The 72,089-nt window shown below is 45.0% G+C and overlaps 3 protein-coding genes across 8 annotated transcripts; all 3 read right to left on the reverse strand.

The window, feature by feature from the left end:
* Nucleotides 1-16,271: 16,271 nt before the first annotated feature.
* Nucleotides 16,272-17,477, reverse strand: LOC136481392 (uncharacterized). The gene is made up of 2 exons (XM_066478745.1): nucleotides 17,273-17,477; nucleotides 16,272-17,164 (listed from the first exon to the last, which is right to left on the reverse strand). The coding sequence occupies exons 1-2, from the start codon at nucleotides 17,385-17,387 to the stop codon at nucleotides 16,863-16,865; spliced, it is 417 nt and encodes a 138-aa protein (XP_066334842.1). The 5' UTR covers nucleotides 17,388-17,477; the 3' UTR covers nucleotides 16,272-16,862.
* A 315-nt stretch (nucleotides 17,478-17,792) lies between these two features.
* On the reverse strand, nucleotides 17,793-21,565 carry LOC136481393 (uncharacterized). 6 transcript variants are annotated; one of them, XR_010764706.1, is made up of 6 exons: nucleotides 21,441-21,525; nucleotides 20,946-21,307; nucleotides 20,641-20,682; nucleotides 20,448-20,556; nucleotides 18,119-18,266; nucleotides 17,793-17,972 (listed from the first exon to the last, which is right to left on the reverse strand). XR_010764706.1 is itself a non-coding variant. In XM_066478746.1 (2 exons), exons 1-2 carry the CDS (start codon nucleotides 21,523-21,525, stop codon nucleotides 21,027-21,029), a joined length of 366 nt encoding a protein of 121 aa, XP_066334843.1. In that variant the 3' UTR covers nucleotides 20,694-21,026. The 6 variants fall into 6 exon arrangements, 1 of the variants encoding a protein (XP_066334843.1); XR_010764705.1 differs by lacking the exons at nucleotides 17,793-17,972; nucleotides 18,119-18,266 and adding exons at nucleotides 19,574-19,787; nucleotides 19,863-20,240; XR_010764707.1 differs by lacking the exons at nucleotides 17,793-17,972; nucleotides 18,119-18,266 and adding an exon at nucleotides 19,574-19,787 and having other exon boundaries at nucleotides 19,863-20,556; nucleotides 20,946-21,304; nucleotides 21,441-21,565.
* Nucleotides 21,566-32,280: 10,715 nt separating this feature from the next.
* Nucleotides 32,281-37,091, reverse strand: LOC136483460 (probable serine/threonine-protein kinase PBL8). The gene is made up of 6 exons (XM_066480542.1): nucleotides 36,668-37,091; nucleotides 35,133-35,467; nucleotides 34,412-34,547; nucleotides 33,535-33,671; nucleotides 33,296-33,419; nucleotides 32,281-33,025 (listed from the first exon to the last, which is right to left on the reverse strand). The coding sequence occupies exons 1-6, from the start codon at nucleotides 36,720-36,722 to the stop codon at nucleotides 32,580-32,582; spliced, it is 1,233 nt and encodes a 410-aa protein (XP_066336639.1). The 5' UTR covers nucleotides 36,723-37,091; the 3' UTR covers nucleotides 32,281-32,579.
* Between the last annotated feature and the right edge of the window lie 34,998 nt (nucleotides 37,092-72,089).

Consider the following 72,089-nt stretch of genomic DNA (forward strand, 5'->3'; position numbering starts at 1 on the left):
TCCTTTGTATATCCACTCCAAATTGAAGAGGTCGATCGTATGCAAACTTAGCTTGTGGATGCATGCACTTATTATCCATGCATGTCGAAACCAAACATTCCTTTGCGGTTTCTTTGAGCCGCAGTTTTGCATACATGTCTATCAGCGAGTCATGCGTGACGATTACGTCAACAAATAAAGTCAGCATATACATCTGGTAGTGCATGCAAATCAAATGCATGTGTTTAATTGAAAACGGTGCAAACTCATTCAAAAATAATTTAAAACCTGATCAGTCGCAAAAGTTGATATTCGAACTCCTCCTTTGGTTCATACAAAAATCACAGATTTTGGGAGGACAGCCGGCCCGAGATTTGGGATTTGCTCACGTGGGCCTAGCTACGGCATCCGTAGCCTGTGGGCTTGTGAGGGTGAATGTCTTGTCATGGGCCGCATGTCAAAACTGGGTTACCATGGGCTGTTGGGCCGTGTTCCTTGCAAAGCATTCCGCCACTTGTCACCACTACTGGCTCTGTAGCTGAACAGACAAACCAGGCTGGGCTACAAAGCTTTCACTTGTTGGGCTCCAAAACTGGGCTACAGAGCCTGAAATCCGTTGAAACTTCAAAGTTATTTTTTTGGCAGATAGTTGAAACTAGCTTAGCTCCGAGTGCAAGAGGTACAGTGGTCTGGTCGGGCCTGACAAAGATGCTTTCCTACTTCCTAGGGCGAGCTGCATATGACAGAGACAGTCGACGGAGTAGTAGGTTAGTACCTTGATCTGTGTGTGTTAACCTTAATTTCGCGGGAGATGCTGGCGCCCGCCCAGACGCCCGACGTATAGGACGTGTGCGGACGCAGCTTCGACACGTCAACTATTAAAGGATTCCAGCAACTGTGAACCGTGGACTGGCGTCGCGGCTCACCAACACGAGTCTGATCTCAGGCTGCTCACAGTAACAAAACAACGAAACAGTATCCTTGCTCTACTCGCTTAACAGAGAAGGGGCGTGCTCGCGTCCGCGCCATCATCCCCCGGCTCACCCCTTCCACTCCCCCAACCACAACCCCCCCCCCCCCCCCCCCCCCCCCCCCCCCCGTTCTGAGAAGGATGTAAGGCAGCAGAAGGCAAGGAGAGAGATGCAACACACGATCTACTTTTAAAACATTAAAATACAACACTTGCAGTATACATACGAAGACAAATGAAACACTTAAAACATGTGTCTGCAACACTTGCAAAAACACTTGAAAAAAATACTTGAAGAAATTGCAAAAATATGCAACGTCAAAAAAAACACTTGCAACATGTGTGTGAAACATATATACCATCCAGATAAACACTCCTACAATATACTGTCGGGTATCAGGATTAGGGATACTCAGAAGAAGAAAGCTGATGGCCGCGAACACTAACTCCCTTGGATGGTCAAGAGGGGTCAAGAGCGTATCTTGGTCTCGCCTGGCCCCGAGGGTACAGGCTCCGTATCGTTCGACCTCAGGGGAGTGAGATCCAAGTCACCTGATCTCGAGGGCGCAGGCTCCGTCTCGCTCGACTCCTCAGGTGAGAGCCCCGTCACATCCGACCCCAAAGGCGCGGGATCCGCCTCGCCCAATCCCGAGAGCGCGGGCTCTGCCTCGCTCGACCCCTTAGGCGAGGGTTCCGCCTCGCCTGACCCCGAGGGTACGGGCTTCGCCACGTCCGACCCCTCAGAGGGGGATTCTGCATCGCCCGACGGGAGCCCGCACCGCCCCCAACTGCTACAGGTCTAATGGTACGAGCCCAGGGTCAAACTTCTGACACCAGAAAGGGAGTAGACATGTCTTGACGTGACCCGCGGCCACGACAGGCCGTACCTGAAGACTAACGTCGCCAACAGTGTTGGGCGTGCCGACGCTATGCTACCTAATCCCCGTACGGCTTCCAACGGGGATATCTACCCACCATGCCACTCACCGGGATGGAATGGAGCGCCACGACCAATTGATGACGCCCACGTACAACGCCAGTGATGAATAGGGCCGCGACATGAAGCCATCCCCATCATTATCTACAGGACTGATATGACCCACATAAAGGAGATGATGGATGCCATGACCCCGGAGGCCTTCTTCCTCCTCGCTTTTCTCTCTCTCTCTCTTGTGTAACCTGTATCTTCCCCTCCGTCTATAAAAGGGGAAGCAGGACGCCCCCGGGAGGTCACGCTTCCAAGGCATGACGTCTCTAAGACATAACTCCCATACGCCTCAACAGCTAGCATACGATCCTTCCACCAGAGACTTCGAACCGGCTCCCTCTCTCCCCTGTTTGTAACCCCTACTACAAACCAGTGTCGGTAACATGAGCAACAGCAAACTAGATGTAAGGATATTCTGACCGAACCAGTATAAATCATTGTGTCCTTTGAGCACAGTCATCCGGGTTAGACACGCAAATCATAAAATTTACTAGCCGGTGATCCATAACAGTGACAGTTGCGCGCGCTAGGTAGGGGCCTTTTGCACGTCTTGTCATCCACAACAGGTCACGGTTGGCTAGCCACGGTGTGAGTTGGGTCCCGGGCATGCACGTGCGCATCGGGAGCCTAGAATTCTTCATCACCACAGAGGGAGAGCTAGCGTGGGCTCCCGTCCCCATCCAACTTCTTCGCTCCACCGGCCTCAACGCAACAGTCGAGGCCCTCGAGGAGCTGGGTTGCATGTCCTGGTGGCCCATGTCCCTAGGAGCGACCAGCCCCTCGGCTTCAATTATGGGAGGCTGGAGCGCCAACTCGACGCCTTCCTAGGACCCCGACCGTCCCAAGAGGACCTGTGCTAGCTCACCTTCTCGTTCACCAATGTCATGGCATAACTTACCGGTGGAGAACCACTCTCCCCAGAATAGCTCACTCAGGACGCCCCAACAGCATTCCCGTTTGGTCTACGCAACACCATAGGGACCATTGGTCATCTCGCGGTACAGCCTGTGCACCCGTCTCCCATGGATAATGAATTTGTGGGTATGACGGACTACGTCGTGGAATCTTTCCACGACCTTCTCATGGGAGACTCAGAGTTGATCTCTGACTCTGACTTCAGCAGGGGAAGCCATCACCCCTCGCGAGAATGTTTTATGGCTGACACCCCCGAGGGATGTGTCGAAAGCGTCCATGAGGGAGGGGCTACTCCTATCAATGACCCCGACGATGATGTCGAGGGAGATGTAGGGGCCTTGCCTTGCCTGTGAGTAGAGCAGCTGAGGGCGCAACACAAGAAGATCGAGGACGCGCGACTCTAGCTAGAGCAAGAGCGTGCGGAGCTCGAGCGCAAGATTGAACATCATGGAGACGATGGCCGTGCGCGCGCCCTCACCTATGACGCAAACCGGAGGATCATCCAAGATGACGGAGGCCTCTCGCACTTTGCCCGGGCAAGCCAGAACATAGCTGTCGTGTCGGCCTTGCTTCGAGGGCTCCCAGAGCCTACAACACCCGAAGACCGTCGGGCCCATCGTGAGATCCACACGCTACTTGAGCGCGCAGCGGTGCAGCAGGCGAAAAGCTCGTTGTCTCAGCGATGCGAGCTCAATGCCAGTCAGCGCATATCTTCAGAACAACATGGCCAGGATGTATCCGTCCACCTAGCGCCACATGACGGCGGGGGGCTTGCCATGGTCCCAGTGCATGAGTGTCTTGGCCCCAACCGTGACACACGTAACACCCTAGACGATCGTAGGCGCGGACAGGGGACAAGAGAGAGGAGGCCGGCCACGGCTACCATCCTTGTCGTGGCGGACGCTACGATAGCGGTGAAGACCGAAGCCCAAGCCCCAACCTACCGGGGCCCCAGGCTTTTGGCCAGCACATCCTCAACGTGACTTTCTCGTCGCGGTATCGACCGCCGACCAACATCCCGAAGTACTCTAGGGAAATGAACCCTAGCCTATGGCTCAAGGACTACCGACTTGCTTATCAAGCTGGCGGCGTGGATAGTGATTACTTCATTATCCGCAACCTCCCCTTGTTTCTGGCCGATTCGGCGCGAACATGGATGGAGCACCTTCAGCCCAACTGGATTCAAAGTTGGGCGGACTTGAAGGAGATCTTTGTGGGAAACATCTAGGGCACCTACACATGCCCTAAGAACCTCTAGGATCTAAAAAATTGCCAACAAAAGTCTAGAGAGACTCTCCGTGAGTATATTCGACGCTTCTCCAAGCAATGCAATTAGTTGCGTAATGTCACCGACACCGACGTCATCGGAGCCTTCCTGTCTAGGACCACCTATGAGCCCCTAGTCCACAAGCTAGGACATAAGGGCCCCTAGATCACCAAGGAGCTCCTCGACATCGCAACCAGCCATGCCTTAGGCGAGGAGGTGGTCAGAGCGATTTTTGACCGCTCCTAGGGCAAAGCAATGCGGGATGAGGACACCGGTGAAGGCACCTCCAACCGCCCCCGCAAAAAGAAGAACAGGCAGTGGCACGGGGGCTCACTCATGACCACTACCAAGTAGAAAGGTGGCCGAGCGCCTACCTAGAATGCTCCAGACCACTTCAAGAAGCTGCTTGAGGGGCCATGCCCGAACCATGCCTTCCCCGTCAAGCATCTATACAAGGACGGTGCCCTCATGAAGCGGTTCCTGTCTAGTGGCTCAGACAAGGGGAACCAGAGAAAGAAGCCTGAGCCGATGGTGGATGACACCAAGTGGAAGGATGGCAACTTTCTGCCCCTAGATGGCTGCCACATGATCTTCAGTGGGAGGACGGCCTATGACTCCAAGCACCACCAGAAGACCGCGCACCGCAAGGTCTACGTGGTCAAATCAGCCGCGCCATCTTTCCTTCGATGGTCAGAGTTCGCCATCACCTTTGATTGATCCAACTATCCGAAAAGCATCCCACAACTAGGAAGGTATCCGCTCGTGGTCAACCCGATCGTCGACATGAAGTAGCTCACCAAGGTACTGATGGATGGAGGCAGCGGCCTCAACATCATGTACGTGGAGATGCTTGATGCCATGGCCATCGACCAGTCGCTCATCCGACCGACCAGGACACCTTTCCATGACATTGTGCCAGGGAAATAGGCCATACCACTTAGGCAGATCGACCTACCCATCACCTTTAGGGATCCGACCAACTTTAGGACAGAGACCCTCACCTTTGAGGTCATCGGGTTCCACGGAACCTACCACGCCATCCTGGGACGACCATGCTATGCAAAGTTCATGGCCATCCTCAACTACACCTACCCAAAGCTTAAGATGCCAGGCCCACGTGGAGTCATCACCCTTGGCACCTCTTTCCAGCGCGCTTACGAGTGCGAAGTTGAGTGCTGTGAACATGCCTAAGCGATTATCGCCTCCGAGGAGCTTGTGGTCATCAAGGAGGGGACCACTAAGGAAGAGCCCAACTCCAAATGGTCGGCTCAATCTTTTGAGCCCATGGAGGGCGTCAAGGAGGTCCTTGTAGACCCTAGTAGCTCTGAGGGCAAAGTGGTGCGCATTGGCACCACGCTTTCCTTCAAATAGGAAAGCGCGCTCGTCGACTTCCTCTATGCCAATAGAGATTTCTTCATGTGGAAACCCTCAGACATGCCAAGCATCCCAAGGGAAGTTATCAAGCACATCTCGAAGATCAGTCCGGGCTCCAAGCCGGTGAAGCAGCGCCTACGTCGCTTCAATAAGGAGAAGCGTAGGGCCATTAGCGAAGATATCACAAAGCTTTTGGAGGCTAGATTTATCAAGGAAGTGTATCTTCCCGAGTGGTTTGCCAATCCTGTCCTTGTACAAAAAAAGAATGGGAAATGAAGAATGTGTGTTGACTACATGAGTCTCAATAAGGCGTGTCCAAAGGATCTATTTCCTTTGCCACATATAGATCAAGTAGTCGACTCGACCTCGGAGTGCGAAACCCTCTACTTCCTTGATGCATACTCCGGATACCATTAGATCACCATGAAAGAGTCCAACCAGCTCACGACTTCTTTCATCACCCTGTTTGGGTCGTTCTGCTATGTCATGATGCCTTTTGGTCTGAAAAACGTAGGAGCTACATACCAGCGATGTATGCTCAAGTGTTTCAGAGACCTCATTGGGTGAACGTTGAGGCCTATGTAGACGACATCCTAGTCAAGTTCAAATAGAACGACCAGCTCATAGCTGACCTAGAGCAGACCTTCGCAAAACTACGAGCAAACGGCATCAAAGTCAACCCTAGAAAATGCATTTTTGGGGTCCTGAGGGGCATGTTGCTTGGGTTCATTGTCTCCGAGCAAGGCATCGAAGCCAATCCAGAGAAGATCATGCCGATCACAAGGATGGGCCTGATCTAGAACCTAAAGGGGGTACAGCGAGTAAAGGGGTGCCTCACCAAGCTTAGCCATTTCTTCTCACGCCTTAGCGAATGAGGCCTCCCGTTGTACCGGCTGCTAAAGAAGACCGACCGGTTTGCGTGGACCCTCAAGGCTTAGGACACACTCAACAAAGTCAAGGAAATCCTAATGAAAGCCCTAATCCTGGTCATGCCAACTGATGGAGAGCCACTCCTACTCTACATTGCGTCCATCAAACAAGTGGTCAGCGTTGCCCTAATGGTAGAGCGGGAGGAAGAGGGACACGCCCTCAAGGTGTAGCATCATGTATACTTTGTTAGCAAAGTCTTGTCTAACTCTAAGACTCGCTACTCTCAATTCTAGAAGCTCTGTACGCTGTCCTGATTGCCAAGAGGAAGCTGCATCACTACTTCGAGTCACACCCAGTGACGTTCGTGGTGTCCTTCCCCCTTGACAAGGTCATCCAAAACTAGGACCCCATAGGGAGAATTGTGAAGTGGGCACTCAAGCTGATGGGTTAGGGCATTTCATATGCCCCTTGGATGGCCATCAAGTCCCAAGCGCTGGCTGATTTAGTTGTGGAATGGACCAAAGTCCAGATGCCGCCAGCAGCCATCGACTAAGAGTATTGGACGATGTACTTCGATGGGTCACTGATGAAGAGATACATCGACATGGGACTGGTCTTCATTTCGCCCCTTGGAATACGCATGAAATATGCAGTCCACCTCCATTTCCCCACCTCCAACAATATGGCCGAATATGAGGCGCTCATCAATGGTTTACGCATCACCATTGACTTGGGCATCCGATGGCTTGATGTCCGATGCGACTCATAGCTAGTCATCGGTCAAATCATGAAGGAGTCAAGCTACCATGACACCAAGATGGCTGCTTACTGCTAAGAAGTCTATCAGCTAGAGGACAAGTTCAATGGCCTTGAACTCAATCACATCTTGAGATGGCTCAACAAGGCATCCAACATGCTGGTGAAGATGACATCTAGCCGAGAGCCAGTGCCGATGGGCATCTTTGCCAGCGATCAGCACAAGCCTTTGGTCCACTACAAGGAACATGGATAGACCGAGGATGAGCTGCTTGCCCAGGGCTCAGGGTCTAACCGACCATCTGCTCCTTCTAACCCCAAAGTCATGGAGGTCGGCGAGGATCCAGTGGCAGAGCCTGACCCTCTAGCCGACTGGAGGACCTCGTACCTTGATTGGCTCCTATGCGAAGTGCTCCCGATGGACAAAACGGAGGCCCAATGGATCGCATGCTGAGCCAAGTCTTTCATCATTATTGAGGGTGAGCTCTACAAGTAAAGCCACACCAAGATCCTACAGCGCTGCATTCCCATTGAATAAGGGAGGCAACTGGTTAAGAACATTCACGGTGGGGTCTACGCACATCATGTTGCACCCAGAACCCTGGTCGGAAACATGTTCCGACATGGCTTCTATTGGTCAACCGCGGTGGCTGATGCCGAGCAGATTGTGCGCACATGTAAAGGGGCCAATATTATGCTCGTCAAACCCATCTACTGGCCCAAGTGCTCCAGATGATCCCCATCATGTGGCCGTTCGCGGTCTAGGGGCTCAATCTGGTTGGGCCTCTCAAAAGAGCGCCCGAGGGCTACACGCACTTGCTCGTCACCATGGACAAGTTCACAAAGTGGATAGAGGCTTGGGCGATCTCCATGATCAGGTCTAAGCAAGCCATGCAGTTCTTCCTCAACATCATCCACCGCTTTAGACTCCCAAACTCGATCATCACGGACAACGACACATAGTTCACCAGGAAGAAATTCCTCCAGTTCTGTGATGACTACCACATCCATGTCAACTTGGCCACCATGGCCTACCCCTGCACGAATGGGTAGGTTGAGCATGCAAACAACATGGTTCTACAAGGCCTCAAGCCTAGGATCTTTAACCGGCTAAACAAGTTCGGCGAACGATGGGTCGTGAAGCTTCCTACGGTGCTCTAGAGCTTGAGGATGACCCCAGCCGGGCGACTGGCTACACGCCTTTCTTCATTGTCTATGGTTCTGAGGTAGTCCTCCCAACTGACCTCGACTACGAAGCATTGAGGATCAAGGCATACGACAAGCAGGGGGCCAAGGCATCCCTCGAGGACGCCATGGACTAGCTCGATGAAGCGTGCGATGTTGCCCTCCTCCGCTCGGCCAAATACCAGCATGCGTTGCACTAGTACCACGGGCATCAAGTGTGGGGTCAGGCATTCAACGTTAGGGATTTGGTGCTCCACCTCATTCAGAGTAACAAGAAGCACCACAAAGCTCTCTTCGTCGTGGGAAGGATCATACGTCGTCGCGGAGGTGCTCCAACCGAGAACCTACAAGCTCACGACCATTGATGGTAGTCTTCATCAATGCTTGGAACATTGAACAGCTACGTCGCTTTTACCCCTAGCCTATGCATGTACTTGCAAAATTTAAGAACAATGTTTCTAAAATGTGAGTACATTTTCTATTTGGTTTCACCATCATGTCTCCTCGATCTTTAGTGACACCCGACCCCAGCAACGCCAAGGGGTCGAGCCTCATTCGGGGACTGATGGGGGTATACCTACCTAAAAACATTCTATGTGCCCGACCCTCTCCTACGTTAAGAGCTAAAAGCATAGGCCATGAAAATAAGCACTGAGTAAAATTTGTCGAACTACAAGAAACCTACGCCCCAGTGGCTACGGCGTTTTTGCTCACCAGCGTGATCATAGTTTTTTTGCCTGCACCCCGAGCATTACATCCTTAAACCACGGTTAGGGTTGGAACACATTAACCTTTTCATAAAAAGGGCAAAGAACCAAAAGATTGTTCAACCATAGCAAAATTAAAATCTATCCATTTATTACAAGATCACTACTTGGCCTAACTAGCTAACTAACCCCTCCAATCAGGGGGATGACCTCATCTTCAATCTTGGCAGATAAGTCCTACATTAGGGGAGCCACCAGCCTCTCGATCTCCTCCAGCTCGGCCTTAGTGTAGCCTGGCATGAAGCCCTGGCTCATCATCGCCAGATCGATGTTCTCATAATAGAACAAGCGATCGCGAATGATCGATGAACACTAAAGAGGAGTGTGTCCCTCGCCATCTCGTGCGCCTGATCTGTGATTCGGATGACACGGACCATGAGCGAGCTCGTCTCCTATGTCGGGGCTAGCTCGAGGTCATCGTAGACTAGCTGGACAATGATGTGTAGGGTGTCATGCTCATCGCTCTCCTTTAGGAGGGAGGCCTTCACCTCACCGAACTCCCTATCTAAGCCACGGCTCTTTGCCACCTCCACGCCAAGCTTGTTGTCGAGACCTGCCTAAATCACACGCCGACCGTGTCAAAGGACCCACCACAGATTCTAGGGAGAAAGGCAGCAGTGGAAACCAGAAGCTTACCATCCACATCTGCCCAGAGCTTGCGCACCTCACTGCACTACTGGGTCACCTCAGCCTCCAGGCACCAGACCTCTTCCTAGCGCTGACCGACCTCCATGGCAAACCGGGCAGACATGCCCTTGGCTGTGACCTTTAGGTCCTTCTCCCCCCTGAAGCTCTCCCTCAAGGAGGATGATCCGCTGCAGGGCATCGGCGCTCTTGGCGGGCCAAGTCACACTCCGTGCGGAGCTCCTCTATGGTCCGAAGCAGTTTCTTCCGCTCCTTCCGTAGCTGCTTGGCCTCCGTAGCATCCGCGCGCTCCCTCTCGATCAGCGCCATGAGTTTTTCCTTGGCCTTGCGGGCATCATCATGGGTGTCCTTCTCCCTGACCTAGAGGTCAGCCAGCTCCTAGGTGGCAGGAGCAAGCTCGCCACCTCATGTTGAGCGGCAGCGAGCTGTGCGGCCAGCTCCTCATTCCACCATGCCTCCCCGACAAGGTGGTCCCAAGCACCCATTCGTGATAAAGGAACTAAGACTTCTCTCGGCTACAACTCATAAGGACCTGCATAGAGAACAAGTCTTAGAAGCACAGAAAGGTAAAACGAGCATCGCAAGCATGACCGTCTCATACCTGGCCAACTAGGGCGACGATGTCTCGTAGCGAATCTAGCATGACGGACAAGGCACTAACTGTGGTCCCAACCTCTGTGTGGATGCTCCCCCACTCCCTCTCCTCCGCAACATCGTCGAGGGCAAGAAGCGTCGCCTTTGGGTTCTATAGGTCCGCCCATCGGATCGGGGATCCTTCCCACGCATGCGGGTCGCTGTCCGCCCGGACCAGAGACCGGGATGGCTCCGCATCGACCCCGGCTCATGCTGACCCTTCTAGCAGAGGCACCTCCATTGGAGCAGCCCCTTCGATAGCAGAGGGGGTGGGCGGCATGAACGCGGAGGCCTACCCCATCGCCGCTTTCACTGAGTGAGCCTCGGGTATGCCTTTTTCTACCCGCCCCGCCACGAGTGTGTCTAGTTGTGTGGAGGATGGCTCCAGCTACACCACCCCCACCTCCAACATCATGGCTACACCTCACCAGCTACGGGCGCCCCGGATGCGCCCTCCTCTGTCCGCTCCCCCATGGACGCACCCACCGGCTGCGCCCCTCCGATCGTCACCGTGACCGCCCCGGTCCCTCTTCTGCTCACCTTCGGTGCAGAGTCAGATGGTTCCTGGCACGTTTGTCAGATGATGAGGGTCTTCTTCGGTGTGAGCCACAGGCGAGTCCTGCTTCCTCCAACACTACGGACAATATAGCGGTCAATTTGCTATGAAAATCAATCAGAATGGAAGGATGGAGAAGTTTTTCAACTCACCTCGGCGCCACCGGGCGAGGACGTTTGGGGGTCAGTCCACCCAACCCTGGTTGCACCTCATCGGAGTGGTGCTACTTTAGGCCCTCCCACTGCTCGAGACGTCTGATCAGAGTGGGACGATCAGTCGCTATCAGTTTCGAGGGCGCGCCCTCCCCCTCCTGCCAAGGCACATCCTCTCCCTCCTACCCCAAGGCATGCCATGGGAAAGGCCCCACCTGCGGCAAGGATGGGTCCACATTCGCTCTACTCAGCTCCTCCCATTCGATGGGAGAGCCATCTCCTTCTTCCTCCTCCTCCTCCTCACTATCCAAGCCTTGTTACAGCTTCCCTCAGTCTAGCTTCTCTAGCTCCTTTGCTCGCCGCCTCACCTTCTTGTCGTCTTTGGCCTTCTTCTTCTTCTCGTCAATGGCGCGGTTCGCCACCCTCATGGCCGCATGCTCCGGCAGTGGCACAACGAAGGCCCAGAAGCCCAATGCCACCAGTAGCTTGATGAAGCCAGCATCCGGCCGCATCGTGGGTGCCCTAGGATTGGGAACATGGCGTCGAACTCATCCGTCACCTCCTTAATGCGCTGCGTGACCTCGCTATCATGGAGCAGCCCCTGGGCGAGCGTAGTCCCATCAAGCTATGTGTCGGGCGTCATCCCATATAGCGAGAAGACGCGCACCATCAGCGGCGCCACCCTCCTCATGTGGTATGCCCCAATGACACTGACCCTGTGAAGGCCATGGTCCTTGAGGAACGTAATGGCATCAAGAAGGTCACGCAACCTTCCCTTCTCCTTCTCAGGAGGCCCCCATGACCACACCTGCGGTGCCACTTCCATGAGGCGCCCGATGAAATCTAGCAAAGGGGCGATGCCATTGTTCTTCGCGTAGAACCACAACGCGTGCCATCCCTTGTTGGATCTGGAGAGCTGGCAGGGTATGTACTCCGCCGATCAGTGCCCTGAAGGTGGATGCAGGGAGATGGAGAGGAAGTATCTCCACAACTTGAAGTGGGGCTCAATTTCCAGGTACCCCTTGCACAATGCAATGAAGGCCACGATGTACTGGATCCCGTTCGGGTTCAAGTGTTGTAGCTCGGTCCGGTAGTGGTGCAGCAGCCCCCGAAAGAACGGGTAAGGGGAGATCACAAATCCGCACTCGTGGAAGGGTGCAAAAGACATGATGTAGCCATCAGGTGGCGTCGGTCGTCCCATGGAGAAGGTCATGCTTGACGAGGCCCTCCATGCGAGCGTGGGTGACATCAGAGCGGTACCATGACTCCATGGAAACAGGGGAAGAGAAACAAGGGCTTTGCTGATAGAAAGCGATCTAAAGCGCTGGTGGTGGAGAAACGGAATAGGCGAGGCTATAGTTATGCGAACCAAAAGGCGAAGGGAAAGGCCCCTATTTATAAGGGAAGGTGGAGCGAGAGGCAAACTGTCCACCTTGATCGATGCACCCGCCATGCCCCATCACTTTGCCTCTCCGAGAATCGTGCACATGCCACCCCCCGGCCGTTCCTCAAAGGGTGCGCCGAACAGCAGTTCGTCCCCTCGATGGGCCAAAAACCGCCACAAGCAAGTAGGGATACGGAGCCAAAAACCGCCACAAGCAAGTCTTGGTCGGTGCACAGTCTATGGTTTTTCCTCGAAGAAAGGTGATGAGCCCTTGGGACTAGTCGAACGGACCCGAGAACTATATGGACTGGCCGCCAGGAATCTAGAGTCGGTCAAAGCTAACCCCCACGAATGGGAAGCCGGGGCCCCACTCGGACTAGCCCATTAACAGCTCACCAAGCATCATGATTCGTCCATCGAGGAAAATATGGCATGGCTTAGACCCTCCATTTTATCGAAAAAATGTGTGAGGGAGGACTATTACAAGATGAGCTGACCCCTCAACCGGACCCCTACAATGAGTAGGGGCTCGAGGGAAGTTGGACTCGCAAGGAGACCGAGTATGCGATCGCATATCAATGACAGATCGATCGGATCCTAGGGAGGGATTGGGATCAAGAGAAATCTTTTCTAACCCCTAAGCCCCATAGCTGCATGCTCCTGAAGAGTCTGATCACAACAGAGAGGAATCGCAACCCTACCAAGACATCCCATGGGCTGTGAAGGGAGATCAAAACCCTCAGAATCCTTCCGTCTGAAAAAGCCTCTGAAGGAGTATACTACTCCTCCGTAGGCTCTAGGACTACTGTTGGGTATCAGGATTAGGGATACCTAGAAGAAGGAAGCTGATGGCCGCGAACGCTAACTCCCACGGATGGTCAAGAGTGTATCTTGGTCTCGCCCGACCTCAAGGGTACGGGCTCCGTCTCATCCGACGTTGAGGGCGCGGGATCTGGGTCACCCGACCACGAGGGCGCGGGCTCCATCTCGCCCAACCCCTCGGGCGAGAGCCCCATCACGTCTGACCCTAAGGGCGCAGGATTCATGTCGCTCGATCCCGAGAGCGCGGGCTCCGCCTCGCCCGACCCCAAGTGGGCAGCCTCCACCTCGCTCGACCCCTCGGGCATGGGCTTTGCCTCTTCCGACCCCTCAGAGGGGGATTCCGCCTCGCCTAACGGGAGTCCGCACCGCCCCCAACCGCTACGGGTCTAAGGGTATGAGCCCAAGGTCAAACTTCTGACGCCAGAAAGAGAGTAGGTGCGTCTTGACATGACCCATGGCCACGATGGGCCGTACCTTAAGACTCACGTTGCCAACAATGCCGGGCATGCCGATGCAATGCTATCTAATCCATGTACGGCTTTCGACGGGGATATCTGCCCACCATGCCGCTCGCCGGGATGGAATGGAGCATCACGACCAGCTGATGACGCCCACGTACAACGCCAGTGATGAACAGGGCCACGACGTGAAGCCGTCCTCGTCATCATCTACAGGACTGATGGGACCCGCGCAAAAGGAGATGATGGGTGCCACGACCCCGGAGGCCTTCTTCCTCCTCGCTTTTCTCTCTCTCTCTCTCTCATGTAACCTGTATCTTTCCCTTCATCTATAAAAGGAGAAGTAGGACGCCTCGGGAGGGCATGCTTCCAAGGCACAACGTCTCTAAGACATAACGCCCATATGCCTCTACAGCCAGCATACGATCCTTCCACCAGAGACTTGGGACTGGTTCTCTCTCTCTCTCCCCCCCCCAATTTGTAACCCCTACTACAAATAAGTGTCGGTAACATGAGCAGCAGCAAACTGGACATAGGAATATTCTACCTGAACCAGTATAAATCCTTGTGTCCTCCGAGCACAGCCATCCGGGTCAGATGCGCAAATCACAAAATTTACTAGCCAGTGATCCGAAACACCGACACATATGTATGAAAAAAATAGATGAAACACTGGGAACATATGTTTGCAACATATGTGTACAACAACATATGCAATATCTCGATCTACGTTTGCAACATCTATATGAAATACTTGCAACATACCTGAAAACATCTACAACACTTGAAATAGTCACTTGCAACATGCGCCTTCAAGCACAACATCTACTTGTTGCTTACAAAATGGAGGCTCGCCGGTGCATGAGTTCACCGGAGGCAGCTGCGCGATCGCCACCGTCGACCAGCGCCACCATCAACTAGATCGACTCCCCCTACCTCGAGGCCGGTAGGGATCCCTTCATAGTCACCAGTATCCTACGCTTCACGCAAGACCCGCAGCCCCTGCAGCCGGCGCCGCAGTCCCCACCACCACTGGATCTCTCGGCACGTAGTGGATCTGGTGGAAGGAGCAGCGAGGTAGAGTAGGGCGGAGAGAGAAAGGAGATGCTTGCTTGTCGCTCCTAGTCGGAGATGGAGCAAAACGGCCGGGGTAGAGAGGGAGCAAGGCGAGCGCTAGTGCAGGCGCGGTGGAGAGGGAGGCAGCCGACTGGCACCGGGGCGAACGATGAGGCTAGAACTCAAGCTCGAGCGGCGTTCGGCAAACAACGAGAAAGAAATGGGCGGATGGTACTAATGTGGAGATTGGGAGTGTTTTTTTAGAAATGTGTGGAGATTGGGAGTGGGTTGAGACAAGAGAGGCTATTGGGCTGTTCGAGCCCAGCCATCAGTTCGTTTGGGTTGGTTTGACTTATAAGCCATGGTTGAAAGTACTGTTGACTGGTTTGGTGTGAGAGAAAAATATTATTCGTTGGCTGATAAACCATGGCTTATAAGCCAAATACGACCGAGCAGGCAGCAGGACGCCCTACTCATATCAATTCCGTAATCCTGCAACCTGAATGTGACCTCCTCACGTGCGTTTCAGATACTCTACCACTAGTACAGGCACCCTATATAGAGTACTCAATTGGAGTAGGGGTTGCATTGTTTAACCAGCAGTGCACTTAAATTATAGGAGTATTACGAAACCAAACTCATGCATCGGTTAGGATTGATCTTCCACCAGATAGGCCCAACGACCTAATTAGGCCTTGTTTTTGCGCCCTGATCGGGGGCGCCCAACACTACATGGTTGGTGGGCCCCCGTCGCACAGCGCTATAAAGGAAAGGTGGGGGCCGGGGCTCGCAGTACGAGGTTCACCGCGCCGCCAGTCACCCCACCGACATCCTAACCCTAGACCCGATCTTGAGAAGGGGCGCTGCCAGCGACGGGAAGCACCACCGACGCCGGCAACGCCACCCCGACGCACAAGCCGCCGAGGACGCCACAGCGCCGACTCCCTCTCCACCGAACGTCGCTGCCGGCGCGCAGATGGCGTCCGTCAACAAAACCCCGGCCAGAGCTTCGACCACTACGACTTTTGATGGTTTGCTACTCATCACCCCCTTTCTCTCTGTTTCTCTGTGATCCCGAGCACCTATTCCTATTACCAATATATCCCGATCTGATGAACATGACTAAAACGAAGCCTAACAGCATCTACCTCGCGTCAGAAATCGTTAAGCTTTGCAGTAGCCCGCAGTAAAATCAGGGAAGTGCATGTTGCCGACGAGAAGCGTATTCTCCAAGTTTATGAAACGTCAGAAGCTGTGGCAATGGTTTTTTTTTCTTACTTCATAAGTTTGTAATAATAATTGGTCTCATTCTCTTGTTCAGAAAAGATGAAGCTGGATTTGTTTCATCATCTAAAAAAAGCTGAGAAAAGTAGTAATATGTGTGTACAACTGTACATCGATATATCCATTTTTATCTGTTGCTGTATTTATGCATTGCCAATCTGTTACTTTCATAAATATAGATATACACTGATGCAAGCAAGCTGAATATATACTCGGACTACATATTGACATCTATTATTGCCGTCGTCAGTTGACGGTTTTTCTAAATGCAAAGGGATGCATGTACTGTTACGTACGTATACGACAACAAGTTAGGCTGCCGACCCTGACAGTACTCTTGTTGTGTTGCAAGAGTCAAAGCCAAACCACCCAACCTAACTGCTGCGATGCTAGCCGCCGACTCTGAAAACTAAACCAATTGCAATGCAAGACCAGCCTCTGAAATCACCGGTCGTCGTCGTCGTCGACAGACTAACAACAGCAATCACAGTCTCTGAAAAACCAAAACTTTACACCGGCCATGAACGAACATATATTATTGTATATATTATCTTCGTTGAATCCGGGGAATTAACTGGATAATCTATCCCTTATCGAGTACGTGATCGAGTGAGTCATCTAATCTGTATGCTAATTAATCTCCGTCCATCATGCTAATCGATCCCTGACAAACAAATCACAGCATTTGCATCCACCCATCGCGTCTGTCAGAGCCAGACGATCCATCGAGCTGAGAAGAGCCAAGCTGCAGGAAGAGGGAACGAAGAAACACATGGATGGGCCATGGGTGAGGAAGGATCATCAGGACGACGGCTGGGTGCAGTTGTTGGCGGCGCCGCAGCCGCAGGTTTGCGGAGTGAAGGCGCAGGTGCCGTAGGGCTTGCCGGGGAGGTCGCAGTCGATGGCGTAGCAGCAGCTCGTGTCCACGCAGCTGCTGCTGTTAGACGACGACGAGCAGCACCGGCAGCCTTGGCACACCTCGAACGGCTCGTACGGCGCCGCCGCCGCCGCTTCTGTCATCGCAGCCGCAGCCGCCGGTGACATGGACCGGTACACCACTCTCCGCACCGGCACGTACGACGACTCCTCGCTGCTGCTGCCTCCTGCTTGTTTGTTTGTTAATTAATTAATTTGCTCATCAGGCCTTATATTGGGGATTTAATTTAGAACTCATATATATGACTAGATCAAATAAAAACATGCATGCTTACCTTGAGTTTGCAGCAGGAAGGAGGAGACGAAGATGAGCAGTAGGCCGGCAGATAGGGCGGTGAAGCCGGTGAGGGAGATCATCGTCATGGGGGCTGAAGGGCGTCGTCGAGCCATGGCAGGCCTCCCCTCCTAACGAATTTGCTTTGGTGGTGGGTGATATATACTAGTGGAAGGGAGAGGACGACGACGACTAACAAGAAGGGAAGAGAAGAACAATAGCTGATGATACCCTTCCTCTTGGGTTAACTAACACCACCACTGTATGTAAGTACGTGTGTCAGTGTGTGATGTGATGTGACACAATCTTAAACGCCAGTGCGTCGTTTCAGATTATGAACGAACGGGTTCTAATTATGTCTCTTTCAATGTTTTAAATAGCGGGCTAAGCCCCTTAGCGTCTGCCTCTCTCAAAGGCTAAGAAAGGTTATAGCGGACTAAATAGCGGGCTAAGCTATTTAGCGGCTGAGAAAAAAATATGTCAAGTATTAGGTATTAAGATGCTGACCATCATATCTCAGGTATAAAAATTTGACAAAGCAGGCATCATTAATCAACTCACATAAATCTAATCAAGTATGAATGTTGTCAGTATGAGCAACGGCAACAGAAATCACTGCCATAATAAGATGGGCAAGAGAAATCACTGACATAATAAGATGGACTTCTGCATTTTTTTTCCATCATGAATTTCTTTTCATCCTGAACATAAATCAAAAGTTCAGAGATGCAGAGATGCTCATCGGTATAGTTTAATCACGAACTTGAGTACAGAGATGCTCATCGTTATTGCTTTGTTCAGAAAGAACCAAATCATATCTAATCTAATCGAAGGCTGCTGACAATACCTGGCCAGCGCGCAGATGGCCCAAGGTGGCTGCGTCCGCATCTTCCTCATGGCTTGCAGCTCCTGTTTCGTACCTCAGGCCAAGTCGCAGGGTCGCAGCCACCCGCCGCCACCGACGTCGTCGTCGCCGCCGCCAGCACTTTTGGTCGCTGAGATTTCAAGAAGAATGACAACGCAGCTCAATCCACCAGCACTACCGAGTTGTTTTGGGCCTGCACGATTTTAGCCCAACAGAATTCAAAGCCCATGTCGATTTTGGTTGGATAGCAGCGCTAAATGAACCTTGATTTAGCGAATTTCGCGCGCTATTAGCCGCTACTAGCGTCTGCGATCTCATAGCGCGAAAAGTGTCGATGCCTAGCGGCCGCCCTACTCAACCGCTATATCCTGCTATAGCGGACGCTATATCCCGCTATTTAGAACCTTGGTCTCTTTCTACGACTGATTAGTTTCCTTGTATAGTTGAATAAACCATCTTTTTCTCTATGAATATATTTTCTTTCCTTTCATGTTAACTTTTTAATCTCTCTTCCGTTACATGATTACACATAAATCTCCCTGATTAGTTCATCCTCTCTTGAAGTCCCGCGACTCGCCCGCCTCTACCACCGCTGGTCTCCCTTTGGCATATCGCAGGAGATCGGAGGGAGTGGGGATCCATTATTTTTTATAAGTTTTTTCAGTAGATCGAGTGCTTAGGGTTATGGTGGAATCATTTCTTGGTATCAGGGATTTATCTCCTGCTCCTCCTCTCCGACGACGGCGAGGGGGCACGGTGGAATCACTTTCTCCATGACGGCTCTATTGAAGATGAGGGCGACAACTACGGTGACAGCATCTTCACCGGACATGAAGACTTTTATTTCCGGAGTGTGACATCAATGCGGAGATGATGTCGCTGCCATGGAATAATTTTCTCCGGTCTCTTCTCCGTTTTATTGTAGTTAGATCTGATCACGATGAAGGACTAGGAAAAAGAAGAAGGAAGACACCAGAAATGAGAAGTTTCTCAACTCTGCATGCATGAATGTTGGCCATCGTTCGTTGGGCCTTTGTTCTCAGGCCTTTTGCTGAGTGTTTGTCTATGCGGTCATCCATACTGCAAAGCGTCATACATGTTTGGTTTTGAGATTTGGAGTTTTTCACAACGTGGGTACAATTTAGATGAAAATCAATTTGTGGATATTTGTAGTGTAATCCAGAGTGTTTGTAACGTGTTGATGTACCCAATTATTATCTAATATAATTCTTCTTCCGTAACAAAAAAAAAGTTCATCCTCTCTTGATTAGTTTTCTTGTATTATTGTATATATTATCTTCATTTCTCTCAATATATATTATATTAATTGAATGCATGGAATTGTTAACTGGACTAGTATAGTGCCCATGCTAACGCATCGGCTTTATTTTAGGGATGCACATTAAAACAACCAAACGATGATTTTTTTCCCCATAGTTCAACTTTTACACAATTGTATTTGAGCATGTATACAATCCAGGAAACACTTTTGCATAAGAAGGGATAATAAAGTTATTTCTCGCATTAACTATCTAATTTAAAATCTGCCTAAATCCTTAAACATATCTTGGAGGTCTTCAGGGAAGCTGTCAAAACATTTATTGAGTGCGGCTCTTCAAAATGTCCGCCAAGAATTCTGTCCTCAGTGAAGCTGATGGCAGATAATAAGTTAAGTTATTAATTTTCTATGTAGTGTACGGAATATATAGAGAATATATATGCTTACAGTGTTGATCGGTGGCGATCTTACGCTATCCCACGACTTCATGAAACAGTATACAAGGAAGCCTCCCAATTTCTTGGAGAAGAGCATGTGTTTATTTGTTACGCATAAATCAAATAACTATTTTGTGATAAGAAAGATGAAACATATTATAAGTGATTACCGGTCTTTATTTTTTGGAATGCATGTTGGGAATTTCCGTTTCCATTAATAAATATTATCGTTCCACGCAGAATTTGTCAGTTTCATGGCAAGACTGAATTTATATAAAAAAAAACATGGATTATCCGGTAAGAAGTATACTTGGTTTTACAAAGGCTGATAAACCAAAGTCAATGCCTTAAGATTGGAGTTCTCTTCTTTTGATGTAAAAAGAAAATTCTGAAAAAAGGGTATTACAATTTTTAGAAGTCATGATAAAGTAAACAATGAAAACGCTAATATTAGAATATGAAGTACATGCTTAGTTTACCAGTGCTATGGAAATTGTAAAGTTCTAAACTACTGAAAGTAGAAAGTTAGCATTTTCTAAACCTCCTTAAAACATGAAATTTGCACTGATTGTAGAGATGCAGAAAAACACGTCACCTCTTGTTTGAGATCTCGATGAACCACTCCTTGAATGTGGCAAAAAGCGACGACATTTAATATTTCCACCAGGACAGCTTTTGCATCATCCTCAGAGTACTTCCCACCTCTTAAGTCCAATGCAAAACATCAGTTCTATTGAAGCACATATTTTGATGTGCTATTTCAAAATTTTATGTTCACTTTAACTTACCTAGAAAGTATTCTGTCAAGTAGCTCTCCACCTTCACACAACCTACACAATAGGATTTTAAATTAATGAACATGAATCTTTAAAGAACAAAGCATGGATTGCATGCTAAATACAGAAAAGGACTATCCAAGGACCATCATCAGCAGGGTATAAAAGGTAAATATAAATGAGAAGCAAATAGTTCATGGAGGAATCTTTCAAGCCCCAGTAGACCATGGTAACAAACTTTGGCAGCATGTAAACAAAATGGAAGCTTTCACTCTTTCTAGAATATTACAACTAAGGTTTTGCAGGGAATTATTAACTGGATAATCTATCCCTGATCGAGTGAGTCATCTAATCTGCTTGCTATTAGATCTCAGTGAAGGATGGGCCAGGAAGGATCATCAGGACGCCGGCTGGGTGCAGTTGTTGGCGGCGCCGCAGCCGCAGGTCTTCGGAAGGAAGGCGCAGGTGCCGAAGGGCTTGCCGGGGAGGTTGCAGTTGATGGCGTAGCAGCAGCTCGTGTCCACGCAGCTGCTCGCGTTGGACGGCGACGCGCAGCACCGGCACACCTCGAACGGTTCGTACGGCGCCGCTGCTTCTGTCATCGCCGCCGGTGATACGGACCGGTACACCACTCTCCGCACCGGCACGTACGACTCCTCGCCGCCGCTGGCTCCTCCTGCTTGTTTATTAATCAATTTGCTCAGGCCTCGATCAGGGGATTTAGAACTGATTTATATATAACTGGAACAGAAACATGATGGAACATGCATGCTTGCATGGGAATGGGATCGGATCGATTCGATCCTGCGTACCATGAGCTTGCAGCAGCAAGGAGGAGAAGATGAGCAGGAGGCCGGCAGATAGCGCGGTCAAGCCGGTGAGGGAGATCATCGTCATGGGGTCTCAAGGGCGTCGAGCCACCCTTGGCGGTAGGTGATTATATACTAGTGGAAGGGAGAGGGACGACGACGAAGCTTACTTTATTTATTAGCGTTTATTATGCGTCGTTTCAGATTATTAACGCACAGTTTCTAACATTAGCAATGAATGAGCGTAGTTGTGTCCCAAATTATAAGACGTTTTGGCATTTCTCATAGCATTTTCTATGCATCTAGACATAACATATGTTTATATAAAATAATTTACATCAGCAAAAAAATAAATTAAAATAATTTACAACAACAAATATATTAGGTTTAAACTAAAATATAAAAATACTAAAATTAATTTAATATTTATGTACCATTAATAGTATTAAAATAATATTAAAATCTATTAGAAGTTTTCTCTATTAAAGTTACTTCTAATTTTAGTATTATTTTAAAAAAATTAATAGTAGTATTATAGAAGTAACTTTTCTCTATTATTAATACTATAATACTTTTAAAAGTAGTATTATAGTATTAGAACTTTTAATAATAATATTATATTATTAAAAGTTTTAATAATAATGTTATAGTATTAATAATAGAGAAAAGTTACTTCTATAATAATACTATTAAAACTTTTAAAATAATACTAAAATTAGAAGTAACTTTTAATAGAGAAAACTTTTAATACTATAGATAACTGTTAATATTATTACATTTAGATAGGAATGATATCGTTTGTCAAGTTTAGGAACCTACGGTGAATACCTTGAAAGTTCGAAGACCGAGATGACACCGTCAGCCAAGTTTAGGGACTTGTGATGATCACCTTAAAAGTTTAGGGACCTGAATGACACCGTCTGTCAAGTTTAGAGACTTGAATGACACCACCGGCCAAGTTCATGGACCGACGGTGATTATATACTAGTGGAAGAGAGAGGGGCAACAACGAAGCTTACTTTATTTATTAACGTTTATTATGTGTTGTTTCAGATTATTAACGCACAATTTCTAACGTTAGCAATGAATGAGCGCACTTGTGTCCCAAATTATAATACGTTTTGGCATTTCTCGTAGCATTTTCTATGCATCTAGACATAACAGATGTCTATATAAAATAATTTACAACAACAAATATATTAGGTTTAAACTAAAATACTAAAATTAATTTAATATTTATGTACCATTAATAGTATTAAAATAATATTAAAATTTATTAGAAGTTTTCTCTATTAAAGTTACTTCTAATTTTAGTATTATTTTAAAAGTTTTAATAGTAGTATTGTAGAAGTAACTTTTCTCTATTATTAATACTATAATACTTTTAAAAGTAGTATTATAGTATTAGAACTTTTAATAATAATATTATAGTATTAAAAGTTTTAATAATAATGTTATAGTATTAATAACAGAGAAAAATTACTTCTATAATAATACTATTAAAACTTTTAAAATAATACTAAAATTAGAAGTAACTTTTAATAGAGAAAACTTTTTATACTATAGATAATTGTCAACATTTGGATAGGAATGACATCGTTTGTTAAGTTTAGGGATCCGCGGTGAATACCTTGAAAGTTTGGAGACTGAGATGACACCGCCAGTTAAGTTTAGGGACCTGCGGTGATCACTTTGAAAGTTTAGGGATCTGGATGACACCGTCTGTTAAGTTTAGGGGCCCATAGATATCACTTTAGAAGTTCTGGGACTTGAATGACACCACCGGCCAAGTTCATGAACCGGCGGTGAATTTTGTTCTTTACACACCCCATTATCCGGTCCGTATCAAAATCATTCCGAAATCACTTATCACATGCTTTTCACCATACTTTTACTTAAGAATCAAGAAACATAGCTCAAGAATCAGACAATAGAGCTCTGCTAAATTGACCCTTCACATCCACGGACGTGTCTAGCCTACATTAAAAAGAAACACTTGGAGCTTCAGTGTTCTAGAAAGTTGTGTAGCCATCAAGCAGAGGCTCACATTTGTTGTGCTTTGCCAGCCAACCAAAGCGATTGACGTATCTCTTACAGCGAAGAGAATATGGAATTATGGACCTTTAATTAGGTGTGATCTCCAGACCTCTCCATCATACTGCGGATTGCGGAACCAACACACAGATTATTGGCGCACCAACAGAAAGAAACTTGCATGTATAGCAATGAAATCCATGAAGATTTGCATTTTTTTTGTTTTGAAAAACGAACCGGAAGATTAGAGCTGTTTATATTAAAAACTTGTCTTATATTAAATTAAATTTTCACTAGGCCCCGTTCGGCCGGCAGAATTTTGGCTGAAACTGGCTGAAAAATATTGTTCTGGCTGAATTATTGTGACCAACGGAGTAGTACTTCCTCCGTTTCAAATTATAAGATGTTTTGACTTTTCTAGATACAATTATGACGTACATAGTGTATATCTAAATACATAGCAAAAGTATTAGAAAAGTCAAAATGTCTTATAATTTGGAATGAAGTGCGTATTAGTTTTGTGATAGCCTGCTGCCTGATAGTCAGATTAGCGGATATTAGCTCTGACCAAATTATTTGAAAACCGTATACTCGTACTGTGTATGACGAACAAATTAATAAAGTAGACGAGAAGATTGTTAGAACTTCAAAAAAAAAAAAAGGTTAAGTCCAATTTATACCCTCTAACTTGCAGCAAAGTTCGGATTTTAACCTCGAACTTCAAAACCGAACAACTTTGGCCCTCCAACTCTCGAAAAAGTTCAACTTCCAACCTTCTGGGCGGTTTTGTGGGTGAACAGTAACTTTTGATATTTTCGAGAGCGCTGAAATTTTATATTATTTTTTCGAGCATCTTAACGTCCTCAAATGAAAAAACTCAAAACTACAAAATTTTAGATCTCATCGAGGTATACAATTTACATATAAAAATTATCTTCATCCGACATCGTATCGAAGGGTTTTCTATTTTTTGAAATTTGAGTCTCATCACACGATAAAATATGGTGCTGAAATTTTGTATTATTTTTTCGAGCATCTTACTGTCCTCAAATGAAAAAACTCAAAACTACAAAGTTGTAGATCTCATCGAGGTCTACAATTTACATATAAAAATTATCTTCATCTGACATCGTATTAAAGGGTTTTCTATTTTTTGAAATTTGAGTCTCATCACGCTGAAACAATTTTGTCGCGTGATGAGACTCAAATTCAAAAAATAGAAAACCCTTCAATACGATGTCGGATGAAGATAATTTTTATATGTAAATTGTAGACCTCAATGAGATCTACAACTTTTTAGTTTTGAGTTTTTTCATTTGAGGACAGTAAGATGCTCGAAAAAATAATATAAAATTTCAGCACCATATTTTATCGCGTGATGAGACTCAAATTTCAAAAAATAGAAAACCCTTCAATACGATGTCGGATGAAGATAATTTTTATATGTAAATTATAGACCTCGATGAGATCTATAACTTTGTAGTTTTGAGGTTTTTCATCTAAGGACTTTAAGATGCTCGAAAAAATAATATAAAATTTTGGCGCTCCTGAAAATATCAAAAGTTACTGTTCACCCGCAAAACCGGCCCAGAAGGTTGCAAGTTGAACTTTTTCGAGAGTTGGAGGGCCAAAGTTGTCCGGTTTTGAAGTTCGAGGTTGAAATCCGAACTTTGCTGCAACTTGAAGGGTGTAAATTGGACTTAACCCAAAAAAAATGGAAGACACATAACACTGCTATACACATGTACTCTCATATCTCATTTCTATTAACATGCGCGCGCACACTATACATGTTGCTCTGTTCGTTCCGCTAAAATTTAGCTTATGCTGATGTTTATACTGATTTGTTGTGAGAGGAAAAATATTGTGAAAAGTACTCGACGGTTATAAAAAATCTAAGGCTTAAACACGGAACAATGAGCAGAACGATATTACTTGTCGGCAATGGCAAATTGACAACCCAAGAGGACTCTGAGCTTATATACCAACATAGTACATCAATCATACATGCATGCTGACCATTTTGGGTATTTACGCGTGTGTCTTCAATCCGTTCCCCTTTTTCTCCTTGACATTTCCCTTTTAAAAAATGACCATCCATCCACCGAATTAAAGTATCATTTGGTTATGACAGGGATAAGCTAGGTAGCTAGCACACTAATCGGCAAGCTGCCGTACCAGCATGCATCATTTTCCAGCTAGCCATCCTATATGATGAGTCAGATTAGATACATGAATGACCCAAAATGGTGACACCTGTTTGGCTGCTACGTTGTGCTTTCCGTGGACACACTTTTGCATTGGATGACGTACGTACTCATTTTTTTCATGGCCATGGCCTTCAATTCTTCTCCATGCATTCCACAGTGTAGTGCGAGTTATCTTCTGATTATGATATATATAAGAGAATATTTAGTCACCGAAAGTGACTTGCTGAGCACTACGAATTATCTTCTGATTATGTATACTATGAAACTATATATCATGATAAATAATTGACATTTATTCAATGGCCCTGTTCACTTCGCTGAAAAGCTTTGGCTGAAAGTACTGTTCGCTGATTTTTTATGAGAGAAAAACACGGTTCCTTCACTGAAACAGTACGGCTCATAAGACAAGCGAACATGGCCAATGTTATAAATACTTATATGCCTTTTATAAACTTGATCGGATTGAAAATGGTTTGAATCGATGCTATGTTATAATAGATGCATGGTAATACCACACGCACATGGTAATTAATAGGTAAAATTGGCAACACGACACCGAGAATGACCTCTCTTTGTCATAGGACATGGAAAATAAGTGTGATTTGCTAGTCGACGCTTTATTTCTTGTCAAATTTGCTGCTGGACATTGCGCCCAACAAAATATCTATTTCCAGCTCTAGAGAAGAGAGAGAAGAGTTGATTATGTATACTATGAAACTATATATCATGATAAATAATTGACATTTATTTAATGGCCCTGTTCACTTCGCTGAAAAGCTTTGGCTGAAAGTACTGTTCGCTGATTTTTTATGAGAGCAAAACATTGTTCCTTCGCTGAAACAGTACGACTCATAAGATAAGCGAACAAGACCAATGTTATAAATACTGATATGCCTTTTATAAACTTGATCAGATTGAAAATGGTTTGAATCGATGCTATGCTATAATAGATGCATGGTAATACCACACGCACATGGTAATTAATAGGTAAAATTGGCAACACGACACCGAGAATGACCTCTCTTTGTCATAGGACATGGAAATAAGTGTGATTTGCTAGTCGATGCTTTATTTCTTATCAAATTTGCTGCTGGACATTGTGCCCAACAAAATATCTATTTCCGGCTCTAGAGAAGAGAGAGAAGAGTTGTGATTTGTCCATTTTGCCCCTACTAGTTTCTACTTCCTCCTTCACCTTCTTCTCTCCCATCCCAATCGGCATCTCGCGTGTGACGGGCGCTGGACCTCAATGTGGCCATGGTGCGTGACACCTCCCCATGATGAGGCACCCTTGGATTACCGCTACGCGCGGGAGGTGCTCTACCTCACCTCCAGCATCGGTGCCGCTGCTGCCTGCGTCACCTCACTAGCCCGCCTCCCTACGACGCTGAGGCTGGCACTAACGGGCTTCATAGTGAGGTCGTTGAGGACAACATCGGTGGTGTTTGGATCACTAGTCCAAAGACTAAAGTTTAGCACTTAAAGTTTTCTGCTGGGCTGTTTAGATCCATGTGCTAAACTTTAGTCCTCTAATCTACAATAACTGATTTACCCTCATTTAATTATCCATGTATAGCCATGCATACGAGCGGCAAGAGGTATGGGGCGTCCAGCGCCCGCCCCGAGGGAGTTTAGCCCAGTTTAGAGCCTCTTTGGGAGCAAAAGATTTTAGCCCAGTTTTTAGCCATTTGCTCACTTTTAGCCTCCTATTTGGATCCCATGGCAAAAAAAGAGCTAAAAGTGTAGGGCTAAAGTTTTGTCATGGGATCCAAACAGGGCCATAGTAGCAGGTGGACCTAGTTAGTTATCCGCCACCGTGCCCCGACTGGGACAACACAGTTGAAGAGACGATGGAGGAGCCCTTGCCCTCTTCGTTGACGTTGCCCTTGGCCAGTGCCGGCCCTAAGGGTAGGCCATGAGGTGCGACGGCCGAGGGCCCAAGCGGAGAAGGGGCCCAAGGCCAGGTATACAAACCGTCAGGTCCTATAGTCCATTAGGCATTAGCAAACTAATAAGAAGAGAGAGAACTGGCTAGGCGGTCCAAAAAGACAACATTGACATTTATTTCCTAGTTTCCTTTCCCCACGGCCCTCGGGTAGAGAGGAGGCGAGGAGTCACGCTGCACACAACACACTCTGATCGTAAGTTCGGAACGTGCGCCTTACACGCGTGGAGCTGGCGAGCCGCGCCGCCGCGAAGAGCTAGACTACCGGAGACACGGACACGACGCACGAGGACGGCGACCAGGCATGGCTCCATGATGACGACATCTTGATTATTTGCTTCTTATGAATTACAATCACTGATTAGTTGTTTAGGCCCAAGGTATTTTTTTCTTTTTTATTTTTAATTCAAATTAATTATTTGTATAGTATTCCAGACTTCTAGTACTTTGTACCCATATAGTCATATTTTTCTTCTAATTTACATGTTAGAATTTTATAATGTTACCTAAGAAATATTTGTCATGGGTGAGAAAAGAAAACGAATATATTATTTTTTAATCTATATTATTTCTCGATAATTATCATACATCTACAAATATATTCCTTAATCTATATTGTTTCTCGATAATTATCAGACATGTTAAATTAAAAATATGTTATTGAATTTGCTTTTGTTTTGCAAGTAAAATTAGCGCCTATATATTATAAGATTTTATACATGATCAAGAGGTGCCGTTACGATGAGATCGCCGGAGGGCCCTTAAAATCATAGGACCGGCACTGCCCTTGGCGCACTTGATCTCCATAGTGGTGAGGTCATGGCAGATCGGGCACTGGATCTAGCGATCGTCCGTCACACGGTCGCGGCATGGGAAGACGTCACGGTAGAGGTAGAAGCGGTCCTCAAACCATATTCAAAGAAGGGGAGGGAGGGAGAAGAAACTAGCAAGGGCAAAATGGACAAAACGCAACTCTTCTCTCCGCTCTAGAACCGGAAATGGATATTTTATTGGACATAGTGTCCATCGAAAAACTTGACAAGAACCAAAGTGTCCACCAACAAATCACACTTATTCCCCCATCCCATAACAATAAATAAGTTTATGGAAATTTTCAGATAGATTAATAACATTGTCAAAAGACGCATGTATCATCATCTCATTTCCATTCTCTGAGCATATTTCTTGGATTTGGTGGTTATCATTTGCATGCACCCATGATTAGTTTCCGTATTAGAAGATAGTGTTCCTTGATGTTTGCGTTGAATGTTATTTATTTTGGGACAAATTTTAAACCTTATAAAGTTATTTTTATTTTGGGATGGAGGGGGTATTGGCATGCTCTGTGGTAAAGAGAGGTTATTTTCGGTATCCTGTATGGTTTAAAAAAATCGGTGTCCAGTGACCAATTTTGCCTAATTAATACAACAATGATTGATTATATACTAGGCTAGCTAGTACAACAAATATATGGCACAATATCTGGAGCAGGATTTTCTCTTCTTCTTTTTTTGTCCTTGACATTTCCCTTTAAAACCCAACAAATAAAAAGCGTCATTTGGTCATGACAGGATAAGGTTAAGATAGGAGTGTGTATCGTGTACCAACATAGAATCTTTTCCACAGCCATCCTGAGTCAGATTGGACACACGAACGGTGACGCTCCTACAGTCCTACGTTCCATCTACTTTCTATGACACGCTTTTGAATCTGATATTCAGATGGGTATGCTCCTTCATTATCAACCCGAGCAGACACCACATTTGCGAAGGCTTGGCATCTGTCCTCCTTTTCTTTTTCTTTCTAAAAGAAAAGCTGGTGGTCTTCTTCACCTCATCACGCATGACGCAGTCTAATGAGAGCGATGATGGAGGGGATCGAGAGTGGGATTATGATAGATTGATAGTATTAGTATTTTCTTATGGTGCATCCGTGGGGTTGTGCTTATAAAGACAACCTAGCTAAGCGTAATTTTTTTTATGCCCTAGCTAAGCGTAATTGACAGAGAGTAGTAGAAGTGTTGCTTCTGTTATAAGAATGTGACTATAAGACCATGAGGGTGTTTAGTTGGGTGAATTTTGGATTTTAGGCTACTGTAGCACTTTCGTTTTTATTTGGCAATTAGTGTTCAATCATGGATTAATTAGGCTCAAAACGTTCGTCTCGTAATTTCCAACCAAACTGTGCAATTAGTTTTTTTTCGTCTACATTTAATGCTTCATGCACGTATCGCAAGATTCGATGTGATGGGTACTGTAGCACTTTTTGGGATTTTGGGTAGCAACTGAACACGCGCCATGTATGGAAGGAAACTCAGCGGCTCCAGATCCCCTAACTTTATGGCATTGTTGATCAAAACATTTTTCCTCTCTCTTCTCTAAACGAACCGGAGCCGAGAAAACCCGTATTTTTTTTACTCCTCTAGCTAGCTCTGGCTCCTCGGCTACTTAGCACCGAGCTAGAGCTGCAAGGAACCCTGAGTTGAAGCCACTAGTACTGCTAGAAGCAATTCATCCTGTTCGCGTGACTTATAAGTCGTACTTTTTCAGCTAACAAATAGTATTTTTTTCTCATAACAAATCAGCCAACAGTACCTTCAGGCATGGCTTATCAGCCCAGCGAACGGGGCAAATAACCACTTGTTAGTCGTTATGGCTATCTATATTTTAAAGAAAAATAATAATTCTTTGCATATTATATTTGCAGTATTCATGGGTTCTATATCTGGACAAACCCTCTCTAAGATTCGGTTGTGGTGGTGGCGGCATCTCACCGGTCGGTACAAGGCTACAAGCGCGGCCCAAGGCCTTTTCTACCCAAGCACATGGACGGCGTTCTACTCTACAGATTGATAGTTATTAGTATTTTTGCATTTTCGATGATTTTTTTGCTGGATAGGGTTTTATTTCAAGTAATAGAAATCTCGAAATGCGATAAAAAATCATTATCCAGGAAATGGTAGTATTAGTATATGATGGAAGTGACAGTCTCTGAGCAATTTTAATGGAGTGTTCGGCTGGAATGATTTTTCACTGTTCATGCTGAAAAACACGGTTAAAAACACCGCTCCGGCTGAAAAAACAAGCCAAACAAGCCGGTTTGTTGCTCAGCCGAACATCACCTTAGTCTCGTGATGCAGCCGCGCCCCGGTTCATGTGATGGGGCCAAAGAAAAGATTATTGTGCTGCATCACGGAGTTACCGAGGTTTATTTTCTTAGTTGCTAATGATGGATAACAACCGATAATGACGTTTTAACCAAGACCTTGGATACATCATCTTCAGTACATTGCTGTCAGTGAATGTGAATGCGAATGCGAATGCGAATGTGATCACGACCGACACCGTTAAATCATAGTGGGCCGAATCCACAGCGGACCGTTAGATCATAGTGGGCCGAATGGGCAGAGGTAATTGGGGCCGTCACTCGGCCCAGACAATCAGCTTTGTCATGCCCAATCTGAGCCACACTCTTTGCTCACAAAAAAAGGAAAGCCACACTCTTTGGAATGAAATGACCCCAGCGGAGAGCGGACCTGGACGCCGGCGTGCTCGTTGCCGCCTGCCTCGGCGTCGGCGACACAACCGTTGCCGGCGCCTCCCGCGCGGCGGCCGCCATCTTCCTCACAGGATGCACGTTGGCTGCACACGCGGAGTGTCCTCTCCGTGCCTCCCGCCACTGACACCCGCAGATTGAATCGGCACAGGAGATGTTCATTCAGAAATCAAACAAGGACCACCAAAGACCCAATTTTCTTCGATGCTCAAGAATCACCCCTGAAAACGGTTCAATCACAGCACAGCGTAATCCAGTGATGTTTACACTTTATTAACAGACCCATCCATGGCGGTTCAATCGAAGATCATCAAATGACATTTCCCATTAAAGATTATCAGTTTATCGTATCTGTGCGGCAAAATCAACATATTTAGATTTAGAAACAGTGTACCTAAAAGAACCAAAAGAATTAGAACCAGAGTTATCTATTGTAGCACAGTAAACATCTACTGTAGCAAAGCCACATCTAGATTATGCACGTCAATAGAGGCTAACATTCCTAGTAGTTCTAATACAAATAAAGTCATCCATATAGACTAGAAAATATTGAGACTACTATTCACACAATGCAAAGTATCACTATTTGTGGTATCACTACTCAAAGAAATTTTTTTCTTTTATCATGCCTCACCTTTATTTTCTCTTCCTCTTCTTTTTTAGCAGTGACCATCATCTCTTTTCCCAAGCATATGCAGCTTCTATAAGCCACTATGACAAATTTAGAACATCTATTTTTTTTATCCAATCCTATATGGCACTTTGAGCTGCTAGTAAAAAAGCAACGTTGAAAAGCCCTAACCATGTTTACTGAGAATCTTTTTAGAATTCCCTGCTATTGAGATTTGAGAATACAGACGCTGCTGCAAAATGGTACAGCCACAAAAGCAAAGCAAGCTAAAATCCCAACCTCATCGGCAGCAATTCGGATCATGGTCGCAGCACAGGGTAACAGCCTTATACGGTTGTTTACCATCATGCATCAACAGGTCACACCATTATTCTTCCCTACTACTATGGCAAGATACCAAACAAGAGAAAACTTGCCAAGAAATTCAATAGACTGATTGATTCCTCAGATATGGACAACAGCACCATATGCCCACACCAACCATCCAACCGCTCTTAGTTCAGCCTTTCATTTCTTGGGTTAATCCTGAACCCGCCAGTTTCGGCACGGCTCGCTCAGTCAAGGATACATAAGACCACAGTGAAAATTAGAGGGCCTTACAAAGCAGCAGCAGCATGCAGATCAAATTTACACATCAAAACGCTGGCCAAAAACCCAAGAAACCGAAAACCCCACCAAGTGCACACATGCACCCACACCAGTGTCCACCCATGGTAGCAATATACAACTGAACCTATACCAGCAGCTTCAAATGAAACACAGCACCATCACCGCACTTTGCAAGCCGGGACAGTGGGGGAGCATTTGGGATTTGGGATGGCCCTGAAGTGGACGCTGCTCCCGGTTAGCCTGCGGCGGCCTCTATAGTCAGGAAGGCCAGAAGACTGACCGGATCCATCACCTCCAATGCTTCCCTGCAATGGTTCGAGGGTTTCAACGACGTCACTCATAAGCGGCCTAGCCTTGGGGTTGTGGCTCAAGCAGTAGAATGCAAGGCTGCAGGCTTTGTGAGCAGCTCTGACCGAATACTGCCCCTCCAGTTTCGGATCAATGATCTGGAGAAGCCTCCTCTTGTCATTGAGCTTGGGGAGGGCCCAGTCAACCAGGCTCTGCTCCCTGCTGGGCCGTGATTTGTCAATTGACTTGCGCCCTGTCAAGAGCTCCAGAAGGACGACGCCAAAGCTGTACACATCACTTCTTGCAGTCAAGTGACCTGCACATTAGGTATATGCGTGATATATATGTGATATCAGATAATGCATTAAGAATAATACTTTTTTCCTGGCTATAAACTTTGCTACAAAGTTATATTCAGATACTGAAAGATGCAGGAAATGGTAAAATATGTAATCTCAGCTCATGGAGTAGAAACAATAGTTTAGTGTATGGAAATTTGACATGAAGTTCATATCTGAACAGTTAGATGGTATCTTCTAAGAAATGCAAATACAAAGCATATATACGCAAACAATGAGGAAAGTACCAGTCATCACATATTCAGGGGCAGCATAACCGTAGGTTCCCATCACCCGTGTTGATACATGCGTCTGATCACCTTCAGGGCCAGCTTTTGCCAGGCCAAAATCAGACAGTTTAGCAGTATAATCCTGTGGCAATGGAAACAAAAAGATAAATATGTCAAACATACATGTATTCCCATTGGATGGTATCAATAGAACTGAAAAAGGAGAAGAAAGCACGAGGAAGCAATTAACACTCAACAGAGTCCAGCAGAATATTTGATGTCTTGAAATCTCTGTAGATGACAGGCCTTTGAGCATTGTGGAGGCAAGCAAGCCCTTTAGCAGCTCCCAGTGCGATCGACATCCTAGTACCCCAGGGTAATGGTGTAGCTGTCTCTGAGAACATGAAAAAACAGGATGTCTGGTCAACAAAATTCCATCGTCTGAAATAAAAGTTCATTGTGAACGAATCAAGGAAAATAGTGCACTGGCATTACATATCATACATGCTAGCAGTGGAAAGCGTTCAGTTATTTGTCCTTTTCTTCAAATGTAGTTAGTAACAGCTATAGTAGTCCATAATTAAAGGAGCATGACAAAAATCAACAGATGTAGAAGAAATTAACAAGAAGGTGTGGTAGTGCGTAATTGTAAAATAGATCATTTCTTATATACTCCAAGCCATAAGGTCAGTTGGGAAGTTGCCTAAAATGTCCATACAGAATATAGAAAATGCCAGCTAGGTTGTTAGGGACTACCCATGGCCTAACATAGGTACCACATGTAATCAAGCAAAATCAACAGTTTACCAAGCAAGCAATCATCCATGATTTGAGCCACCAGCAAGTTCAAGAGTTGGATGCTTAGTGGTTATTTTGGAAACATGTAAAAAATTTCCAAAGATGATGAATGCATCAGTTGTTGGCAGGCAAATAAAATATGCCCAACTCATACCAGCAATAGTTATGAAAATGAAAAGTGTAACTCTATCATCCACATTTTTATCAGCTCAAGGTGTTTTTTCTGTGATCAGTGGATGGCATTCAAGAAAACAGAAGACAGTATGTAAAAAGTGGCATCACTGAACTCAGTTATGATGTCATTCACACTCTGACAAACAGGAGTAGAAGGATTACTTCGGAATAAGTGGTTTTCTAGACTTCCTCGAAACATGAACTCGTAGACAAGCAGCCGATGGTCATCTTCGCAGCAATATCCGATCAACTTCACCAAATTTTGATGCCTCAATTGCCCCAGGCAGTTAACCTCGGTCTGACATAAATACAAAAGATGGATAAACTATTTTTATATTGTTTTGAGCAAAGCACAATACTGGCATAATAATTTTGTAGGCTAGCAATAAGCATGATAACTATCAAACCATGTGCAAAAATAACTCAATAGCATTCTACAGGCAGTTATATACACTTGCTTAACCTTTAAAATTTTCAAGCATGACGGATAAAATATGTTAATTGTCAACACCAGCATGACTCAAGGACTGCACATCTCTGTAAACGAGCGTGGAATCACTATGGATAACCTTATCAGCTTAGCAATTTTCCATGCCATGGTCAACAAAACACTGCGACAAAGTAGTGAGAACTAATCCAGACAGCCATGGAAAACAAAAACATGATTGCCAATGAAACATTATTGCATGGAATCCTCCATATGTGTAATTTATTTGTCAGCATGCTTGTTAGCGGCATGAACCTGATGATACCTACATGTATCCATGTCAATGTGCCATGCATAGTGTGCAAGTACACCATATTAGTAGACAATTTTTCACGTTCCATGCATATAATGAAAAGGTAGTGAGCATGAAAATTACTGAACAACTTGGCTACTCACAAGCCATTCTCTGTGCCCTTGATGTCCATCTTTGTTGAGCACCTTGACTGCAACAGGCAGTGACTTCAGCCCAACCCTGACATTTTCATCTATGTAACCCTTGTAAACGGTCCCAAATCCTCCTTCACCAAGAACATAATCAGCACGGAAGCTCTTTGTGATTGTCTCTAGCTCAAACAATGTGAAGGCAATCACATCGTTGTATATGGAAATGTTCTTGGCATCTTCAACTTTCCTAGGTGTGGAAGGATCACTTATATCTGATGAGGTGCGGGTGTGCTTCCTATCTGCATTGGCGTTCTTGACAGGATGTTGTAACAAGTGGAGCTGCTGAACTGAGAGCATGAGAAGGAAATGTAAATTGTAAGTCCTCAACACCCAAAAAAAAAAAGGAAATATGAAGTTTAACTATTGCCCATCACGTAAGTACAGAATTGAAGTAAGAAGGATATACTAAGAATTCGTGTATGCAGAATTATAAGCATTTACTAAGAAAAATTTTATACCTCAAGGATTCATGTATGTAGCATTATAAGCATTTACTCATGCTGAGATACAATGTTCTATTTGGAAATTAATATAGAAGTAAAATAAGAACAAGTGGAAACGGATGAGTTGCCAACTGCTAGCATCCATTAAATGACCTTTCCCCCCCTAAAATAATACTTCTGAGTAGAAAGCAGGAAATAAATAAAGAAGAGATACACATGCACAAATTGATTACAGCAAGGGTAAAGAGGTCAGGGGACCAGATCTACTGCACAGTTGCATGTAAATTAGAAAACCCTCAAATTGCTTTTAAAAAGAACGCAAGTAGCAGCTAGAACAGACTATGTTTATTCAACTTGGAGGATCGTGATTTTTTTATCCGTGCGAAATTGGAAGTCAATAGTGAGGAGGGCACAGAAATTGAAGCACGCTGGGGGAAGTGCCATTAGATTTTCTCAATGCACACAATCAAGTAGGCTTCGGGATACAAAAATCAAGAAGATAAGGAAGCATAGAAGAGATCATAGATCAACAAACAAGAAGTGGGACAAGGCGAATCAAACAAGTTTTCAACTAAGGAAGATAAAACATGAGCAAATGAGGATAAATACAACTGAAGTCCTAAAACCGAATTGATCTCAAGGGGGGGACGAACAAAAAAAAAAATCATCAAAAAACCCCTACTGATGAAGTATTAAAATTTAAAAATCAAACATTTGGAGCGAAAATTGACATGTGACTTCAATCAAAAACCATTTTTTCCGTAATAACATGGGACAGACCCTCCCCCAGAAAAATCCAGTTTCGCAACCAAATCGTCAAAACACTGATTAATCCAAAAGCCGCCACAACAGAAAGAGAGAGTATTTATGGTAATCCGCGGTGAGCCCAAGAACCAAGAGCCCAGAGGACCTGACAAACAATCCACCAAAATGAAACTTTGATGGAATTCGAAGCGCCGCAGCTGAGATCCGAACAAGCACCGACAAGAGGGGGGAGCCCACGATAAATCCACCGCGGGCAAACTCGAAAGGATGGATGGATACCTTGCGCGTGCGCAGCGACGACGGCATTCTCCTCCCGCGTGCCGCAGTTGCCCATCTCCTCCTCCCTGTGGCTCAGCTGCTGGGGTTCTTCCTCTACTTGTGCCGGGGGTACCCCAGCCTCTCATTCTTGGTAGGTCGCTTCATGCCACCCGCCTCTTCCGTCCGCCCTTCGACTTCGACACGAGACGAGACAGACGACGGCTATAGCTGCGGGCGTTTCCTTCTTTGGTGGACAGGGGAGCTAGGAGCAACGGAGCAAGAGCAAAGCTGTGTGCTCCTCCCTTCCCTTCCTGTGGGATGCGCGGAACAGAGCAGTGAACAGGGCAGGGTAGCCGGCAGGAGCACCAGCAACGCCTCAACCGTTATTTGACTGCGGATGAGTTGTGAGTGTAGTGTGTCGTGCGTGCGACAGTGAGTGAGAGAAGGTCAGAGAGTGTTTCAATGGTGGAGAAAAGGGACGGTGGGGGAGAGGCGTGTTGGATCCCTTAATTAGGGCGCGTTTAGTTGTTAAAATTTTTTAGTTTTGGCTGCTGTAGCATTTTCATTTGTATTTGGCAATTAGTGTTTAATTATGGACTAATTATGTTCGAAAGTTTTGTCTCACGATTTCTCACCCAACTATGCAATTAGTTTTATTTTTCGTCTATATTTAGTACTCCATGCATATGCCGCAAGATTCGATACGATACTTTTGGGTGAAAATTCTTGGAATCAAGGCCTTAGTGCAGTGCAGTGCTCCCATTTCACTCCACGGCTGCTGCCTTCACGAAGAAGACACTGTCAGATATTTGGGTATGAAATTCAGCAATCTATTTTCTTTCTATCTATTAATCTTTTATATTTTTTTTCTGTGGACGGTTCATCGAATTGTTATTAAGACGGGATTTGACCTTTATATTTCCTGTTCACTGGATCGGAAATTTAGATGGCTATCCAGCTGGACAGTGGAAGCACGGCGGAAAAATTAGAAAAGGATAAATGTTAGCGCCTATTACCACATGTGGAAAAAAAACCAATCGAAATGAGAATCAGCCTATTGGGTGGTTGGTTTCTAGGCTGATAAGTCTGATTGGTGTTGCTTTATTATGAGATAAAAATATTGTACTATGGCTGATAAGCCAACAAGCGAACAGGGCCAATATGGGCATTGATCAACAAAATCTTTTGGGCCTTGTTCGCTTGTCTTATAATCTGTACTTTTTAGTTTTTTTTAGCTGGAACAGTATTTTTCTCTCACAATAAATTAGCCGGAACAATATTTCGACTTGTTTTTTCAGGGAAGCGAATGGGGCCTTGATATCTAGGAACACATTAATGATTAGGAAAATTGATTCAGTTTAGCACCGTGTTTTTTTTCTTCCACTTGAAGATGCTTGATATACTCCTGTTGATGTCGATATGTTTGCTTCACTGGCCCTGTTCGCTTATCTTATAATCTATCTTTTTCAGTTTTTCAGCCGGAACAGTGTTTTTCTCTCACAACAAATCAGCTGGAACAGTGTTTCGGCTTGTTTTTTTTCAGCCGGAATTGTTATCGTCCCTCTTTCTTTGTGCTCACCTATACTTTTTATTTTATATATGTTTGTATTGCATAAATTTCAAATCGATAAGCGTGTCTACAATTTTTTTCACCATCGTTCTTTTTTTTTCACCATCGTTCTCTAAAACTCTTGAATATTAATAGCTTCATAGTGAAATCATAATAAAGGCCCTCAAGTCTTCCCAACAACTTCTAGGCATGTGTAAAGAAGAGAAAGAGGAGAACAAAAGCAAGTAGCCAACCCCTCCGCCTTCGCCTCCTCTCATCGGATTGTCCTAGATCCACCATTGACCAAGAGAGAGGCAGTAACAATGAAGCAACGGCTCAAGATGTCGCGACAAACTAGAGTTAGCTCATCCATAAAGAAGTAGGTATGGCATATTGTGGGATAATAAGTACATAAAAGCCTGTGATAATTCTTCGAAAAAATAAAGAAAGATATGTGAGTAGAAATTGCTATATATATAGGGAGAATATATTCAGTAGCCAGCTATAAAATAAATTATTATGTAGCCACCTCCATTTACGATAATTTTATATATTAATTTACGATAATGTCAATACATATTTACGATAGTTGGGTTACTATAACACATGAGGATATTTACCATAACGTTCTAGTAAACCACTTAGCAAGGAGTTACTATAATCTCGTAAATTAACATAGTAATTATCGTAACTCAAAGTGGCTACAAAATAAGTTATTTTGGTAGTAGTTATATATATATATATATATATATATATATATATATATATATATATATATATATATATATATATATATATACATATGCATGTTTCTTCAGCTAGGTAGACTTGTTCCATTTTCTTTACTTTGGACCCATTAAAATAATACTATTATATTTTATCTAATAAATTATCAAGACCTAACGCTTTTGTGCGGTATGGCTTATAATGTAGCTAACCAAGCTCTCACATCATGGTCCATGGCAGCTTTGGCATGATAGCCATTTTTAGTCGTGCCAAGCATAATCTATATGGCATGACCGCTCATCGAAAGATGGCAATAGAGCATGGTAGGCAGTAGAGCTAGAGCATGAAAGATGGCAGTAGGTGATGCAATCGGGGAGAAAGAATAAGAAAAGAACGTAAGTTAGCGCCTAGCACATGTGAAAAAATAGATGAAATGAGAAGAAGGGCATATGACCAACTAAATCTTTCGATATCCGACGGACCAGGAACACATTAAGATTTAGGAAAATCTTATGTAGGATTCACTAAATCATTTTACTATAACCCTAGTCGAGGGCATCATGTATTTTCTTAGAAAATGAAATTTCATCATTCTAGTTTTGCTTCGACTCGATTATGCTTGATATTCTCTTATTGATGTTGATCTTTTTGCTTCACTGTTATTGTCGCCTCATTATTTGTGCTCACATATATTTTTCTACGTATTCCATAATTATCAAATTGGTGTTCGAGTGTTTCTACCATTTTTGTCCATAATTCTTGAATATGACGGGTTGATAGTGAAATCATATTGAAAACCCTCAAATTAAATCTTCCCAACAACTTTTTTAGGCATGTGTAAAAAAAAGAAGAGGAAGAGGAGGACAAAAGCAAGTAGCCAACCTCTACGCCTCCTCTTTGTCGGATTGTCCTAGATCCGCGATTGACCAAGAGAGAGGCAATAATGATGAAGCAACGGCTAAAGATGTCGCGACAAACTAGAGTTACTTCATCGAAAAGAAGTAGGAATGGCACGTTGTGAGCAAAGGGTGGATCTCGCACCGGAGCGGGGCAGGCTCGAACCCTGCTACCCTTACTTGAAGATGGTGCCCCTCCTAAGCCCTCCTCCCCTGTTCAAATCGGTACCATAAAAGCTTGAAAAGAAAGGGCTAGATACGTAAGACAATGGAAGAAGCACTCCTAACTAATTTTCCTAGAGCCAGTAGTTGTGAGATAAGTAGATAAAGCTCATGATAATTCTTTGAGAGATAGAATAAAGAAATGTTAGTCAATATATTGACATATATATCTCAGGTTACATGTTTCTTTTGTAACAGCTAGGTGGACTTTGTCTCTTTTCTTAACTTTAGACCCATTAAAATCTAATACTTCTTCTGTCCCAATTATAAGATGTTTTGACATTTTTAGATTAATAGCTTTTACTATGTATCTAAACATAACATATGTATCAAAACATTTTATAATTTACAACAGATGAAGTATTTTAACAGCATTGTATTTTATCTAAATCATCAAGATCTAACTCTTGTGTATGGTATAGCCTATAATGTAGCTATCACGTCATGGTCCATGGCAGCTTTGGCATGATAGCCATTTAAGTAATGTGCCATATACCATGGGCCGGCCAAGCGAAATCCGTGGCATGACGCTCATTCGACCACTTGAAAACCCATGGTATGGCAAAAGGGGACAATATTATTGACAGTATGTTGGAACGATGCATGCTTATGATGATCATGCTGTCTTCTCTTATCCCTATGGTATATATTGATCATTTGAAATTGTTGTTTTCAGAAAATATCACTACTACAGATAGGCTTTGTAGGGGCGGCTCATGGGTATTTGTAGGGACGGTTTGGCCAGCCGTCCCTACCAAAGCATGGCTACCAACCGCCCCTATAATACCTGTTTGTAGGGGCGGTTCATTCTACAACCGCCCCTACAGTATATTTTTTTCGCCAAAAAAATTCAATTTCTTACACAACCGCCCCTTCATAAGATGTTGGTTCCAATTTTCCAGTATCTACACATGGGCAAAAAAACATTAAATTTCTTACACCGTTGTGTACAGGCTTTCAGTAAAAAGGATGAGATATTTAGGAATCATATCATATTACGAGGAAGTGATTACAAATGACTTTTTTTTTCATCCTATTTGATTATTTTTTAACAACACTAGTGCTAGTGTGAGCACCATTTGTAAATCCTACAAAAGGAGCAACTACTTTTGTTTCTTGTAGTTCAAGAGCCAACTGATAAGAGTAGTAAGACATCGAAGTACTATTATAGCTGCAGCTACCAAGCAATCATGTAAATACTTTTTTACACAGATAACACTAGTCATGAACTTGGTTCCATGAGAAGACACTGCGTCTCCTGTACAGATCAAAATCAGAAACAGATTAATCATCTTAATCATCAGTAGAGATGAATAGATAGAGAGCATAGAGTAAACAATTACATGGAACAGAAGAGGAACATGATAGATCTGGCATAGAGAGCGATAGATTTGGTAAGAGCAGGGAGGGGCGAGATCAGATTGCGAGGCTCACGCGCTGGCTTGGGCATGCCCGAGCGAGTCCAGCGTAGACGCGTGTGGCGCGCTCCTCCTCCACAGCCCTCAGGGCCGAGATGGCCACAAGCAACACTGATTGTAGTGGGAGTTTTTGAAGTCTTTGTCCACCCTATTGCCATCAGTGGGGCTATTTAAGAATACACAGATTCAGAAGCAAGCTTAGTTTGTGTGGTGACGTAAACAAAAAAAGTGCCTTGACAAGATAGTATTATGAAATGGCATGCTGCTGTGTATCACTGAAAATATGTTTTGAGCAGAGATGGAACTACTCCTAGCCATGCATATGCATGCTGCTGCTTTAGCTGAGCACAAGCACAAGCTGCCATCACATGTGCAAGAAAGTAATCATAAATGATAATTAAAATGTAGCAGCAGCAATGGCAATTGATCTAATAATAAATATCAACTCGTTTATCAAACTAATTCATCTAAAGTTATACACAATTCCTGGTCTACTGTATCAATATGCAATGCAAGTCATTTGTATCTCAAACATATATGCTGCAGGATAAGAAAGTAATTAGACAGACGTAGCTACTTAGGCCCATCATCAGTAAAATAAGCTGTAAGTTCAAATCAACATATTGTAGTAGCAACCCATCATCCATAATATTGCATAAATAATAGATGCAAATATTTACACACAATTACCCTTGCGATTTTTCTACAACACTTGCTCTAATTGCATAGTCGATTCCATGTGCTTTGAAGAAAAAAGATCGACCAAGATTTGTTGCCTAGAACTAAAAGTGAGGAAAAGAAAGAAACTCTGCAAGTGTGTGCCCCTGATTGAATCCTACAACCAATTTAGCAATTGGTTGCTCAGCTAGCAACTCAACATGAGATTAATGGTGTATAATTGAATGATATTGATGTTTCTTCATGCAATTCTTTCTTCTTTGGTTATTAGTAGAATAGAAGTAGTAGCATGCTTACAGGATGAATCTCTATATGTCTTTGCCAAAGCTTTAGCAAACCAAAAAGAGCGTCAAGATAATATACAGGGGCCAAACACAGGAAATTTGACATTAACAGTTACTTTGTTGTTCTGAATTTCCATAATCTCTACATACTTCTTATAAGTGTTACAGTGAAATAATTTCTTGTGGTGACTAAAATATTTAGCAATAGCACTCAATCTCTGTTTCAACAAATAGAGATTTGCATGTGTATTCAATTCTAAAGAATCAATTAAAGGCAAAGCAAGAGACTCACTTCTACATATCATACCTCCAAGATGCAGACAGTACTGAATCTAGGCCTTCCTGCCCTTCCAGTAGAATACCATCGAAAAATTACATTGCATCCAAAAGCAAAACATGATTAATTTAAAGAAAATGATAGCCTGCAATTGCTACCCTATTCGCATTGGGTGAAATGCCAGATCCAATATCCCTAAAAAATGCCAGATCCAATGCATAATGGAACATGGCTCCTTATTACCATGGGAAGACAATGGAATACAAGCCTTTCGACAGCAAGTTTATGCACATCTAAGCCCGACCTTGGGGAAGGCCGCCGTCGAAGCAGCCTCCACCACCAGCAGCACGTGCCATGGGGGGAGGGACGTAGATTTGAGGAGGTTGAGTGGGAGAATGAGGCCTGGATCGATCGCATCACACCACAGTGAGAAAACCACCCGACCATCTCCTCTCGCCCGAGTCAGCGAAGTCCGAAGCCCCTGCATCCTCCATTGGGCGACATGGACCAACAACCCATTCGATTCATTCGTACCTTCGGCGGCTGGTAGGGCCGCAGCACCAGGGATGGTCCAGCCCATAAGAAGAAGGCATGTGATGCAAGACACTGATCGACATGCGTCACACGGTTTTAGGAAGGAATCATGAAGATAGAGAAGGATCTGTTCGGATATGATAGATATCGTATTCCTTGTAAATACTTACTATATACCCGAATAGATCTAGATCTAACCGACTTGTAACCCTGCCCTCTAGACTATATAAGGCGAGCAGGGACCTCCCTCGAATTCATCTCATATTTAATATAATCCAACAAAGACATAAGACATAGGGTATTACGTCGATCAGACGGCTCGAACCTATCAAATCACTGTCTCTACGCCTTGTGTCACCATCCGGTTCCTATTATACGCACCTCCACTAATCATCTACTACCGTGGGTGTCGGTGTTTCGAGGTGCCACCAACAAGTAAATTTTTAATATTGCGTGTCTAGCTCGGATGGTGTGCTAAGAGAATACGAGGTCTATACTGGTTCGGGCAGAATGTCCCTATGTCCAGTTCATTGCTGTTGCTCGTGTTACTAGCACTGAATGTTCATAGTAGGGGTTATAAATGGTCGAGAGAGGGATAGGTCCCAAGTCTCTGGTGAGAGGAATGAATGGGTGACAAGAGCTCGGTCACCTCCCGGCTGTGTGCTTGTGTGCTCTAATCGGTTCGAGGTTTGAGCCCAAATCGGTGTGATGTGAGTCAATGCGTTTGAGTCGAGTACAGACGGATCCCCTTCATAGAATGCCCTGCTTTCCCTTTTATAGGCCAAGGAGAAGCACAGGTTACAGTCGAGGGAAAAGGGGAGAACGAGAAGGAGAAGAGGTCCTCTAGGATCGCCGGATCCTTCTTTTCCTTCACACAGGTCCCGCTGACCCTGTAGACATCAACAGGGACATCTCCATGTCGTGTCCCTGTCCATCACTGGCATCATGTGTAGGCATCATCTCCCAATCATGGCACCCCACTCTGTCCTAACAGATGTCATGGTGAACTGATGCGCCAGTCAGTGCCCGTACGAGGATTAGGCAGAACAGCACCGGTACGCTGAAAGGTCCTTGTTTGGTTTTGGTAATTGAGTGACAACCTAGGTGGACTAATTGTGTTTATATGAGATACACAGGTGATTAGTCCATAGGTACATGTGTGTGAGCAACATATGCCATGAAGGTGAAAATGGCTTGAAGATGTTGCAAAGCTCACACATGTGATGATGGAGGAGCTTAAATGCACATGAGACATGACATTGAGTCATGTGATCAAGGTGGAGAAGATCAAGACAAGACTTGGCTTGATGGACCGGTTGCAAGCGTGAAGGGCAAGTCGAAGGCTTAGCGGTGAAGCTTGAGCAAGACTTGGCGTCGATGGACGATGGCAACGGTGAAGAGCAAGTAAAGTCAAGATCGATGAACCAATATGATCATGTGATGATATGGAGTGGATCATATCATTGTTGATCGTGTTGGTGCATGTGTTGCATCGACATTGGAAGGAATGGAATGCGCAAGGCAAAGATATAACCTAGGGTCTTTCATTTCACTGGTCATAGGTGTGTAGAGAAGTTTATGACCGGGTTTAGGATAGATGGCCGTACTATCAAGAGGGGCAAACTTGTTTGCATATTGGTCATCTAGTGCCACTCGAGTGATCTAACTTTGCATCGTCGCTAGGATCGAGTGGCGTGGCAAGTTGAGTGTCTAACATCCTTTGGGAAATGTTTGAGAAAATATGCTAACACTTGTGCACAAGGTGATACACTTGGTGGTATTGGCACATCTACAAAGGAGGTGGTGTTTGCAGAGTTGAGATGGGTTTGGGTCCCTGGATTCGGCACTTTTGGGAAAATGGAATGTCTATTTTCTATTGCGCCGGATGCAAATTCTTGTGGTTAGCACATTGGAGCAAGGGTAAAGAAGTTAGAAGTGAAAACGAGTTAGTCGCGAAGACGCTGGCGTCGATCAACTGACCAGACCCAAGCACCGGACGCTGGCAGCATGCGTCCGATCAAACTGACTGGTCTGCATAGTACTGAGGGTATTGCACCGGACACTGGTCTGTGTCCGATCAAGGTGGACCGGACGCGTCCGGTCGAAAAAATACGCCTCGAGGAGCTTACTGGAAACGACCGAACGCTGAGGATTCTGCATCTAGTCAGTTGAAGCTGCTGCATCTGGTCAGATCAAGTGACCGTTGGAATCGGGACATGTGGCCATCTGTGGGCGACCGGAGCGTCCGGTCGGCCCGATTTTTGCCCAGTGAAGGGGTAATGGCTAGTTTAGCCCTTGGGGCTATAAATAGAAGTGGCCTTCGGCCATGGCTGGTGCTGAGCACCTTGGGGGACTTTGTGTCCATGCTTGAGAGTGCTTAGGAGCCCTCCATCTCACACATACTTGATAGCGATCATCCAATTGTGTGAGTGAGCGATTCTAGTGCGATTGCATCGTGAGGTTGCATTGAGTGGCACTAGGTGATCGAGTTGTAAGCCGATGGTGCTTGTTACTCTTGGAGGTTGCCACCTCCTAGACGGCTTGGTGGTGGTCTCTGGCGAAGCGCGCAAGAAGCTTGTGCGGCACTCCGGAGAAGTGCTTGTGAGGGGCACTTGTGCTCGCCCCACGGGAGTCGCGAAGAGCAACTTTAGTAAAGCGTGTCATTGAGCTACCCTCACTCAAGGGGTAGGTTCTTGCGGCGCCCGACGTGCGGGCTTAGCGGGTGATGCTAATTAGCCGCCGAACCACCAAGTGAGTGGTCGATATAATGGGGACTAGCATGTTGGCAAACACGTGAACCTCAGGAGAAAAATCATTGTGTCAACCTTGTTCTTCCCGTTGGTTTGCATCCCTATTACACAAGCTTGCAATTACTTTTATACATATTAAGCTTGTGTAGTTGCTCTTGTAATTAGATAGCTTGTGTAGCTTACTAGTTACCTTCTTACTTGTGTAGCATAGAAGTAGCTCCCGTGCGTGGCTAATTTGGTTTGTGTAACCTTGTTAGTCACATTGCTTAGTTTGTGTAGCTAAGTATTTGCGCTCTCTAATTTGGCATTGGTTGCCTTGTTATTAAGCATTGCTAGTGAGCTTAGTTGGCTTTGTGCTTTTACTTACTAGCATGTGTAGGAGCTCCCTTGTTGCTTAAAGTACTAGAGGCATAGGTTTGTGTGACCTTGCTCCTAGCATTGGTTAGGTGAGCTCTAGATAGCCTAGCACCTTTGTTGCTTGATTAGTATCTTTGGAAGGTGCTAGAGAACATAGATAGAGGGGTGTAGTCTTGGCTAGACCGATAGTTATCATTCCGTACTTATTTCGGTTAGCCGACACGATTAATTTTAGAAAAGACTAGTCACCCCCCTCTAGTCCGCCATCTCGACCCTTCATACGCCCGACGCTGTTCCTGATGTGAATCCCCATGTATGGCCCGTCATGGCCATGGGTTACATCAGGGCATGACTGTCACCTTCCTGGTGTTAGAGCTTTGACCCAGGCCCATTCACTAGGACCTAGAGTGGTTGGCGGTTTTATGGGTCTCTGTTGGGTGAGGCAGAGCCTGTGGCCTCAGGGTTGGGCGAGACGGAGTCCTCCCCTAGAGGCTGGGTGAGGTGGAGCGTAGACCCAAGGGTCGGGGGAGGCAGAGCACAGACCCAAGGGTCGGGCGAGGCGGAGCCCACGGCCTCGGGGTCGAGCGAGACAGAGTCCTCCCTAAGAGGCTAGGCGAGGTGGAGCGCAGACCCAAGGGTCGGGCGAGGCAGAACATAGACATAAGGGTCGGGCGAGGTGGAGCACAGACCCAAGGGTTGGGCGAGGCAGAACATAGACACAAGGGTCAAGCGAGGCGGAGCATAGACCCAAGGGTTGGGCGAGGCAAAGCCCGTGGCCTTAGGGTCGGGAGAGGTAGAGTCCTCCCCCAGAGGTCGGGCAAGGTAGAGCCAACCCTTAGAGGTTAGGCGAGGCAGAGCCCATAGCTTTAGAGGTCGGGCGAGGTGCAGCCAACCCTCAGAGGTCGGGCGAGGCGGAGCTCGTAGCATCAGAGGTCAGGCGAGGCAGAGCTTGCACGCCTGGGGTTGGTTAGAGCTGTAGTCACGCTCTTGACTATTTGGATGTATCAATGTGTATGGTGATTAGCTCCTCCTCTTCGGGTACCATAGTATTGGTCCCCGACGGTAGCCCCCGAGCATACAGAGGAGTAGAATACTCCTTTAGAGGCTTTTCCGAATGGGAGGACTCTAAAGGCCTTAGCCTTCTTTTGTTGCCCACAGCGTGATCTAGGGATGGTGATTCACTTTCGTCGAGATCAGACCCCACGGGGGTATAGCCGTGAGGTTTGGTAGGTCAAAAAAATCCTTCCCTGATTTTGACCACTTCGGGGGTCTATCGTTCTGCGACCGTGTGTTCGGTCTCCTTGTGAGCCCTACTTTCCTCGAGCCCCCATGCGTAGCCGGGGTCCAGTCGAGGGCCGACTCATCTTTATGACCATCATCCCGTCCATGGTTTCCATAACTGGTGGGGCTAAGCCGTGTCGTGATTTTCCTCTATGGATGAGCCACGGTGCTCAGTGAGTTGTTAGCTATCTAGTCCAAGTGGGGCCCAGCATCCCGTTCATGGGGATCTGGCTTGGGTCAACTGGTGACTGATACCAGACCCTTGGCGGTCAATCCATATAGTTCTCGGGTCCATTTGACCGGTCTCAAGGGCCTTCTACCTTTCTTTTCGAGGGAACGTGGGCCAGGATGCCTGCGGCACTTGTGCGCCTAGGTACCGGCTGTTAGTGGGCCTATCCCTTTCCACCTCTCACCCTAAAGGTGCCTAGAGCGGTTTGTCGAACCCATCGATGGGTCGACCTGTGAACTCCTAGGCCTAGTCGGGCTGTAGAGATGCTTTTAGATTCGTATTCCTTTTACTCGTGACGAGTCGTGACCTATCCGGAGAGGCGAAACGTCCGGCGAGTTTTTTGAGGGAACGGATAGAGATTCCGTGCACACGTCCTGTGTGGGATGTTGTGGTAGATCATGGTAGGCATGGAGATCTAGGCAGATGGTTGGTTTCCTCGCTTCCATCGCCCCTATAAAACCAAAGTGTTTGCCCTAGGGTTCCATACCTTGCATCCTTGCCTCCGTAGCCACGACCGCCACCACCAATCGCCTAGGGTTCCCTATCTCCACATCCCCACCACCGTCGAGCCCGCATCCAACCATCCCCACCTCTAATGGATCCCTGGTGTTGTTTTGATATCACCTTCCAACATATGGAGGACCTCGTCTGTTGTGGTCTTCTCCAAGCATGGACCTCGGACGAAGAGTGGCTGCTGCCCAGCGAGGAGGATCTGCCATCGCCGCCCGATGGCTACTTAGTGTCGTTCGCCCACTTCCATGAGCGTGGGTTTGCGACCCCTGCCCCTAGATTTCTCCGAAGGCTGCTACACTACTACAAGATCATGCTGCAGCATCTCAACCTGTTTACACCAAAATTTGGAAGAAGAATCGTAGGAACTTGAAAGCTCCCAAGAACATGTGATCAAGGAATCAATTGCGTGCAAATCAGAATCAGTTGATTCAAATGCAACACTAGAATCGGCTTTCTTCAGGTAGCACCAGTAGATAACGACAAAGGCTACGATCGGCGCCGAGACAAATCATGTTGGACTCTACAAAAAGGGAAAAATTAGAGTCCAAGTTATCTTAAATTAGGAATGTTTTCTCTTAGGCCAAGAAATTGTAATGAGTCGTGCTTAAGTAGCATTCATGCGTAGGTTCTGGGTATAAATATTGGACCCTGGCTATTGTAAAGGACACACAATCAATCAAATATAAGTAACTTACTTTTTTTTGCTCCGGCCACCCCTTAGGAGTAGGAGTAGGGTAGATCTCCATGAGTTCTTCAACCAGTACGACTGTATCAATCTGGTCGACCTCCACTGCTTGTCTATAAGTACTGTCATGGCTTATACTTCTGTTCATACGGCTGCATCGATCCAGTCGACCTCTACTGCGACTCTGGTATAAGTTAGTTATCAATTCTTGTCTAGTTCAAGTAAGGTTGCGTCGATCCGGTCGACCTCCACTGCTCGAACTAGATTAAGGTCAAGTTATTAGCTCTATCTAAGGGTGTCATTCCTTTGGATAGATTCATTAAGTTACCGATATTGCTTATTGCTTCCATTATTTCTTTAATTACAGCAATATCACTTCGCTCGATTGGGATTGATCTAGATCAGCCTTATATCTTGTTTAACCCATCGTTTGTTAATCTAAACTGATCTAATCTACACTTTAAATGATGAGTTATGTTTTATCAGCTGTTTTATATCAATCTTGATCGTGCATAGCGTGCGGTTAAGGCATGTTTGATCTCATGTAGATCTATTGTCTAGCGAAAACCGTTCCATGGCCCATTATTACGGCCTATGTGATTCTGCCTCACACCCCACTATTAGCACCATGGAGTGGGGATCGTTATTTGATAGATCTGTTCCAGATAGGGCATGACCTTAACTGTGCGCTATGTCTGAATCGGCTATTTTAGCCGATATCGAGTGCTTCCATGAACAGTGACCGTTGAAGTAGGGATAGGTTGAAAGATGTGTTAGCCCCATGATCTTATTGTTGTATTATGGCCTGCATGATTCTGCCTCATGCCCCACAGATATTAGTAATAAGTTAGGGTCGTCGAGTCTATTGTTGTTTCTATGGCCTGCATGATTCTGCCTCATGCCCCACTGGTCATAGCGATAGATGAGATCTAATATGTTCATTAGATTTATCTTTATTAAATGGTTGAATGGTGATGAGTTGTTTCTTTTATATAAAAGGGGTTCAGTTACCTGTAGTCATTGGCTTAGCATTAATTAATCGTTATTGACATCCTTTTGCCATTGACCGATATTTTTCTAAATAATGATATTCATCCTGAACGATAACTGATTCTTCTTACACAACCCCATGAGCTTTAACTAATTTATTCTTATGAATATGCTAGAATCTTCTATTTAGTTGATCTCCTTTCATTCGGCTCTCAGAGCCACACATTCGAGACTGTCTAGCAACACCGGCATGTTTCGCCCTAAATTACTGATAAACTTTCTCTCCTTGTCAATTGCAGGGTCAAATTGACAGGCACGTCTTAGGAGGAGTGTACAGGATCGACCATCCCTGCGCTAAAGCTGGGCGGATCTCCAGCTCCATTGAGTGGACCATTCCAGCTTGCTCATGTGCCCTCAGCATGAGACAAAATTCCGTGCTGACACATGTTTCTGGCACACCTGATGGGACACCACAATCATCATGATGGTTCACGACAACAACAACATCCTTATGGTACATTATGAAGATCTATCTGATGGAGATAAAGATGTCATCGACAAAGCTATAGAAGAATTTTAGAACAAATGTTTGTTGTCCTACACCAAAACACGTGACAACATAATTGTTCAGAAATTTCCACTACCAAGAGTTCTATTACACGAGCAGACAGATATAGTTGAAGCTAAAGACAGGCGTTTCTTTACGAAAATTATAGACAAATCTGTTCGTAATGCCATATCAAGCCATAATAAAGCTTTATTGGACATATTCCACAACATCATGAAAGAGGCAATTCTTGGGTTTCCAATTGGTCAAGTTGGGTCGGCTTATTACAATATTCCACATCCAGTGACCCAATGGACTAATCAAGTCGGTACCAGCCATCAAGAAACAGCACCAACTGGTAATGATGATGTCCAGGCAGTTCATGGTTCATCTAAACAAGCTCAGGGAACTACTACGAATTAGATATAGTATAATACTGGACCATCAATACAGCATGTGCAATAGCCGACGAGGCAAGGTTAGAACCAGGTGATCAATTTTAGCACATTCGGCCACATACCATCATTGGCTCAAAAAATAGCACCATCAATTCAAAGGATCTATAGAGATATAGATCCTCATGTCTACAATCAGAGACTTCAAGCAGCAAACCAGTAAAGAACCCAGCAGATAGAGATTCCACAAAGGTATCACTATGGCATAGATTATAATACCCTTCACATGATTTTGAATCTAGGGTATCAAGGCACATGGCATTTCAATCCACAGATGGGTCAGTAGGTGCAGAGAAATCCAAACTCATATGCTGATGAGTTGTTGCTAAAAGTGACCGAGATGATGAAGAATCAGTTCGATCTGAAGCCAAAAGGGCTAACCTTTTCCTATAAATGCCCATATCTAGAATGATATGATTTGGTTGCTCTTCCTGCAAATTACAGGCTTCTAGAGTTTGCTAAGTTCACTAGCTAAGACAGTACAAGCGCGATAGAACATGTTAGTCGGTATCTTACACAATTGGGCGAGGCATCAGTTGAGGAGGCCCATCGAGTTTGTTTCTTCTCCTTGTCCCTATCAGGACTAGCCTTCACTTGATTTTCATCACTGCCAGTCAATTCCATCGCCAATTGGGCTGACCTAGAGAAGAAGTTTCATACATATTTTTACACTGGGACTAGAGAAAACAAGATAACCGATCTGACAACTATAAGGCAGAAGACTAATGAATCAGGCACTGAGTTTCTTTAGAGGTTCCGAGAGACTAGGAACTTATGTTTCTCATTAAACTTGACTAATGATCAGCTAGCTGCTTTAGCCGTTCAAGGAATGCTGCTAATGTGGAAAGAAAAACTGCTGGGATAAGAATTTGACAACTTGGGTCAATTGGCTCAACGAGTGGCAGCACTTAATAGTCAATTCCAGAGTATGTATAGAGATACCCTATTTCAAAAGAGTACCACAGTGGTCGAAGCTTATAATCCATACTCAGTCGATGATGGCTATAAAGATGAAGAAGAAGAGGTTGCTGTGGCTGAAGGGAATTGTGGCAAAAAGATAGTAATGGTACCAAATCCTTGGGGAAGAGAAGTCGAGGAGAGCTATGACTTTGATGTCACAAAATCAGACAAGCTCTTCGATTTCTTGCTTGAGAAGGGGCAGATCATGTTGCCAAATAATCATGTTATGTTGGCCCCTGATCAGTTGAAGAATAAGAAGTTCTTCAAGTTCCATAACGCTACTTCTCATTCCACAAATGAATGTAGAATTTTTTGACAGCATATATAGAGGGCTATTCACCACGAAAGGCTCAAGTTTGATACACCTCGGAAAATAAAAGTGGATGATAATCATTTCCCAAGAGATCAAAACATGGTTGATGGTAGGCTGCTCAAGGGAAAGACTAAGGTCCTAACATCAACCAAATCAAGAGAAGATGGAACAGTTGATCCCAAGATGCAAATATCGGCCGACGAATACAAGGAAATTAAGAGACATCACGATAAGCAAAAGAGTCGGTATGAGTAGGGGAAAACATTAAAAGCTAGGGCGACAAAGTCATGGGTTGCATCTCGAATTCTATTGAATAAATGACAGCGATAGAAGGAAAAGGATTGTCAGCGTTGGTGAAAGGATCAAGAATACCAGCATCAACTAGAAAAAGAGAGGTATGAAAGGAAACAAGCCAAATCACATTGGAATTGTCCTTTCTTCAGACATTGCTGGAATGAAGGTTTGAAGTTGCCTACCAGGAGTAACTATCTAGAGTGTAGTGATCAGTATTGGGAGTTTAGGCAATCTCAAGACAACCGCTGGTCTATCCATTCTCAAGATGCATATCATCATAATAACATGGATCGGCGCTTAAAAATGAAAGTGTTTGTAATCGGCTAGGAAAAAGAGTTGTTGATCAAGACTGGACTGATTATGAAGAAGAGGGCAACGAGAGAAAATATATTTGGCAGGAAGGCCAATGGTGTCCAAAAGGTTTGACAAGAAGTCAGAAGAGCAGGGTGCAACGCCTAAGGAATAAAGAGTTGGAACAGGCTTAGACATCCGGTAAACCTCAAGTATGATGTACTAAGCAAACAACCGATAGAAAGCAACCATCGGTTAATATCCAAATGGCTTTTCTACTGTCATCAGAATTCAGAGCTCCGATAGATCAAGAAGTGTATTTGGATTTTGATGAGTCATAGTATGAGCTAATATTTGCCAAGTTGATGGTTATACAACAAGCAATATTTGATAAACCAATCAAGCATCGGCACCTAAAGGCTTTATATGTAAAAGGTTTGGCGGATGGGAAGCCAATGAACAAGATATTGGTGGACGGAGGTGCTTCTATTAATCTCATGCCTTACACCATTTTTCATAAACTTGGCAAAAGACCAAGAGATCTGATGGAGACTGATATGATGCTTAAGGATTTTGGAGATAATGCGTCTAAGATCCGGGGGCAATAAATGTCGAACTAACAATCGGAAGTAAGACTGCTCACCACATTCTTCGTCATCGATAGAAAAGGGTCGTACAGTTTGCTCCTTGGTCGTGATTGGATTTATGTGAACTATTGTGTACCATCGACCATGTATCAATGTTTAATTCAATGGCATGGAGATGATGTCGAACTAGTTCATGCTAATGAGTCTGTGAGCATCGCAATAGCCGATCCAGTCTTCTAGGAACTAGTAGACTTCGAATGCTTTTCTGCCAAGTTATGGGAAGGAGGCTTCATTAGAGTCAATGGTGAAAGCCAACAGCCGATCCAAGCAGTCGGCTTTAAAAATTTGTCTTAATGGATAATCCAATAGATGGTATAGATGGCAAACTAGGACATGACTTCACATCAGCCGATGAATTAGAAGAAGTAGATATTGGTTTTGAAGATGGACCTAGGCCGATGTATGTAAGTGCTAAGTTGGATCTTGAGTATAAGCAAGAATTAGTTGATTTATTAAAGGAATTTAAAGACTGCTTTGCTTGGGAATACTATGAGATGCCTGGTCTAGACCGAACAATTGTTGAGCATTGGTTGCCAATCAAACCTAGATATCGGCCGTTTAAACAAGCTCCAAGGAGATTCAACCCAAACGTGCTTGATGATATCAAAAAGGAGACTGAAAGGTTACTAGAAGCAAAATTTATCCGACCATGCCGATATACAGAGTGGATATCGAATGTTGTCCCTATGTATAAGAAGAATGGAAAATTAAGAGTTTGCATCGATTTCATGGATTGAACAAAGCCACACCCATGGATGGTTATCCGATGTTGATAGTTGATATGTTAGTAGATGCAGCAGCTGGGCACAAGGTCATTAGCTTCATGGACAGCAATGTAGGGTACAACCAAATTTTCATGGCTGAGGAACACATAGCAAAGACCGCTTTCAGGTGCCCCGGTGTGATTGGTTTATTCGAGTGGGTTGTGATGACTTTTGGTCTGAAGAATGCCGGTGCAACTTATTAAAGGGTGATGAATTATATTTTTCACAAGTTGATTGGCAGGATTATTGAAATCTACATCAATGATGTGATGATAAAATCCAAAGGGTACAAAGAGCACCTAGCTGATTTGCGAGAAACCCTGAAATACATAAGAAAACATGGTCTAAAGATGAATCCTAATAAGTGTGCTTTTGGAGTATCAGCTGGACAATTCTTGGGATTTATGGTCCACGAGAGAGGAATCAAAGTTGGTCAGAAAAGCGTAAAACCAATTGATGAGGTAGTTCCCTCGACTACTAAAATAGAGTTGCAATATCTGCTTGGTAAGATCAATTTCATCAGAAGATTCATTTTAAATTTGTCGAAAAGGATCATGTCGTTTTCTCCCTTGTTGAAGTTGAAAAATGATCAAGAGTTCAAGTAGGGTGACATACAACAAAAGGCGTTTGAAGAGATAAAAGAATACATAAAGTGTCCACCTGTGCTGGTCCCTCCTCAGCAAGGTAAGCCTTTTAAGTTGTACATATCGGCTGATGACAAGACAATTGGATCGGCCTTAGTGCAAGAATTTGAAGGAAGAGAGAGAGTTGTTTTCTATCTGAGTAGAAGTCTACTTGATCCAGAGACAAGATATTCTCCCACCGAAAAGTTATGCTTGTGTTTATATTTCTCTTGCACTAAGCTGCGACACTACTTATTATCGGCCAAGTGTACAGTTGTTTCTAAGGCTGATGTGATTAAGCATATGTTATCAATGCCAATATTGAAAGGGAGAGTGGGAAAGTGGATTCTCGCGTTATCGGAATTTGACTTGAAGTACGAATCGACTAAAGCAGTCAAGGGACAAATAATGACTGATTTTGTCACCCAGCATCATAAGCCAAGCATTGATTATGTAGAGCCGGTACCTTGGACGTTGTTTTTTGATGGATCATCATGCAAGCAAGGTGGTGGCATTGGCATTGTTATTATTTCACCTCGGGGGGCAAGTTTTGAGTTTGCTCTTCCGACTGGGCCAATGATTACCAACAACCAAGCAGAATATGAAGCTATTCTTAAGGGACTTCAACTTCTTCATGAAGTAAAGGCTGAAGCAATTGAAGTATTTGGAGATTCATAGTTAATTATTAATCAGTTGATCGGCCTATATCAGTGCAAAGAAGAAACTCTGAAGGGGTATTATGATGAATGCCAAAATGTGCTCAAAGAATTTCTTCATGTCTCATTCCAACATATTCCTAGAGCACAAAACCAAGAAGCTAATCGTCTACTCAAAGTGCGTCAGGGTATCGAGTGTTTTGAGAAGTCTTGAGTAGTGAGACCTCGAATGATGATTGGAGAGTCGAAATAGCCGATTACCTTAGAGATCCATCTCAGAAAATTACCAGAAAGCTAAGGTATAAATCGGCTAAGTATGTTTTGTTAGATGATTAGTTATATTATAAAACAGTCGATGGGGTGTTGCTCAAATGCTTAAATCAAGAAGAAGCTAAGGTGTTGATGGGTGAGGTGCATGAAGGGATATGTGGAGCTCATCAATCGGCTTATAAGATGAAATGGATTATTCGCGGAACTGGATATTTCTGGCCAATGATATTAAAAGATTGTTTTGAATATTACAATGGGTGCCAGGATTGTCAATATTTTGGTAATGTCCAGAGATCGTCTGCGTCGGCCATGAATCCAATAATCAAGCCATGGCCGTTTCGAGGTTGGGGAATTGATTTAATTGGTCAAATTTTTCTGCCCTCAAGCAAAGGACATAAGTTCATATTGGTAGCAATAGATTACTTCACTAAATGGGTTGAGGCAATTCCTTTATTGATGGTAACCTCAAAGAACATGATTGATTTTGTTAGGGAACACATTGTGTATCATTTTGGAATTCCTCAAACTATAACTACCGATCAAGGGACATTGTTCACATCAGAAGAGTTCGGGGATTTTACTGCCAGTATGGGAATCAAGCTACTAAATTCTTCTCCTTACTATGCTCAGGCTAATGGCTAGGCAGAGGCATCCAATCATATTATGATTAAGCTGATCAAGTAAAAGATTAAGGAACAGCCAAGGAAGTGGCATTCAACGCTTAATGAGGCACTGTGGGCATATAGGATGGCCTATCATGGATCAATTAAAACGTCGCCTTACGAACTTGTGTATGGCCATAATGCAATTCTTCCTTGGGAAGTTCAGACTAGATCGAGGCATATTACATTGCAGAATGATTTGTTAGTCGAAGTCTACAAGAATCTTATGATAGATGACTTGGAAGACTTGAGTTGCCTTCGGCTGCGTGCTCTTGAAAATATCAAAGCCAATAAACTGAGGGTTGCAAATATTATAATAAAAAGGTCAAGATTAAGCAATTCTTTGAAGGAGACTTGGTCTGGAAAGTGAAATTGCCAATCGGGTCAAAGGACAGTAAAATCAGCAAATGGTCACCTAACAGGGAAGGACCTTATCGGATCAAACGTTGTGCCCCTGATAATGCTTAAATTTTAGAAACACTAGGAGGGGAGGAAGAATTTGGCCAAGTAATCAATGGAAAATATCTAAAGAAATATTACCCTAGCGTTTGGATTAATACTTAATAACCAATTTGTTCGGTTGTCAGCTCTAATAGCCGATATCAGAAAGGTATCGCCTCTAGTGCAAAAATAAACCCGAAGGGGTAAAAGCCGGTATGATGTGTACCGCCTATAGAAACAAAGCAAACACGAATGAAGTGATATGTATAATATGAAGAACAAAACAAAGGAAAAACACTCAAGATGAGGAAATTGTTTGCTAAATATCACCTATTACAAGCTACAGGCCGGAAAACACTTTGCTTACTATATCATTGTCTAGGGTGTTGAAGGCTATAGAGTTGACAGCGCTAGAGAAATCCTCAACCAAGCACTCATGATCCCTAGGGTGCACCATGTCTAGAAAATCATGGGGAAGAAGCCGAAGATTATGGCCAGAGCGGGCTTGTGTAGCAGCCAACGCCATGGCAGCACCATGACGAACGCCATGAAGAGTGACCTCCCTGACACGGTTCGGGATGTCATGCAAGCGAACCACCAGAATGGCACCCCTGGCATTGACAAATCCCACCGTGTTGTCCACAGCTGATCGAAGGCTTTCCAACTAAGCAGTTAGATCTGAAAGATTTAAGGAAAGAATGATCAGAAATCTTGAGGGCAAAATTAAGGAGACAGAAAAATTGTGGTAGATGTCTCACCCATGATTCTAGCTTCAGCCCTAGCCAACCTTTCCCCCACCGGGCTGGCCTCAAGGGATGATCGGCCTTGAATCATGGCCAAAGCCAATTCTATGAGGGAGAGGCAGCTGGCTAGATTCTGGTCAGTCCGATCGATGGAGGCTAGTAGATCATCATTATTGATCTGCCTCCTCGGGTAGCGGGGGAGCTGGCGGTGAATTGGTGCTGAAGGTGACCCCACCAAAGGATGAGCAGAGTCGGTCCTCTACTCCGAAATGATGGGAGCATCCCAAGTTGCATCCTCTTGGCGATGATGGTGCTAATGCGATGGTGCAGATCCGTTGAGGGCCTCCTCAGCAGACCTCTTGTTGTTCTCCATGATTTCAAACCTACTGAAAAAGCAGGAACTATACTAAGGACGTAGAAGGTTTGAGACGAAGCGGGTTGTTTTTCGATCCACGGTTGTGGCCCGTATATATAGCCCGGGAAGCCGAGAAGATAGATTTCGCCAGGGGTATGAAATTGAAATCAGAAACGAAAACGGATCGACACTCTGAAAATTCAGGGAACGGATAATGAAGAGATAATAGATTTGAACTTATTGCTTCCCCAAATTACAAAATATCGTGGGACGGATATGAGGAATTTACATTGACCAGAGATCAACCCACCAAGGCTTCTTTGGATTGAAGGGAGTCCAAGTCCCCACAAGGCCAAAGGTCATCGTGAACCGAGTCACATCGGCCCGTTGATAAAATTGTGCCAGAAAAGGGGAAAGGCCGCCCACCTAACAGATGCCCAGCCGATTTCTTGGTAACTAAGAAACTATGGGAAAGAAGCCTGAGGCTTTCCCGATGGGCGTTTGATGGAACAAACAAGGTTAAGGTGTCCACACATTTTAGCCCTTGCAAACACTAGAACAGCTCTGCGAGCATGGAGAGAAGACTCAGGTGATATCACAAGAGTTCTTCTAACCGCAATAGTTGATCCTCTTGCTTGACAAGGCGCTAGAATGAGCGACACAATCACCCTATACACAAGAATTCTTCTAACCGCTCAAGATCTTCATAGCAAAAGGATAGACCATGGAGGGTCTGGCGGAGTCAGAAACACTCGAGGGGGCAGATAGAAGAAAATCATGGCTGAATTGTTGAGTTGCTCTCGCCAGGGTCGGATAGACATTTTATAGCCGGCCTGGAAAGATGAATCCAAGTGCCCGTGAAGCAATGGTGCTCTCATAAAAGTTTTGAAGCATGGGCTCATAAGCTGACATAGACGGCGACAAATAGTAGACCCTAGATCAAGATTCTCTACCCATGACTGCAGACCTATCGTGGATACAGACATGTTAATTTTGGAATAAAATTACTTTTATCCCAAAATTGGGGGGCATGTGTTTATACCAAAATTTGGAAGAAGAATCGCAGAAACTCGAAAGCTCCCAAGATCATGTCATCAAGGAATCAATTACGTGCAGATCAAAATTAGTTGATTCGAATGCAACACTGGAATCGGCTTTCTTTAGGTAGCGCCAGCAGATAACGACAAAGGCTACGATCGGCGCCGAGACAAAGCATGTTGGACTCTACAAAAAGGGAAAGATTAGAGTCTAAGTTATCTTAAATTAGAAATGTTTTCTCTTAGGCCAAGAAATTGTAATGAGTCATGCTTAAGTGGGATTCATGCGTAGATTCTGGGTATAAATATTGGATCCTGGCTATTGTAAAGGACACACAATCAATCAAATATAAGTTACTTTTTTTGGCTCCGGCCACCCCTTAGGAGTAGGAGTAGAGTAGATCTCGACGAGTTCTTCAGCGAGTATGGCTGCATCGATCTGGTCGACCTCCACTGCTTGTCTGTAAGTACCGTCATGGCTTATACTTCTGTTCATATGGCTGCATCGATCCAGTCGACCTCCACCATGACTCTGGTATAAGTTAGTTATTGATTCTTGTCTAGTTCAAGTAAGGCTATATCGATCCGGTCGACCTCCACTGCTCGAACTAGATTAAGGTCAAATTATCGGCTCTATCTAAGGGTGGCGTTCCTTTGGATAGATTCATTAAGTTATTGATATTGCTTATTGCTTCCATTATTTATTTAATTACAGCAATATCACTTTGCCCGATTAGGATTGATCTAGATCATCCTTATATCTTGTTTAACCCATCGTTTGTTAATCTAAACTGATCTAATCTACACTTTAAACGATGAGTTATGTTTTATCAGCTATTTTATATCAATCTTGATCGTGCATAGCGTGCGGTTAAGGCATGTCTGATCTCGAGTAGATCTATTGGCTAGCAAAAACCAGTCCATGGCCTGTTATCACGGCCTATGTGATTCTGCCTCACACCCCACTGTTAGCACCATAGAGTGGGGATCGTTATTTGATAGATCTGTTCCAGATAGGGCATGACCTTCACTGTGCGCTATGTCTGAATCGGTTATTTTAGCCGATATCGAGTGCTTCCATGAACAGTGACCACTGAAGTAGGGATAGGTTGAAAGATGTGTTAGCCCCATGATCTTATTATTGTATTACGGCATGCATGATTCTGCCTCATGCCCCACTGATATTAGTAATAAGTTAGGGTTATTGAGTCTATTGTTGTTTCTATGGCCTACATGATTCTGCCTCATGCCCCACTAGTCATAGCGATATATGAGATCTAATATGTTCATTAGATTTATTTTTATTAAATGGTTGAAAGGTGATGAGCTTTTTCTTTTATATAAAAGGGGTTTGGTTACCTACAGTCATTGGCTTAGCATAAATTAATCATTGTTGACATCCTTTTGCCATTGACCGATATTTGTCTAAATAATGATAATCATCTTGAACGATAAATGATTCTTCTTACACAACCCCACGAGCTTTAACTAATTTATTCTTATGAATATGCTAGAATCAACTATTTAGTCGATCTCCTTTCATATTGGATCTCAGAGCTGCACATTCGGGACTGTCTGGCAACACCGGCATGTTCCACCCTAAATTACTGATAAACTTTCTCTTCTTGTCAATTGCATGGTCAAATTGATTGGCACATCTCGGGAGGAGTGTGTAGGATCGACCATCCCTGTGCTAAAGCTAGGTGGATCTCTAGCTCCATCGAGCGGACCCTTCTGACTTGCTCATGTGCCCTCGGCATGAAACAAAATTTCATGCTAGCACAACCCCAACAGGATCCAGCACATGGTGGTGTTCGTCGTCCTATGCGAGGGATTCCTAGGGATCAGCCCCCATTTCGATCTATGAAGGTCCTTCTTTGCCATCTCCCTCTAGAAGAAGAGGGAAAAGAGCGGCAGTCAGGAGCTACACGTGCCGATGGGGTGCACCGGCATCCAACTCTGGAACAACGAGGTCGGTGAGTACCCGCTGATGTGGCTGTCGACATCCAACAAGGGGTGGCATTCATAGTGGTTCTACCTCAAGAACAACGCCACCGCCCCTCTGCTAGAGTTTACCGGACGCCTGATCGAAGAGGCCCTGGAGTCATGGAGGAAGTGGGGCATTCTAGAGAAGGACAAGAAGAAGATCTGGGACCACATCGCCACCATCCACATCCTGAAGGAGAGTGGCCTGAAGGGGTTAGGCATCATCAAAGCCTACCACGCAAGGAGATTGGCGTCGTTGATGATGCGCGCACTTCCGTTGTACGTGATGGCGCTCGGTGTGTCATTTGACGAAACGGTGCTTGCCGAGGGAACGCTCCCCCACTCCAAAGTCGCATAATGCATTAAGGAGGCAATGGAGCCTTCGCAGGACAACATGGGCACCCCCTCGATTTCATCTACCCAGTGGCAGGACATCCTCCGATGTGGCCAAAACCAGGCCATGTCGTCTTCGTAAGTTTCATCTCCTCATACCTCCTCTTCAATTGATTTTCTGACCTCTTGATACTAACTTTGAGAGGGATGGGACCAGCCAAGGGACCTCATCTTCATGGATCACTCAACGCCATTATCGAGGGATTCGTCCATGAGGGTGGCGAATCGCGCCGAGGGCAAGCAGTCGAGGAAGGTGAAGGAGGACAAGAGGAAGAATAAGCAGTGGAAGCTACAGGCATGGGAGCGAGAGGAGGACATCGACAGCAACAATGATAATGATGATGGAGACGACGACAAGGTAGTCAACAACATTGAGTGGGATGACCTGGAGAACAGGGATGTGCTGACAGGTATTGATTCGTCCTTGCAGAAGTCGGGACCCTTCCCGTTCCATGGAGTGGAGGACATGTCCAAGGAGCCGACGAAGATAGGCCATACCGTTGGCCAGCCCTAAGAGCCAATAGGGGTGGGTAGCTTTGCCACCATGCCTGAGGTGCCAGTGGAGGCAGGTGGCTCCGCCGTCGTGCCCCAAAATCCAAAGGCAGCGAGCCCCTCTGCCCGGGAGCAGGGGATAAGCTTGAAATGGCCTCACCCCAACGAGATGGGGCAGAGGTCAGGGGGTTCACCCCTAAGCGTATCTGCCACCTAACGGCACTGAGGTGAGTCATCAGCTCCTTTATTTTTTCCTATTTTGGTCAGACTTCATCGTGACTTATGCTTTTCATCTCTTGCAACGTTGGGAGGCAGCGTAATCCTTTGGTGCTGGATCCAAAGAAGAGTGTCTCCCTTCAAGTGAGGTGGCAGCCGCCAGCTGGCATCGTACCCATTTTGGGATGGTGCGCTACCAGCGTTACTACGTCACCGTTCGGTCAGGCGCCGACCATGGTGGCGCTTGTGACCTCGGCGGGACGAGTGAATGCTGGGGCCCAAGGGTCGCCTTCGAATGTCATGGAATAGCTAGCGATGGTGGCGATACCGCTATAGATGATGGGGCCTATAGGGATGTCGACCGCACTTGCCGCATCAACCGTGGTGGGCGCGACGCAGTCGATTAGGACCCTGCCGACGTAGGCAAAGGTGGCGGTGGCTGTGACAGGCGGGTCACAATAAGGTGCTATCATGGCGGTGCCTAAGGAGCTGACACAACATGCACCATCGGCAGCCTAGGTGATGGCGTCTGGCATGGTCGGACGGAGGGGGATGTGGTCGAGGGATCCCTAGAGGTCATGGTGCTAGGAGAGGAGTCAGTGTCCGTACCGCTGACCCCTTCCATCGCTGAAGGGAGTGTCCCGGTGGGGATGTCACAGTGAGATGGGTCGGCGGTGATCAGAGCCAGTAGGGAGACATCCCTGGCCCTGATGTTGGTGGGCAGCGACTCACCTGCGTGGGGTGAGCCCTTGCTCTAGTGGGCAAGTCCAGAGGATCCGACGTCGACGCTCTTCACTCTCGATGACGCCGCAGAGAGCATGGAGCGGAAGGAAACCTAGGACCGCCTCATCAAGGAGGCGCGGCTATGTGGGGAGGTGATCACTTAGCTTGTTGCCGCCTAGTAGAGGGTGGCCGAGCTGACTCCTCTCATCAAGGAGGCAGACAATCTTCGGTCACGGGTGGTCGAGGCCCGTCGGCATGCTGATGAGGCCGAGAGGGCGTTCGAGGCCCTATTGGCGAGATCATGGAGGGACGAGGAGGAGGCTATCAAGGTCAGGAAGGAGCGGGACAAGCTGCTCCAAATGGACGCTGAGACCCACCAGTGGATCCTCGACCTTCTGGCCAAGGTTGAGAAGGAAATGGAGCTAAAGCTGGGGACGAGGAGAAGCTCATGGCCCTAGAGAAGAGGGCGAGTCTGGATGCCGTGGTGGTCACCCAGCTACGCAAGGAGTAGGATGAGCTACTCCAAACCATGGAGAGGCTCTGCTTGAAGCGTGGCGCGGCTCGTGAGGAGCGCGACTAGGCCATCCGAGAGCTTGACTAGGCCTGCCAAGAGCGCAATGACGCATAGCAGAAGGTTGGCTCCCTCCATGCTAAGCTCAAAAACACGATGGCCCAGAAGCTAGAGGCCAAGGGCATTTCTACCAGGTTGGCCGCGGACCTCGCCGAGGCGAGGAGGAATCTTTAGGCAGAGAGCGATGAGCTCAGTATCCTGAGCGCTGCCCTCGGAGTGGTCTACGACGACCTTGAGGTGGTGTGGTCAAAGGGGACCAGCTCGCTCACGGCCTGTGCCATCGAGATCATGGCTCAGGTGCGCCAGCTCGAGAGGAATGCCTTTCGTGTCGGGTGAAAGCTCTAATTTAGTTTTAGTGAATTGATAAAACCCTAAGTGCTAACCTAGTTTATCAAAGTGATTATGAGATAGGTGGCACATTTGAAGGGTCGAGATGGCAACTAGAGGGGGGGTGAATAGTCCTTTTTAAAACTTAATCACGTTGGCTAACCAAAATAAGTGCAGAATTAAAACTATCGGTCTAGCCAAGACTACACCCCTCTATCTATGTTCACTAGCACCTTGCAAAGATACTAATCAAGCAACAAAGGTGCCAGGCTAGCTAGAGCTCACCTAACCAGTTCTAGGAGCAAGGTCACACAAACCTATGCCACTAGTACTTTAAGCAATAAGGGGACTCCTACACATGCTAGTAAGCAAAAGCACAAAGCCAACTAAGCTCACTAGCAATGCTCAATAACAAGGCAACCAATGCCAAATTAGAGAGCGCAATTACTTAGCTACACAAACTAAGCAATGTGACTAACAAGGTTACACAAACCAAATTAGCCATGCAAGGGAGCTACTTCTATGCTACACAAGCAAGAAGATAATTAGCAAGCTACGTAAGCTAACTAATTATTAAAGCAACAACACAAGCTCAATGTATATAAAAGTAATTGCAAGCTTGTATAACAGGAATGCAAACCAATGGGAAGAACAAGGTTGACACGATGATTTTTCTCCCGAGGTTCATGTGTTTGCCAACACGCAAGTCCCCATTGTGTCGACCGCTCACTTGGTGGTTCGGCGGCTAATTAGCATCACCCGCTAAGCCCGCACATCGGGCGCCGCAAGAACCTACCCCGGAAGTGAGGGTAGCTCAATGACATGCTTTACTAAAGTTGCTCTTCGCGGCTCCCGCGGGGCAAGCACAATGCCCCTCACAAGCACTTCTCTGGAGCGCCGCACAAGCTTCTTGCGGGCTTCCACGGAGACCACCACCAAGCCGTCTAGGAGGTGGCAACCTCCTAGAGTAACAAGCACCACCGGCTTGCAACTCGATCACCTAGTGCCACTCGATGCAACCTCACGATGCAATCGCACTAGAATCGCTCACTCACACAATCGAATGATCGCTATCAAGTATGTGTGAGATGGAGGGCTCCTAAGCACTCTCAAGCATGGACACAAAGTCCCCCAAGGTGCTCAGCAACAGCCATGGTCGAAGGCCACTTCTATTTATAGCCCCAAGGGCTAAACTAGCCGTTACCCCTTCACTGGGCAAAAATTGGGCCGACCGGACGCTCCGGTCGTGTTGACCGGACGCTGGACCTCAGCGTCCGGTCGCCCACAGACGGCCACGTGTCCCAATTCCAACGGTCACTTGACCTGACTGGACACAGCAGCTTCAACTGACTGGACACAGAATCCTCAGCGTCTGGTCATTTCCAGTAAGCTCCCCGAGGCATATTTCTTCGACCGGACGCGTCCGGTCCACCTTGACCGGACACAGACCAGCGTCTGGTGCAATACCCTCGGTACTGTGCAGACCCATCAGTTTGACCGAACGCACGCTGCCAGGGTCCGGTGCTTTCAGACCCAGCATCCGGTCAGTTGACCGATGCCAGCGTCTTTGTGATCAACTCATTTTTACTTCTAACTTCTTCACCCTTGCTCCAATGTGCCAACCACAAGAACTTGCATCTAGCGCAATAGAAAATAGGCATTCCATTTTCCTGAACACCACCAACCCATCTCAACCCTACAAACACCACCTCCTCTGAAGATGTGCCAACACCACCAAGTGTACACCACCATGTGTAAGTGTGTTAGCTTTTCACAATCATTTTCCAAAGGATGTTAGCCACTCAACTTGCCATGCCACTCGATCCTAGCGACGATGCAAAGTTAGATCACTCGAGTGGCACTAGATGACCGATATGCAAACAAGTTTGCTCCTCTTGATAGTACGGCCATCTATCCTACACCTGGTCATATACTTCTCTACACACCTATGACCGGTGAAATGAAATGCCCTAGGTTATACCTTTGCCTTGCGCATTCCATTCCATCTCCTCCAACGTTGATGCAACACATGCATCAACATGATCAACAATGATATGATCCACTTCATATCATCACATGATCATATTGGTTCGTTGATCTTGACTTTACTTGCTCTTCACCATTGCCATCGTCTATCGGCGCCAAGTCTTGCTCAAGCTTCACCGCCACGTGGTCCATCACTCCAAAGCCTTCGACTTGCCCTTCACGCTTGCAATCAGTCCATCAAGCCAAGTCTTGTCTTGATCTTCTCCACCTTGATCACATGACTCAATGTCATGTCTCATGTGCATTTAAGCTCCTTCATCATCACATGTGTGAGCTTTGCAACATTTCCAAGCCATTTTCACCTTCATGGCATATGTTGCTCACACACATGTACCTATGGACTAATCACCTGTGTATCTCACATAAACACAATTAGTCCACCTAGGTTGTCACTCAATTACCAAAACCAAACAAGGACCTTTCAACATTCCAAGTGGTAAAGAAAATGAAGATCATGACATCATGATGGTGATGCCATGGTAATGATCAAATGCTTGGACTTGGAAAAGAAGAAAGAGAAAAACAAAAAGCTCAAGGCAAAGGTGAAATTTATAGGAGCTTTTTGGTTTAGTGATCAAAACACTTAGCAAGTGTGATCATATTTAGGATCGATAGTCGTACTATTAAGAGGGGTGAAACTCGTATCGAAATACAGTTATCAAAGTGCCACTAGATGCTCTAACTCATTGCATATGCATCTAGGATCTAGTGGAAAGCTAACACCCTTAAAAATGTTTGTGAAAAAATTCTAACACATGTGCACAAGGTGATACACTTGGTGGTTGGCACATTTGAGCAAGGGTGGAGAAGTTGGTGAATCGAAGGAGGTGTTTTTCACTGTCAAATAGTGACTAGACACTGAGTTCAAAGTGATCAAACTCAGGGTTCCAGCATCCGGTCAATTATAAAAGAAGGTGGTACTCTCGGCCTAAGACCAGACATAGGTGACCGGACTCTGACTGAACACTGTTTAGCATCCAATCCTACTGATGTGGCGGTGCACAGAGAAGAGGGTGAGTGACCGGACGTCGAGCGAGTCTGGTCGGGCATGACCGAACGTGTATGATCGTGAAAAAAACATCTCTGGAACCTTACTGGAAACGACCAGACTCCAGTAATGGAGCATCTGGTCATTTGAGTTGGTGCACATAGACTTGTTTGGACCAACCACATACACTAGCATTGGTGGAAACAAATACGGATTTGTGATTGTGAATGATTTCACTAGATACACATGGGTGTTCTTTCTTGTTGACAAGAGTGATGTGTTTGCAATGTTCAAGACATTCATCAAGAGAATTCATAATGAGTTTGAAACAACCATCATGAAAGTGAGAAGTGACAATGGAAGTGAGTTCAAAAACACAAGAGTGGATAATTTGTGTGATGAGTTTGAAATTAGACATCAATTTTTGGCCAAGTATACTCCACAATCAAATGGCCTAGTTAAAAGAAAGAATAGAACTTTGATTGACATGGCAAGATCAATGTTGAGTGAGTACAATGTGAGTCATTCATTTTGGGATGAAGCAATCAATATGGCTTGCTACTATAGCAACCGACTCTATTGTCACCCCATGATGGAGAAGACACCTTATGAGCTATTGAATGGAAGAAAGCTCAACATAGCATACTTTTGGGTTTTTGGTTGCAAATCCTATATCTTGAAGAAAGGCACTAGATTGGGCAAGTTTGACAAGAAATGTGATGAAGGATTCCTACTTGGATACTCAACTACTAGCAAAGCATATAGAGTTTGGAATATGAATAGTGGTACTTTTAAGGATGTTCATGATGTGGAATTTGATGAAACAAATGGTTCCCAAGAGGAATATAAGAATCTAGATGATGTGAGAGGCACTCTATTAGTCAATGCAATGAAGAACATGGACATTGGTGATATAAGACCTAGAGAGATGATTGATGTTGAAGATGACAAGAATCAAGTGCTCTCTAACTCAAATGTACAAGCTAGTGGTTCTCAAGATCAAAGTCAAGCAAGTGCTAGTGTTGACAAAGTACAAGATCAACAACAAGTGGCTAGTTCATCATCTCACCCAAATGATCGATCAAATGCAAGCAATCAAGTGCAAGTGCTCCAACCAACCAATGTCGCAAGAGATCATCCTTTAGACTCTATAATTGGTGATATTTCTAGAGGTGTACAAACAAGATCTAAATTGGCATCATTTTATGAACATTTCTCATTTGTGTCATCCATTGAACCTAAGAAGATAGATGAAGCTTTAAAGGATGTTGATTGGGTCAATGCTATGCATGAAGAACTGAACAACTTCAAGAGAAGTCAAGTATGGGAGTTAGTTGAGAGGCCTATGGATCATAATGTAATTAGAACTGAGTGGGTCTTTTGGAACAAGCAAGATCAAGATGGGATAGTAATAAGGAACAAAGCAAGATTAGTGGCTTAAGGTTACACTTAAGTTGAAGGTCTTGACTTTAGAGAAATATATGCCCCAGTTGCTAGATTGGAAGCATTTAGAATCTTGCTAGCCTATGCTTGTGCCCACAACATCAAACTCTATGAAATGGATGTCAAGAGTGCATTTCTCAATGGTTACATCAATGAAGAAGTATATGTTGAGCAACCTCCTGGTTTTGAAGATGACAAAAAGCCTGACCATGTGTATAAGTTGAGAAAGGCTTTGTATGGATTGAAACAAGCACCAAGAGCATGGTATGAGAGATTGAGGGATTTCCTACTCTCTAAGGGATTCAAGATGGGAAAAGTTGACACCACTCTATTTACCAAAAAGCTTGGAAATGACTTGTTTATATTGCAAATCTATGTTGATGATATCATATTTGGGTCAACAAATCAAGATTTTTATGAGGAGTTTGGTAAGATAATGGCAAGTGACTTTGAGATATCCATGATTGGAGAGCTTAGTTACTTCTTTGGTCTTCAAATCAAGCAAATGAAGAATGGCACATTTGTAAGTCAAGTCAAGTACATCAAAGACATGCTCAAGAAGTTTGGAATGGGTGATGTTAAAGCTATTAGTACACCAATGGGGACAAATGGAAGCTTGGATAGTGATGCTAGTGGCAACATGGTGGATCAAAAGATATATCGGTCTATGATTAGAAGCCTACTCTATCTGACCACATCAAGGCCGGATGTGATGTTTAGTGTATGCATGTGTGCTAGATTTCAAGCCTCACCAAAAGAAAATCATTTGAAGACAACAAAGAGAATATTGAGGTACTTGAAGCATACACAAAATATTGGATTGTGGTATCCCAAAAGAGCAAGATTTGAGTTGATTGGATATTTGGACTCTGATTATGCGGGACGCAAAGTTGAGAGAAAGAGCACATTGGGCACATATCAACTATTGGAAAGATCACTTGTGTCTTGGTCATCAAAGAAGCAAAATATTGTATCACTTTCAACCGCCAAAGCGGAGTACATTTTGGCCGGTAGTTGTTGTGCTCAATTACTTTGGATGAATGCTACCTTGAGTGACTTTGGAATCAAATTCAAGCAAGTGCCATTGCTATGTGACAATGAGAGTGTCATAAGGCTCACCAACAACCTAGTTTAACATTCAAGAACAAAGCATATAGATGTCTGCCATCATTTCATAAGAGATCACCAACAAAAAGGGGATATTTGTATTAAGAGTGTTGGAATCGATGATCAACTTGCTGATATCTTCACCAAGCCACTTGATAAGAAGAGGTTTTGCAAGCTAAGGAATGAATTGAACGTACTTAACTTCTCTAATATGTATTGATGCACCTCATTATATGACATGCCTCTCCTTCGAGCAAAGCAAGGTAAAGTTGATTGACATGTCATTCATTCATTGCTAAGGAATTATTTAGTGCATCTAGTCATTCCTATCATGTCCTAGGCTCATTCATTAAAATCAAATAAATTTGATGCTTGTATGGTACCACTATTGCTTGTATGCTTGAAATGATCTAGTGGTAGCATATGACATGTTTACGGGTTTGTAAACCTAGTGCTTAATCTAGAAAATGAGCTATAAGTGTTTAATTTAACATGGTGCATGATAACCCTCTTTTGGAGGTGTGAAGAAGCTTGCCCTTGGATCAAACCGAGTTAAATATCTTTTGCAAGTGATCTAGATTGAACCAAATTGGGAAAATGATCCTCACTTTACATGGGTTCACACCAACCTATCTAAAATTTGAGCTCGCATTTTATGCTAATTGTTGACAAAGGGGGCGAGAGAAATTCACAAAGATAGTAAGATAGGGGGAGCAAACAAATGAAATGACATTGTAAGGGGATCAATCAAAATTGTACACAAGTAGGGGGAGCAAGCTCATAAACTTGTATGTTGCATTTGAATGTGCATTTCATATATTTGCTTGCAGGGCACAAATTTTAAATTTCAATATCCATGCTTGTGTGGTGTATGCTAGTTGTAGGTTTGAATGATGAAATGAAAAACTATCATGCATAGGTTAAGTAACTAGACTTATGTTCATTTTATGGAAACTAGACCCTTGCTTCTAATGTTGATCTCATGGGGTATTCTAGTTTTTGTGTATGTCTAGTTACTAATGGTGCTAAGGATGGTATATTAGTGCACTCCGATTGGTATCACGCTTCAAAGGTCCATCTCTTATACCTTAGCATCATTTGTAGACATTGACTCCTACATTTCCTATCTAAACATATATGCAAGGTACAATCCAAACTCTTAGCACATATGTAGGGGGAGCAATTGCTACCATATGGGATTCATGAAACTTGTCCATATCCTTTTACACATAATAAATATGCTTGGGCAAGCAACATGGATTCAAATGAATTTCAATTCATATCTTTGTGAAAAGGGTTGCCATCAATTACCAAAAAGGGGGAGATTGAAAGCTCTAGTTTAGTTTTGGTGAATTGATCAAACCCTAAGTGCTAACCTAGTTTATCAAAGTGATTATGAGATAGGTGGTGCATTCCAAGTGATAAAGCAAATGAAGATCATGACATGATGATGGTGATGCCATGGTAATGATCAAAGTGCTTGGACTTGGAAAAGAAGAAAGAGAAAAACAAAATGCTCAAGGCAAAGGTAAAATTTATAGGAGCTTTTCGGTTTAGTGATCGAGACACTTAGCGAGTGTGATCACATTTAGGATCGATAGCCGTACTATTAAAAGGGGTGAAACTCATATCAAAATGCGGTTATCAAAGTGCCACTAGATGCTCTAACTCATTGCATATGCATTTAGGATCTAGTAGAAAGCTAACACCCTTGAAAATGTTTATGAAAAAAATGCTAACACACGTGCACAAGGTGATACACTAGATCTAGTAGAAAGCTAACACATGTGCATGAACCTCGTCGAGCGGAGGTTGGTGATTGTCTCCATCTCCGATCGCGGTGATTGTGAGGGGTCTTGTGCCTTACCCGGCGGAGCACCGAAAGGTAACTCTAGTGGATTCCTCGTGTTATTGAGTTACCTCACTTGTAGGTAGGTTCTTGTGATGTCCAATTATATGGACGAGGTTTGTGCAACACCTCTTAGCCGCCGAACCACCAAGTGTTGGTCGACACAATGGGGACTAGCGTGCCGGCAGGCACATGAACCTCGGGAGGAAAAATTGGTTGTCTCTTGACCTTTGGTATTCTCTCAGTGATTGAATTTGTATTCATCTTGTGATTGGTTCACTCCTCTACACAGTGGTATAATCACCTTACTTACTCATTTATGTTCCCACAAACTAGTTGTAGCAAGCTCTTTAGTGTAGCTATAATTGAGAGCTTGCTTTGTAGCTTAAGTTCATCTAGTGGAGCTCTTTAGTGTAGCATGTGTGAGAGCTCTTAGTGAGTAGTGACTTAGTAAATTATGTGTCTAGTTATCATAGTAACTAGAATTGTTGGATAGGTGGCTTGCAACCCTTGTAGAGCTAGAGCAAGTTTGCTTTTCGCTATTTGTCATACTAATCAAATTGCTCTAGTTGGTTTATAGATTTTTAAATAGGCTATTCACCCCCTCTCTAGCCATATTAGGACCTTTCACCAGGGTTAATCAATCCTTCATGATTGCTCATTCTCAATACGGGGACAGCATCAACCTAGAGACAACGAGCCACGGCTTTACGCCTGGCTATGAAGCCCACGAGCTGGAGGAGATGGAGACGGTGGTGGCTCCCCTTTCATAGGACCTAGCGGACATAATAGAGAGCATAGTTCTCCCCTAGGGGGTTAGTTAGCTAGATAGGTCAGACAATCATTCATGTAATA

Source organism: Miscanthus floridulus, chromosome 9 (genome assembly GCF_019320115.1).
Source record: "Miscanthus floridulus cultivar M001 chromosome 9, ASM1932011v1, whole genome shotgun sequence".
In the NCBI taxonomy this organism is placed as follows: domain Eukaryota; kingdom Viridiplantae; phylum Streptophyta; class Magnoliopsida; order Poales; family Poaceae; genus Miscanthus; species Miscanthus floridulus.

What these genes read in the sequence shown, in the direction of transcription:
- LOC136481392 (XM_066478745.1), bottom strand. Translation starts at nt 17,387, where the DNA reads ATGGCTCGACGACGCCCTTCAGCCCCCATGACGATGATCTCCCTCACC. An exon ending in CTTCCTGCTGCAAACTCAAG is followed by an intron (nt 17,165 to 17,272) that starts GTAAGCATGCAT and finishes ACAAACAAGCAG; the next exon opens with GAGGCAGCAGCAGCGAGGAG.
- LOC136481393 (XM_066478746.1), bottom strand. Translation starts at nt 21,525, where the DNA reads ATGACGATGATCTCCCTCACCGGCTTGACCGCGCTATCTGCCGGCCTC. An exon ending in CTTGCTGCTGCAAGCTCATG is followed by an intron (nt 21,308 to 21,440) that starts GTACGCAGGATC and finishes TTAATAAACAAG; the next exon opens with CAGGAGGAGCCAGCGGCGGC.
- LOC136483460 (XM_066480542.1), bottom strand. Translation starts at nt 36,722, where the DNA reads ATGGGCAACTGCGGCACGCGGGAGGAGAATGCCGTCGTCGCTGCGCAC. An exon ending in AGAAAACCACTTATTCCGAA is followed by an intron (nt 33,672 to 34,411) that starts GTAATCCTTCTA and finishes TCATGTTCTCAG; the next exon opens with AGACAGCTACACCATTACCC. An exon ending in CCCTGAATATGTGATGACTG is followed by an intron (nt 33,026 to 33,295) that starts GTACTTTCCTCA and finishes CCTAATGTGCAG; the next exon opens with GTCACTTGACTGCAAGAAGT.